The 69,767-nt window shown below is 43.5% G+C and overlaps 6 protein-coding genes across 6 annotated transcripts; 3 read left to right on the forward strand and 3 right to left on the reverse strand.

Annotated features, from left to right (window-relative positions):
* The first annotated feature begins 1,182 nt into the window (after positions 1–1,182).
* On the forward strand, positions 1,183–4,523 carry s1pr3a (sphingosine-1-phosphate receptor 3a). The gene is made up of 2 exons (XM_029500263.1): positions 1,183–1,349; positions 2,053–4,523. The coding sequence occupies exon 2, from the start codon at positions 2,155–2,157 to the stop codon at positions 3,352–3,354; it is 1,200 nt and encodes a 399-aa protein (XP_029356123.1). The 5' UTR covers positions 1,183–1,349; positions 2,053–2,154; the 3' UTR covers positions 3,355–4,523.
* Positions 4,524–11,454: 6,931 nt separating this feature from the next.
* On the reverse strand, positions 11,455–31,920 carry shdb (Src homology 2 domain containing transforming protein D, b). Its single transcript, XM_029500415.1, has 7 exons — positions 31,780–31,920; positions 30,720–31,097; positions 28,715–28,865; positions 25,885–26,106; positions 16,758–16,932; positions 14,956–15,075; positions 11,455–12,449 (listed from the first exon to the last, which is right to left on the reverse strand). Exons 2-7 carry the CDS (start codon positions 31,050–31,052, stop codon positions 12,263–12,265), a joined length of 1,188 nt encoding a protein of 395 aa, XP_029356275.1. The 5' UTR covers positions 31,053–31,097; positions 31,780–31,920; the 3' UTR covers positions 11,455–12,262.
* A 4,673-nt stretch (positions 31,921–36,593) lies between these two features.
* ankrd24 (ankyrin repeat domain 24) lies at positions 36,594–47,165 on the forward strand. Its single transcript, XM_029500797.1, has 21 exons — positions 36,594–36,665; positions 36,976–37,106; positions 37,217–37,305; positions 37,415–37,479; positions 37,615–37,672; positions 38,230–38,300; positions 38,469–38,575; positions 39,067–39,239; positions 39,816–39,838; positions 40,571–40,693; positions 40,782–40,901; positions 41,085–41,214; positions 41,351–41,529; positions 42,228–42,391; positions 42,879–43,663; positions 43,753–44,069; positions 44,234–44,467; positions 45,332–45,508; positions 45,596–45,760; positions 45,861–45,926; positions 46,725–47,165. The coding sequence occupies exons 1-21, from the start codon at positions 36,594–36,596 to the stop codon at positions 46,791–46,793; spliced, it is 3,318 nt and encodes a 1,105-aa protein (XP_029356657.1). The 3' UTR covers positions 46,794–47,165.
* A 1,697-nt stretch (positions 47,166–48,862) lies between these two features.
* Positions 48,863–66,154, reverse strand: shc2 (SHC (Src homology 2 domain containing) transforming protein 2). Its single transcript, XM_029499824.1, has 14 exons — positions 66,037–66,154; positions 61,666–62,481; positions 58,148–58,218; positions 55,775–55,835; positions 55,468–55,587; positions 55,012–55,065; positions 54,772–54,823; positions 54,419–54,545; positions 53,219–53,399; positions 51,670–51,757; positions 50,129–50,305; positions 49,694–50,025; positions 49,366–49,517; positions 48,863–49,122 (listed from the first exon to the last, which is right to left on the reverse strand). Exons 2-13 carry the CDS (start codon positions 62,452–62,454, stop codon positions 49,389–49,391), a joined length of 2,181 nt encoding a protein of 726 aa, XP_029355684.1. The 5' UTR covers positions 62,455–62,481; positions 66,037–66,154; the 3' UTR covers positions 48,863–49,122; positions 49,366–49,388.
* On the forward strand, positions 65,427–66,819 carry cks2 (CDC28 protein kinase regulatory subunit 2). The gene is made up of 3 exons (XM_029499825.1): positions 65,427–65,597; positions 66,142–66,269; positions 66,712–66,819. The coding sequence occupies exons 1-3, from the start codon at positions 65,539–65,541 to the stop codon at positions 66,753–66,755; spliced, it is 231 nt and encodes a 76-aa protein (XP_029355685.1). The 5' UTR covers positions 65,427–65,538; the 3' UTR covers positions 66,756–66,819.
* Positions 66,820–67,324: 505 nt separating this feature from the next.
* Positions 67,325–69,548, reverse strand: cimap1d (CIMAP1 family member D). Its single transcript, XM_029500812.1, has 5 exons — positions 69,419–69,548; positions 69,224–69,312; positions 68,492–68,602; positions 68,070–68,183; positions 67,325–67,812 (listed from the first exon to the last, which is right to left on the reverse strand). Exons 2-5 carry the CDS (start codon positions 69,261–69,263, stop codon positions 67,325–67,327), a joined length of 753 nt encoding a protein of 250 aa, XP_029356672.1. The 5' UTR covers positions 69,264–69,312; positions 69,419–69,548.
* Between the last annotated feature and the right edge of the window lie 219 nt (positions 69,549–69,767).

A 69,767-nucleotide genomic window follows, 5' to 3' on the forward strand; every position in this document is an offset into this window, starting at 1 on the left:
ATGAGAATCCAACACCATGAGAATTCAGTTGCTCTTTATTCTGTGTCCCCGCACTTTTTCCTTTGGTCCGGTCACAATAGCAACAGCCATGATTAATAATACAGCACCAACTGTTAATGGACATTTGGTGGGTTACTTTGCAGATGAAGACCTTCTTAGATATGAATTGTGAAATATATTTTTTTTCCAGAATAAAACCAGACAAAGTCTTTGCAAAGTGTAACCCTTCCCTTCCCAGCCAGTCTGCTTGGTTTCAGTGAAAGGGGTCTGACCTATTTCAGACTGCAAAGGAGTAAAGTGGCTCAGTCAACTTTCATTTGAAGATTAAAAACAATGATTCATCAGGTCGCAGATATGAAACAGGCTGCAACTTCTTGACCTTTTGGTGGAGGAGATTAGTTCTACAGCCAAGGCAAATAAACACATGGTGGCCTTTCATGAAACTCCATTGTGAATCTTTAATTTTTTTCCCCAACCCTGAAAATATGCACCAGCAACATATGAAAAATATCAAAGTGAAAATACTAAGTTGACAGTGGAAATCAGTGCCAACCCAAGTTTAACGATTGTTGGGAAAGGCCATTAAACGATGACAAAACTGCACAAAGCACAAAGGCCCCGGGGGCAAAAACGGCAACATGTGTTTGGACAAGTTAAATGCAGCGTTTTAATAAGACACTGGAGAAACATTCAACTGCTTTCTGTCCTTAGAAAAGACAAACACACCTTTGATTTACACAATTAAACGCAATCAGAATCACTCAGACTTCGACACCTCTGTCTGTTCGCATTTCTCTCAGCTGGATTGTACAAAAAGCACCTTCGTGATTTGCAGGAAATTTTAGCTCATGGGTCAAATATGAGCACATCAACTTAGGTATCTGATCCTCCACCATTTCTTTTTACTTTATAGAGCTTTCTTTAACATTGACAGATGCTTTCTCAGACATGGATTATGTAAGCAGAGCATTATTTGGTGAACAAGTGACACGGATGAATAACACCTAATCACCTAGCACAATGAAACACGCAACTCTGACTCCTCTCTCTCTTTCTATCTGTCTCTCTCTCTCTCGCTCTCCGGTAAAACCCAAACGGAGAACTGGGGAAAGATCCCGCCCTCCTGTCAGGAAGGGGGAGCCTGGGCACAGCTGGAGAGGCAGATCCCAGAGACGACGCGGGAGAAAAAGTTTGGTGGATATTTGAGGAAGACGCTAAAGTCATAGAAAACCCCAACAAACACTGAAGAAAGGACTTATCCTGAATACAGGAAAGGAAAATTAAATCAATGATAGAAACTCAATTATGCTGCGATGATGTTTAGATGAAGCCAAGAACTGCTGAAAAAGGTAGGACATTATTTCTGTGGAGTGAATAGATCCCAGTGTGCAGACTAGAGACTCTATTTTCTTTTGCTGTAACAACTTCTGCCTTAAATTGTGTTTAGATGTGGCTGTTTATCTTAATTTGACAGGATATAGAGCAGGAATGGGATAAGGATCCACCTATTTGACCTTCTCATTAAGTAAATCCCTCCGACTTACTGCAATCATTAGTTTTGGACCTTTTTGAGTGCAAACACCTAATCTGGGAGTCACTGAAATTTAAGTACAAATTAAAAGACTGATAATAGAAAAAACAATATAATTTTGTAATTTACACATTTTTTAAAATTCACTTTATTTCTATATGTTTGTTTCATGTCATTTATATATTGCAAGTGCTGTTGCTATCCCATCTATTATCAAATTCTTGGAATAGGTGAACTGGAAGTGGACAAGGTATTGTATGTTACTTTACTTTACTATGTTGGGTTTCTTCTTCGTAATAGTTTTTATTGCTTGAAATGTTGCAAAGGCTAGGAAGACGAGCGACTTGGTTTTTAGATGTGTGAAGTCCAAAAGGTTTCTTCAGGTCTGAACTAAAAACAGTCCACTTTCCTTCAGTTCAACTTTTCTTCACTTGACCTGAATGACTGAGAAGCGTCACACAGAGAGCCCCCCGAGATTTATTCAAAATGCATGTGACTAAACCTTTGTTTTTAATTGGCAGGTTTTTGGCGAGGCTGTAAGATGAGTGTGCCACTGCCAGGCTGAGCAGCCTGACCTCCCTCAGCGGTGTCCAGTGCTGCGTCTCCCTCTGCTGGCAGCCAGTATGGGGAACATACTGGAGGAAGGGATGAACACCGTAATAGTGAGCCACTACAACCACTCTGGGAAATGGGATCGGCCTCGCAGCAACGGGGCCTGCAAGATGGCCGTGCTGCTCTTCATCTGCGTACTGATCGTCCTGGAGAACGTCACCGTGCTGCTCGCTCTCTGGAGGAACAAACGCTTCCACAGCCGCATGTACTTCCTCATTGGAAACCTGGCGCTGTCTGACATGCTGGCCGGTGTGGCCTACGTGGTTAACATCTTTACCTCAGGACGCAACACCTTCTTCCTCACACCGGTGCAGTGGCTGGCCAGAGAAGGGAGCATGTTCGTGGCCCTCAGCGCCTCCACGTTCAGCCTTTTAGCTATTGGGATTGAGAGGCATATGACTATGGTGCGTCTGCGTCCATGCGAGACAGCAGGCCGGGGGAGACTCCTCGGATTGTTGGTAGCCTGCTGGTTTGTGTCAGTGCTGCTCAGTGCTCTACCCAGCCTGGGCTGGAACTGCCTGAACAATTTGAACTCCTGCTCCACAGTGCTGCCCCTCTACGCTAAGAGTTATGTGGCCTTCTGCATCAGCGTCTTCAGCGCCCTGCTGGTGGCCATCATCATCCTCTACATCAGGATCTATCGCCTGGTGACCTCTAGTGGCCGCAGGGTGAGCAGCAGGCCGTCAGAGCGCTCGCTGGCGCTGCTGCGGACAGTTGTTATTGTTCTTGGAGTGTTTGTCATGTGCTGGGCCCCTCTCTTCCTCCTGTTCCTGCTGGACGTAGGTTGCAGCCCAGATAAGTGCCCCGTGCTCTACCAGGTGGACTGGTTTATTGCCCTGGCAGTTCTCAACTCGGCCCTCAATCCTCTGATATACACTCTGTCCAGCAGAGAGATGAGGGCCGCCTTCTTCCGGCTGCTGTGCTGCTGTCAGACCAGCATGGAGGCCAGCGGGACTCCCACGGTGGGCAACCCCAACCTGGGCACAGTCATCCCCACAGGAGAGAATAGCAAGTCTAGTTTTGGCGGAGGAGGGGGCAGCGGAGATGGCAAGTCTACGATAAATAAAGGGAAGGGTCCCACACCCATGAACTCTGAAAATAAGCATGGGGATCTGTCTGCCACTGCCCTGCCTCACCCCTCCGGGCCTGCAGACCTACTATCAGCTGTGCTGGTGAAGGCCGGGGCGCTGCCAAGCCTCAGCAAGTTCTGAGTGGAAGGACCTTAAAGAGGCCTTAACGCCAAATAGAAGAACTGACACAGTCCTGCTACTAGCCACTCTTTGTTTATGCACTACGGCTACTGTGGGATGGATATGAAGAGCAAAGCCAATCGCTTTGAACCAAAGAAATCCAGAATGTAGATGAGAGTACAATCAAAATCATTTAAAGCCACTATTACAACAATTCAACAAGATTCCCAACACAAGGGGCCTGGAATATTGACATTGTTTTAGAGTTATGTTTAACATTACGAGATTGTAAAAGACAATCGGTCATTTTCATGGATGTGGATTTAAACCAGGCCCCAGATTTGATGTGAAACTAGTCTATTTAAAAATTGTACGCAATAACAGAATATAATTAAGTTTATCCATGTTGTGTCTATATGTTTTGTTATGTTATGTCATTTTGTAATTTTATTCAGAAAAGACTACATTTGTGGCACTTTTAAGCATGTGTTTTATGCAAGTACTTTTAAAAACACTAGTGTTTCCATCACAGTTTGACTTATTCAACTATTTATTTTCTATGAAAATATTTGGCATCTTAACACAAAATCCGTTTGGTATATTTACATGTTTTTTTTTTTGTTTTTTTGCTTTGTGTGCATAAACCCACATGGTACTAGGACTTCATCATTAACTGCATTGTAAGTTGAGATGCAAAAAAAAATAAAAATAAAAAAACAACACTAAAAACTTCAGACTTGCCAGACAAACAGCCTCATGAGGCTGTGATGATCATTGCACAGCAGCAAACTGTTGGATGGTTGGATGGCGTTGCTTTTATCAGATTCTTACCACCAGCGGGCAGGAGCATGAAGTTTGTCCTGATGGTGGTGCTACAGATAAAGCAACGTTTCTCCTAAATCAGCAGGGGTCACGTTTTCAGACAAATGGCCATTTTTGGTCATTTCAGGCTCAGCTCTACACCACCACAACTTATCTTTCATCGCACACACACACTGTGAGCTAAATTAGCGTGCCTAATAACTACACTCGTGGATATTTTTGCTTCCCATCAGCACATCTAGAAACCACTCACACATCAACTAACCACTAGTGAATAGGAGCGTTGGATGTGAATAATTTAAGGTAGACGGTAAATGATGATTCTGTCTGGGGTGATGTAGTGCCTGATATAATTATATGACAAATAAAATCCTATTCCCTTTTAGAAGATTTTCAAACGTGTCATGCTGTTATGTGAAATCAATGTTTTTGCCTTCTTTCAGTCTCTTTCCTTCTCATCCCAGTTCAGTCGTTTGTTGATGCTATTTTGAAATTGCCAAAGAACACAGAAGAAACCCAGAGATAGTGAGTCTGCTGGTGTCCTTTGGAAAATGACAGACAAATGACAGACAACAACCTGTTGTAGCAAAGGTTCACATGAAAGCCGACATCATGCATGTATTAATGTAAAAAAAAAAGGCTCTGATTTGTCAGTTTAGGATTTGCTATTCAGACAGGAGAAGAGGAATGTCACCTGATTTAATCCACTCCTTTAATGGCCTCATGTGAGGCTGATTGATGCTCTCTGATTCCCATTTATAGACAGACCTGGGCCAGACAGTGATGAATAATGTATTGATAATTATTTCAATCCCGAGGTTCTGGGTTGGATGAGGTCAGGTAGGTGTTGTTCATGACTTTCACTTACTGTGAAATAAGACCCACGATTGTTTCAATACTCTGAAACTTAACCAAATAACAGAGCAAATAACCGAACTGGCTGGAGATTTAGTGATGTTCATTCTGAATAATCTTAATGTGCGTAGGAGGATTTCCAGATCACACACACGATGTGTTTGAACTGTTAAGTATGAGAACTGATCAAATGCTTTCTAGGTGTTGATAACCGGAGATGTTCAATTCGTGGGTTTGTTTTTGTACCAAAAACCTTCAGCAGTGAAGGTTATTTTAAACTGAAATGATAGATGAGGCTGATAAAGATGAGTGTTCATACCACATTGCACAGCAAAGATCAGACAGGAGCTGACAGAATGGCATTTCATACTCACCTCAGCTAAAGGATGCGTCTCCGCACCTCACCTCCATTTTCCGATGAAAGAAGACAGCAAGGATGTAATACCAGCTGAGCAATTCCAGCTTAAAGGTCACTGAATGCTTCCTGTCAGAAATGTTTGAATACCCTCTTTCCTGAATTAGCCTGGGATGATTGTCACCTTGTGCCATTGTCGAACATTAGCAAATGTCAAAATGCTAAATTATATTTGCAGTTTGTGAATCCTGGTCGCTTTTCCTCTCCTTCCTCACCACTATCATTATCCTGAAGCTTCATTAGGCTGACTTTGTTCAAAGTTTTTCGTTGTGTAAAATTGATTATTATAAAGGGGTCATAAAAAGGGATCACTGCAATTTTAAACTTTCATTTTGAGATGTGGGAGGTGCCAGGAACAGCCAATAAAAAGCATGGTGACAGATGATGGCTCATTTGGGTGAATTAGAAAATTAGGGTTAATATCTTGGAAATACATTATCACTTGGCTCTCCTTGCATTTGGAAAAACTTCCACTAGTCCAAATGAACATTTGTGGCGAATTTGAGGAGTTTTCGAGCTATTGCAGTGACACAGAACAAAATCACCTTGAATACGAGCTTTGACGTGAAGCCATCATTTCAGCTCAGTGTTTTTACCTGAAGAAATACCCTCACAGCGTGGAAACATCGCCTCATATTGGTCACTGCAACTTTGACCTTTGAAGTCCAAAAGATAAAAAGTTAAGGTTTTCCATCCAATTTGTTTCTGAGATAACATGTCCACAATATCCCTTTTGGCTCTAGCAGTCACTGCAGCAGAGAAAGGAAACCAAAACTAATCTCTCCTCAGCAGATATGAACCTTCTGTTTACGCTGGGTGATGGATGTTTTCACTGAACACTGTTAGCTGATATTCCTTGACATCACTGACTGTAACTGATGATGGCTTGACGGAAAACTTCCAAGCTTGAAACTGCACCAATGTCTCAGTTCATTTTTGGAGCAGCTCTTAACTCTCCTGTAATTCAGCTGAACAGCCAAAAACAAACAATGAATCATTTCTAAATGAGGATTCTTTGTGTAGAAAAAAATAATAACAAAGACAGACAGTGAAGGTAATTGTCACTCTTACACAATCTTTGCCTTTCATCTCTTTGATAAAGGAAAATAAAAACAAAAAAAATGCTAAAACATGTTTAGAAGATTTAATAGACTAATTTTCAGTCTAATCTTCTTCTTTCTGTCCTCAAATTCCAGCAATGACACATTCCTTCTGTCCAAACACCTGAAACAAACACCATTCAATGGCTGGGGGTGCTATCTGGGTCAAACACCTTAATAAATCATGTTAACTAAATAGCCGTCACCAGTCTTCTTTGAGGATTTAGACATGGTGGATTTGTGTCATTCTCTGTGCACAATACCTATTTGCATATGACTAATGTGAACACGACAGAGGACAAGAGAATCACACCACCCCCTGTCATCGTGATCCTGGCATTAGACTGCAGCGTGGTGACGAAACGTCCATGCATGTGTGTGTGTACTTCTGCATGTGTCAGTTTTTCGTGTGCTACAGACGTGTGTGTGTGTTTGAGAGAAAGAACAAAGACTCCATCTGGTCCGAGCCGCCGAATGTGCCAGTATGAAACACTTCTGTCATTCTCAAGTTCCTTTTTCAAACAGCTTGGAGGTGGAGTGGGGGCCAGGAAGAAAGCAGCCAGGGGTCCCATTTGAGGTGGCTCCTCACCCCCAGCTGAAGCCAGTACCTACTCTATGGCGCTGTTGTACCCACTCACATCAGAGCAGACGAGCCATGTGCGATGACTTCCCTCCGCTGCCTACACCTCCGCTTCAATGCAGCACAATTACACGTGGAACAAAGAGAGAAGAAGAATCGGGCGGACTTGGTGATAAGCTCTGTGGGATCAGAGGGCTTTATTCAGGGAGCAGCTGCGAAGACGCTGGGAGAGCTGAGGTAAAGGTCACTTTGGAGCAGGATGTCTGAAGAAGCAGGCTGAGATTTGGATTGGTGGACACTCTTCCCAGCATCCCTCCCTGCACCCCGCTGCCCTTAATTCTCCTGTCAGGTGGTGATCAAGTAGACTGCATTTGAGTGATGACAGGAACACTACGGTCAAAATAGGATATTCTTATCTGTCTGCCATTACAACATCTCAAATGTCTTCTTTCTCCTTCAGCAAAAGCAAAAATGTGATGGCTTGTCACGTGTGTCCGAGACTGCGACTAACTTTGTTGTTTTTATTTTGCTTTTGCTAACCCTGTCCCCTAACCCTTTTATTTATTTTTTTTTTTTAAATTGCACTCCTTTTCTTCCTCCATTCATTTGATTTCTATTTGAATATTTTGTAAATATTGAAAATGCACCTCGCAATTTCCCAGCGCCAGGTAATGCTTTGAAATTTATTTTCTCTGTCTCAGTCTCAACACAAACATGTCCAATTTACAATGTAACTTTACAATGTTAAAAAAAAAAAAAAAAAAAAGCAGCTGCAGAATGCAACCGCTTCGTTTTTCCTCGATAATTGACGTAAATGACTGGTCCCCTGTCACTCCGTTCCCTCTCAACTGAAAGGCTAATTAATTGAGTAATTGTCTCATTGACGAGTTTCTCATTGTGCAATCTATCTTCAAGCTTGACAATGGAGATGTTGTTCTTTCATGCTGCTCTCTCCACCATGAAACAACTTCAAAGCTCTATCTGTCATTACAGGATGTATGAAATGCCGCACTCATCACGGTGTATCATGTGAAAACGAAACCTGATCCCCACAACAATAAAAAGGGAACTACTCATGTAATTTGTTTTGTATATCTTCTACTAAAGCCCTGATCCGAACCAGATGTTCGGACCGGCTACCTCAGGGGGTAAATGCTGAACTTGTTGTCTAATCAGCTGGATTTGAACTTTCCTTTGGAAGATTTTTTTAGAGATTGCGATTGTTTCTGATGATGTTTTCTTGCATATTTTTCTTCTGTAGCAGGTCTTGATTTCAGGGAATAGAAATATGTTAGTAAACGAGGTCTTTGAATGCCAGCATTATAACAGATAGATGGCAGAAGCGGATAAGCAATCTCTTTCAAATTCTAGCCAATAAAATCTCCCCTCACCCCAAAAATACCCTAAAACAGCAGCTGCTTTATCGGCAGACCTTCTCCGATTGCAGCCGCCTGACGGCATGCACACACCTGCTCACGCTGACTTCCAATCTATCTTTTCCACGCTTGCCTGATACAACTGCAGGGATTAGCATGTCTGGGAGAGGGGATAAGAGAGAGGGAGGACGGCAGCCTGTTAGTCTGACATGTGTGTGTCTCACCCCTCACTTGTGGCTCTGAGTGTGTGTGCACAGCTGGCTGAATCCATGCCTCTGTGCATGCATGCACCCTGGAGGATTCCGTGCATGTGTGTGTTGTGTGAAAGTGCAACTGAAAGCGGAAACTCCCCCTAAAGACTTCATGTGTGCATCTCACGCAAGCGTTAAAGTCGCCAACAACTTAGTTTTCAAATTTCAAGTAAAACCTTGACAGCACTTACTCCTTTCTAAACATTCAGAAGAAACATCCTGAAGTATGAATTAGAGTTCAAGAGTTAAACTGTGACCGGTGTGGTAAAATACTTGAACGCACCTTCTCAAAAAGAGCCCACAAAACCAGATAAGCGCAGAACTTAGACAAGAACAAGACAACTGCTCGTTGGGTAAAGAAAGTTTGGCCGACGTGTGTTTAAACATCACAGGGTTGAGATGGTTCTGCAACAAGATAACAGCTCATAGACATTCTTCCACAGTAGACACTTTTACTTGTGTAGTAGGAAAATGAAGCACAGGTGCCACTAATAACATTGGGAGGGCTCTGCTCGATCCGAGCGTCCCAGCGAGCCGCCACAACACTGCGAGCCAGGAACCTGAACGCGAAATGGACCTCAGCCATCTTCACAGAATCACATTAGGGATTTTTAACCCAATTTTCTTAGAGCAAAAAATGTCCTCTATCCATTGTGCGCCTTCACTCATGTCCGTCATGATTCTGTCAGGCCGTGCATGTGTGTGTTTATGATTTGTGGTTTTCTAATATGGTGTTTGGCTCTGTGGCGATCACAGGTGTTCATTTCTCAGAGCCTGTGAGATCGATTAACAGCTGCCGTTACAGCCTTATCGTTGACACCCCCCCCCCATATGATGTTACACTCATTGGGATTCTCATATGACAGCTGCACACACACCCTTGTACACTTATCTTTGTGGGTAACCATCATTGCTGCCCTTCTGTAGCCCTCGACTTTAACCATCAAAGAATGGATGCCAGACCATTTCAGACGCACAACCACCAACTCAAAACCTAAAACCAAGTGTTACCCCTCAGTCCTTTAAAACTGGGGAGTCCACTCAAAGCCAACAAAATCATTGTTTAGTGCTGAGAACAGGGTGCAGTTTGTTTCAACCTACGCAAATCTGCTGATAAGAATGTAACGTCCTCCAGTTGTATATTAGCTAATAGACTCTCCGAAGCTCAGATACGAGGTAAGAGCCAGACAAAAGGCAAAGAACTGCGAGTGTGATATTTGTTTGATTTTTACATGCTGCATTGCCACTGTCGTTATTATTCATATACCTCCCCAGGGAACTATGTTTGAAAAATGGGACTATAGCAGCCCCCCCTCCACACACACACACACACACACACATCCCGCCTCATGTCACCATCTCTCTCTCTTATACTCACAAACACCCACATGCACACACTTGTTTGGAGCCTTGGTGGGGAAGTACAGCCAGGCGGCGGTGCCCCCCCCCCTTCACCTCCCTCCTCCTGCCCCATTCCCTCCATCCCTCCTCCCTCTTCACTTTTTTCCCTTCCCTTCCTTTGCTCTTTCTTCCCAATAGAGAGTGATCCAACTCGTCTCCTCTCTCCGTCACGCGGGTAATCAGCCTCTGCTTTTTCATTTGGCTCAGTAATGAAAGCAATCCCAGCGCTTTTCACTGCAGCGCAGCCCAAATAATGAGGACTGCCTCACCCCCTCCTCAGCCACACCTCACCCCCCAGTCGTCACCCTCTCCCTCCCAACCCTGCTGTTAATGGATGGGGGAGAGCAAATGTGTGTTTGAGTATGTGAAGCACGCAATCATGCCAAGTCCTTTTTGCTCGTTTTTTTTTTTTCTTTCATCTGAGCTGCAAATGAGTCTATTGTGTGAAATTTGATCAGCAATGCTCATAATCAGAATATTTTGGGGTGTTTTTTTTTTATTTTTTTTTTTATAACACATCAGTACAAAAGGATTTTTTTTCTATCTACAGTGGTCATCAGTGCATGTGCCTTCATAACGCAAACCCGTTCTGCAAGCAATCAGGTTCGGTTGGCTATGAGTTTTTCACCCCCTCCCCCCCAGCCTACAATTGTTTTCAGATTAATTTTTTAAAGGCTGAAAGAGGCAAAAATCAATCAAATGAAAAATTCATCTCCAAACTGCTATTGAGGCCTTGACCCTCAGATTAGGATCCACTAGGATCTACATGAAGATCATATATTGAATTCTCTTGAGTCCACTTATTTCAAGTACAGATGAAATACTTCAACACAGCAGGTAAATATTACAACTCATTTTACTGTTGAAAGGAAATTGCCACAACAATCATGATCAATGCAACACAAGCAATACAGACTTTGGGACTGAGAAACAACTATTTAAATAATTTTCCCATTTGTAGTTTGCAATGTTCATAAATGTATTTGGCTCTCAACGAAAATCAGTTTTTGCCACATGACCCTGCAGCCAGGCAGCAGACATGAAAACCTGTTCCAGATGGCCAGCATTTAAACCCAAATACAACTCACCAACCAGAATCTAAGGACTTGGCCAGGATAAAAATCTGTGATGAAGCATGTAGGAAGTGTAAGAACATGAACCAAGATTCGCAGAGTTTAGGAGCTTTTGAGAGCGTCCAGTGTCTCCTGATTTGCATGTCTCAGCTTCAGATGAAGGCTGCAGCTCAGCTTCCAAACTTATTCTATCAGGGAAAAGACAATGACAGCAGTGACAAGTTGCTTTGGGAAAAAAAAAACCCCAACTGAGCATCATCCAACACAACAGCAAGTACCAATACAACACAACTTCTCTGTTGTTTATGGTGAACAATCAACAAGTAACATGGAGGTGTGTCAGCAGCATGGCAGCACAGAACAAAATGAATGAAAAGGTGTGGCTTTGTGTACAAAAGCATCTGATATATCACTGTTGTTGGTAAAAACCTTTTTAAATTTCAAAAATAGCAATTACGAAAAGGGTTTTCTGAGCCCAAGGATGGCAAAGGTAACTCACCCCACACAGTACAATTGAATTTATTGAATCTGGTACAAACGTGAAAAATCAGCAAAATACAACTTGCAAGGTTTTCACCTGACAACAGCAATATTGACCAGTGTGAATGAGGTGTTTTTTTGTGGAACAGCAGTAATCTGATCTCAATCCTCCGCAGGTCTTCTGTAAAACGGAGCTTAGTTTAGGACATACGGACTCCAGTTCTATGATCTCACCCTGAATTTCAGTCAGCTGTGAAAGAAATGGAAGAGGAATGCCCTGATGTTAGCCCATTTTGGCTCAGCAAGGAGATGAGAAAGAGGAATTACAGCAAAGGTGTAGCAAAAGTTCTGGTATTGTATTTTATGTGAATCGAACCCCGCCCCTTCCCCTCAGATGTTAGAGACACTTGGCACAGGTAAGATAGCAGTGGTGGGTGAGGGCATTAGCCCTGTGGTGAGCCGAGCCACCAAAATTAGTCCAGTCCAATGAAAAGAAAGCACTGGTCTTCTGCTGGGAAGATCCCGTCACACATTCAAGTTTTGAGTGTCCGAGCACAGCGAAAACCTCCAGGTTAGTCAGAGCGTCTGCACCAGCACAGGGAACAGCAGGGACAGGTGCTCCGCGCCGCGGATCGGGAGCTTGTGTGTGGTGTAGAAGTGTATCACCTCTGGGATGGTGTCAAACGGAGGGCTGTTCTGTCCCAGCACGTACTTGCCATCTTTACACTGGGTGAACTTCATGTGCATGAAACCCTGGCAGCTCCTGTGAGGAGGAGGACAAGCAGAAATGAAGCACGGTGAAAGGAGGAAGACTGGAGGAACAAAGTGTCCAAAGTAAGTGAGGGAAAGGGATGCGCACAAGAGAAAAGGATGGCATGAAATGTGGGGCACATACAGCGATATATCTTACAGCCTTCCATGCATTTTGTCACATAATGACACAGGCGGATTTATGTTTTTTTTTTGCTACACTTTGAGGATGTGATCTTAACCAAGATTTAATGCCACGCCACAAATTGGGAAGGAAAGGACATTTTGATGGATGAATGGTGCTTTAATGACACATGGCGGGAAAGACAGAGCCAAAGAGAGAGAGAAAGAGGGAAGCACTCGACTGTGAAAGTGGCAGGAGAACCACACGAGTGCCTCCCCTTTAACATCCAAACAACCACGACAAGGACTTCTCCTTTAAGAGCCAGCCAGCCAGCCATGGTGTAAATCTAATTATAGAATCAGAGGGAAAGACAAAGGTCGGAGCTGGTCATCAAAATTGTTATTGTTCTTGTACACCAAATTTAATTTTGAGAGGCCCTGAAACTGCTAACACTCTCTGAGACAACAATCAGCCGAACAACAGCCAGTTCATGATCCTCCTACTTGTCTCCAGAGGGAAACAATAGCCAGATGCATCATCACATCAGAGCTGTCTGCTTTCATCCGGCCCTGTTTGTTTTGGGGGACTCCTTGTATCTTGTGGTGCATTAAAACCTGCCTGTGCTGTTTCATAAATATTCATGTCGCTGTAAATGGTGCAGATCTGTCTGTTTCAGTTCGTTTCTCATACATTTCTCCATTTTGTTTCCATTGAACAACTTTTGAAATTCTTCCCATCCTCCACATCGCAGTGCAATCTCAAGGTGTGGTCCGTTTTTTCCAAGGAGAGGGAGACACACACCCTGATGCCGCATAGTTTCACTAAAAATGTGCTGATATGGGCTGATATGGTGTTACACGCAGTCTTTTCCAAAGGGTTTGTCCTCTAGCTGTGATGATATCAAAGGCGTAAACACACAACCAGTTGGTGTTTATTAGATAAAACCAGATTATCTAAACCACAGAGCTTGAAGATGAAACAAATTAGCCAAAAGGCTTTTTCCTCTGGGCTGGCAGGACAATAACATGGTGCGCAAAAAAACAAACCCTGTTTAACTACACCAGTATGGAGGCACACTGTCACAGACTCTAAGACTAAAATTAAAAAGCTCATTAAGCAAATTGTTGCCAATGCTTAAGACTCACGAGACAGTACGTTTTAAAACTGTCCAAAATTTCCCCTGGACAATGATGCTATGAAAACGTAAATGTGGAGTTAAAAGCAAAAGTGGGCATAACACATCGTGCTTAAAATAATCTCATTGCACTGGGAACTGTGAGTAAGTACAAGTGTGAAAAGTAATGATGGTCAATGTAGGTCAAAGTCTAATGAAACTGTAATGGGTCTTTGGAGGTTTGGATAAAGATTCTGCCTTTTGGCTTCTCTTACATTAAGTTCAAAACCCAAATGATCATCAATCTCATCATTCTTATCCCGTGTGACTCCCTTTGAGTGACCTCAGCGGTATTAATATATTCATGTTACTGATAGTGATGAAGAAAATTAAAGGCATCTTTTTGATCAGATAAAAAAAAAAAAAAAAAAAGTTTAAAATGAGAACTCTGAAGGTCAACTTCAGTTAAGGCCACCTCTTCTTTCTGAAGAGCAGAAGGAATGCAAGGTTGATAGATTTTGCAGTTTTAGAAGAGACATTATCATCTCTAAACCTTGCATGCACCAGCAAGGGAACCAGTGCTGGTGGTGACCTTGTTGCTTGTGTGTGTGTGTGTGTGCGTTTGTCAAACCCACTCTACTCGTGTAAATGAGTAATGCATGAGCTTGTTTATATGTCAGCACAACACAGTGACACTCGGAGGCTCCCCCTCTCCTCACTCTCTCCCCCTACTCTCCCTAATTCCCCTCTTGTGTGGCCCACAGAAGGTAATTCATATTCATTAGTGATTATGGGGAGGATGATGTGTGCAGTGAAGTGTGCTCTACCTGCCTGATTACCACTTAGAGGGCCCAATGGGGCCACAGAGAAGGGGGCCAAGGATGGGGTGAGGACGGAGGGGTGATGGGAGAGCAGTGCGAGGCTAGGACGATGGATCAGGAGAGCAATTACAAGCGAGACATTTGACCAGATCAGCAGTATTGTGCCCTGCAAATGAGTATCGGGTAAAAGAATCAGTACGGCAGTGATCTTAAGTGGGGGTGATGCTAGACGGGAGGAGAGGGAGAGGGAGGAGTGAGAGACAGATGGAGAGGTGTGGGAGACTGCGATATGAGATCGGTGGCTGAAGTAGCTTCACAGACACTTTGCACACAGTCCGCTCGGCAGAAGATATGAGGAGCTTGCAAGATGTTCAGGTGTGGCAACACTTGTTGTAGTATGTCAGCCTTAGTGTGTGTGTGTGTGTGTGTGTGTGTGTGCGTGTGTGTGTGCGATTCTTACCGTAAAGACAGAGAGAAGTCGGAGCGGTTGGTTTGACTGTTCCTCACCAGGTAGCTACACTCTTTACACAGCGTTAGCAGCGACTCTGCCTCAGAACGAGACAGCGACCCATGGTACCATCTGAAACACACACACATACAACAAATATTTTGACTCAACCTACACCACCGGTCAAAAGTTTGGACACACTTTCTCATTCAAATGAATAGGAAAGTGTGTCCAAACTTTGGACTGGTAGTGTATTTTGACATCTTATGCTGCTGTCGGCACTGACAAAGAAATTCAGCAGCGCCACCCCTGCAACTCTGACGGATTAAGCGGTTTAGGCAATAGATGGATGGATGGATGGATAAAAATACCTCTTGAGGTTTGCCCTTCACAGTGTAACATCAATGACGCAGTAGCAGCAGTATTTCTAAAGTTTAAGACACACAGCAATTATAAACAAGGCCTCTATTTTCAAGGCTGTAAATCGATTACATCATGCTGTTGTGCTGATCCCACATACCATAAATTCCATATACTGGAACAAACCATGCGAAGCTACAATTTGGCATAGCAACACAATCATTATCAATTATCATATCAATTCATGAGATCTTGTTGTTGTTGTTGAGATATTTCAATATAAACCAGTGATGGACAGAACAGCGCCGACTGACTGACTCCCGAGAAGCAACTCACTCGTGTTTCGCCAAATTGCACTGAAGTATAATCCAAAGGCAAATCTGCAACTACCACAGTTGATTCAAGTGAATTAATTTTTCCAATAATAAGATATCCTTGGACATGCTACAGGTTGACAGTGACAGAATTTTAACACAAAGAAACCACAAAGCACGGAACAGCTCTTCAGAGGCCATCAGGGAGCAATGAAGCATAATAATCTACTAACATCCTCATGTGAATTTGTGCTCATGTATCCGTTTGTGAGTACCGCCCAGTGGGTTGTGTGTGTGAGTGCTTAAGGAGTGTCATGTGTTCAGATTTCATTAGTAAAACGGTCATTTAAATGCACAGAAACAGCACATAAATTACACCAATGATGTCTGAAATTACAAGACGAAAGTAAATGTGTGTTTTTAATGTTCTGACTTAATTAGCTCTCATTTTTCCCTTTTACTGTTCTGTAAACTCTGATGAACGTTGCTTAGCCCCAACACATAAACACTTCGCTTTCATGTGTCCACATCATCAGAGCTATGCAATAAAATACATTAGGGATTCATTTGTGGACTATAAGAGCCATTTGACCTTCAAATGCTAAATCTCACTTTACTGTAATTATTTATTTTATTATATCGGATGGTAAATGACTGTGTGTGGCATCTGTGCAGAGACATTTACGATCTAGGGAAATTAATAGCGCAGACTAATTGCGTTTACATGCACAAACAATTCTTTAATTCAGTTTTGTTTGATGCATATAAACATCACGACTCACAGTAATGCCCGAGGCAAGATGTCTGGCCTAATAATATATTTCAGTAATCTGTGGATCTCATTCCTCTGTCTACTTGGATGCACCATTTGCACATCATTGGTAAATTTTATTGTCACCTAATGTGCACCCCATAACCTCTGCTATTAGTGCTATTTTTCTACCAAGACAGTGCAATTTCTTTATCCTGTGTTATATATAAAGTAATTAAATTAATGGCAACGGGGACACTTAATCATTAACTATCAAAGCATGTAAGCCTCTTAATCTAATTAAATCTTCTGAGTGTGGCCGATACTCAGATATGTAGGAAATGATATATGTTTATGTATCCTGGTTTAATTGAAGACTGCATACGTACACCTGCTTCTCCAGAGGCAGGGTAGGGTCCACTCTCTCCCCCACCATCGTAAGGCCTTCCTGCGGCATTCGAAACTTCATCCCCCCACCTGCCAGCGGGCTGGACCTGGGCCCCGGGGCGCGCAACCGCTCTGTAGGCGACGAGGAGCAGTCCCACTCTGCGCCGTCAAACTGCACTGTTGGCAAACAGGAAACACACACACACACACACAAAAAAAAAATAGTCACGGCCTTTACACAGTGATGTGATCAAAAGGGATTAAACCTCAAAGCCAAACTTGGGTAAACATCAAACATCCGGCTATTGCAAAACCATACATGCGGCAGAAGGACCTCCTGCACTGGAGGACAGCAGGTCTCAGTCTGACAGACTGCAGAAACATCCGCATCATCACAACTACCATCATCAACATATTTATGAGTCTCCGACTGCAGCTGCACGCAGGAAGTTGCCATCTTCTCTGCCTGGCTTTGGTGTGCCCATATTTGTCCTCCAGTAGTATATTGACCATAGTGATTCCATTCTGAAGCAAATTGCATGCACAGACTCAAGTGTTATTTACCCCTTTGATGCTTGTCTGATGTTTTGGTGAAGTCCAATCGACAGTACTTTTAATTAAACATTAAGTGCGCAGCAATTCAACTGAGCCTGCTGATATGAATAAAGAGAGCCACTTGTGGTTGATGCAGGGAGGGTCATGATAATAAGCTTCACACACAAACCCATAATGACTTCAAAAGACAAGGACAGATGCAGGTGACTGCAGATGAAGGCCACCGGGGATTCAAAGTGGAGGTAGGGGTAGATGTAGTACAACAGCTAGGGTCACAGGGGTCACCGTGACAGCATATGTGAGTGCTTGGGGTGATAGAGGATGGCAAAATGGTGAAGGGGGGTCGAGGTGTTACAGGTCACCTTGCTCTCTGACGGGGGGCTCCTCCTCCAGCTGACCCACTGGGGCAGGCCAGGGCAAGTCCGACAACTCCCTCATTTCTAACAGAGGGGAGGGGGGTAGAGCAGAGAGGAGGCGAGAGAAAAACGAGTGAGAAAAAACGGCAGATGGGTTTGAACAGAGTTCACCAAAGTAAAGATAGGTGAGAGAAGGGGTGATGATTGGGAAGTGAGACCAAACGCTGCTGCAAGATTGTTCGATGAGGAGGCGAGAGTAAGTGAGAAGTGTGATCTGGAAGAGGTGAAAGAACCCCAGTGTGTTACCGATGACAGCAATGTGGTATCATGAAATGTGGTTAACTATACTTCCAGTAATATACTCTACCTCCTGTTACCATGCTTCATTACACTTGTGGTAGAGCGTAATCATAGTGTCTCAGATTCGATACCTAGAGCAATTCATCATGTGAGATAAGACAGAAAAAAGCAAAGACGACAGACAGGACACGTTCAGAAGTCGCATCACTGAAGGTCATCTGAACTAATCCACTTTAAAGGAATCGTCTCTCAATGCAGTGGAAATAAAATGTGACTTTGCGTGCGGTGAGCTTGCTGACAGTGGAGCTGAGGAGCGTGGGGGCAGAATAATGCTTCAGTCACTGTCCTACCTACACTAGGAGAGCAGCAGAAGGTGCACTGTGAGACAGAACTGAAAATAGCTCATTATCTACCATGGAAGGCAACCATCGACAGTAACAGTCATCACTGCAGCCACACACACACACACACACACACTTGCATTGACACGTACATTATGCAATTTGCCAGTTAACACCATACATTCAGCTCCTGCTCACAGCAAAAACGGATTACAAAACAAATAAAAGGAAAAGAGGGGTGACGTCTTAATGAGCCGACAAATCCAAAGACCCTCCAGGCCCGCAACATCAAAGGCCATTTGAACGGGCGTTTGGAGTGAGACCCGGGCTGAACATACATGGCTCTCTCCCTCCCTGGTTAATTATTGAGCAGGCAGACACACTCCGCCACTTTCTCTGGCTCTCCATGAATTATTGATGCATGGCGCAGTACAATGGCCTCATCTGGAGCAGGCCGCACCTCCGCTGAAGCCAGGATTAAAGTGTGGCCTGGCATTGCTCAATGGAAGACACGCACCCGAGCACACAGGACCCACACGCCCACACCATCACTACCACACTCTGCTGCCAGTCCGCTCATCAACACATCACATCCGACACCTCTAATTCTTCAGTAAAACTGAGAGTGAGACGCGAGGAAAGCGTGCGTGGTGGGGTGTAAATGAGCAGCACACGAAAGCAAGTGAAGTGTAACAAGAATGAAGAGATAGACTAGAAGGCCAGGATAATTTATTAGAGATCAAAAGTGTGCTCATGCATATGAGGAAGAGATAAGCTCAGCCAGTGGCGTATTGTAGATGGAAAATTCCATCAAGACTCCTTTCCCTCGGTATTTGGCTAGCCGTTGTCACTAACTAGTCATCACGTCTGGTTTCTTGTGTTAAAAGAAGTGAAGAAATCTGCCAAAGAGAGTGAGATAAATTTATCGCATTGGCTGATATCTCTTTGTTGTAAAGGAAACAGACCATAAAATGTAGATGGACCATTTTCTCCTTTTCATTTTCCTTTTCTCTTGGCTCAAATGGAACAGGTCATTTGACTACATGGATTTTAAACCATGGTATTTTGGATACAGGGTATTGCTGGTTGTCTTGTCATAGCAGATACCAGACTCTGGTTCCTAATTCGACACATAAACCTGAAAAACTGAATACTTAATCCACAGAACTCATCTGTCCCAGATCTGTGTCAAATCACCATTTCCCCCTAATCAAAATCACGCGGCACATGTGCTTTCTCCATATATTTGCAGACTCCCTAAACTTACGCCTGTTAACGCCAGCACAGCCAACCAGGACTGGCGTGCTTCTATCTGGCTGTCAGATGGTAACGCTGGCAGCTCTGTTCATTGCAAAAGTCTAGACACAAACACGTGCTTAAATAAACACGCAGACATTGTCTGAACTGCTCACTATGATAACAAAAAGCTGAATACCAAACTAACACACACACACACACACACACGCACTATCACACCGTGTCAGTCATTTACTAAGAGGGAACATCTGTCCTCCATTCTCTTCTAACAGGAACCTGTGGATCTGTCATACAAGGCTGTTGGACCTCAGCTTTGTTTGCCAGGACAAGACAATGAGACACACCAAATGGTTTACGAATAGGCACACTCACATCTGTGCTCCCAACCATCTGTAGTTAAAATGTATTCTAATGTGTGTGTGAAAACAATGGAGCGTGTTTTGAATCAGTTCTGATGAAACGGGTGACAGCAGTTCAGTAATTTGAGGTCCCATGTGTCTGCAGCACTGACTACCTGCTCACGATTAGCAGTTAGATATTATCTGGGGGGGGCCGGACTGAGAAGTTTTCTGTGCTGCTCAGATCTCAGTGCCTTAGGTAACAGATTACTGACTTTTCAAGCACACCTGCTGTTTTCTCTGTCATTGTCTAAAGGAGGAGCAGACAAAGACAATAGACCAGCTTCATTAGGTCCATTATTCAAGACATCTGGTTTTTCAAACGGCCCTGCCATCTTCTCTTTTTTCTTCACACAAAGACCTTCTGCTGGGCAAAAATGGGCCCCATAAGCACAGACAATTAACACCTTATGCTATTATGCCAGTGCGGGAGGAATAAAACATTCATTCACAACAGTTCCCCTTCCGTAATGAAGCTCCACACCTGTGTATCCATTCTCCAGAAATTCATTATGCCCATTCCCCTGCGGCTTCATGCTGCTCTCCCTGTCCTTTTTCTCTGTATTGAACATCCTTCTCTCTTCACTCCCCCTTTTCGCCGATCATCTTTAAGTGGGGCATTATCTCTCTTTCTGTATTCCCCTGCTCCTCTCCTCTCTTGCCCTACTCTACTTCCATTGTCTCTCCCCTCCGTGTCATCGAGAGGGAATCACAAAGGAAATGCCTTTTCATTAATGTCAGTGAAGGTTCACGCCGAAGGAGAAAGAAAAATCATTGAAGTGGGAGAAGGCGAGAGAGGAAATGTGACAAAAAGAAAACTGAGGCGGGAGAAATGGAGAGAGAGCAAGACAGGAGTATTTCTAATGTGCCAGTAAATTGATGAAGAGACTGGTCAGATGCCCCCAGGGCCTGCTTAGAGCTAGAGAGAAGCATCGCTCCAGAAATGGAAATCTCATTTTCATTTTCCTTTTTTTGTTTCGTGCCAGGCTTGTTTGTCTGCATGCACAGATGCAGACAAACATACATTTGCAGGCTCCTGGTGGGACATTCAGACACGCACTCAGAAGAGCTCAGGAAACCTTGTCCTGTCTTGCCTCACCACATGTATACCGACAGCACAAACACACGCCAAACATCTGTCAAGATGTCTTTGCAAACTCTCAACAGAGCTATTGTTTTGGTATTCATTAACCTTTTAAAATCAACCCTCAGCATCTTAGTAACGGTGCTATTTTTTCACATTTTTCATGGCTGAAGCAAATAAAAGGTTCTGGACGATTTTAAAAATAGACATTATTTAATTTCCGCTTAGAATAGTTATCAAGAAAATATCAGTAGAGTCTGATAATTCCTCCGTCATATCCTCATTTTAAGATAAGATGGTCATCCTCTGAACTAAATGCCAATGTCACCATGCTCATAATCACAACACTAACATCCTATGTTTAGCTTAAAGTACCACAGAAAGTACAGTTCAGGCTGATGGGAATGTTCTTAGCTAAGTAAATAAAATAAGACGATATGGCCAAAATTTATATCATAAGATATTCCTTCATTTTGGTCAATAATTGTGATATTGATAAGGACATCATAAAGGTCACAGAATAACTGCCAAAATAGACCACGACAGATGTCTGCACCTAAAAATTAGTCTGCCGTGTCTGTGAAACTTCCTCTGCACATCTATGTTCACCTTGTATTTGCGTTCAGCCTTCATATTCAAACTACAAACACGATAGCACTGTCAAAACAAAATAAAAACTTCAGCTTTGTCGATAACATCTTTAAATTAACTTTGAACTTTCCGCCTCTCTGAATATTCTATGAAGGTGAACTTCTTCAGATTGTGGAAATATTTGATGTGAGATTTCTGCTGCTAGACGGCTGACCACCGGCACATTTAACAGCTCACTGAAACCTGAAGATTATCCGATCTTCGATAGCTGAACCACTTTGACACCAAAGAATTAGTCTTCCCTCTCTTATCGACTACTTCGTCTGCTTTATTAAAAGTTGTGGAGGCTTGCTGAGTCACATTTGTATAGCTGTCAGGGGTTCACATTTAGCAGCCTAGCCTGCAACTGCTGAGCACTGGTGGCGTGCCTGTGGTAGCCTGGTGTGTTTTCCTTTTTATTTTGCTTGAACACAATAACAAGATGGCAGCGCCTGTAATGAATGTCGGTCTGTGACAGACGCTGTAAGTAATGTATAGTGAAGTGTAGGAAATGTGTGAAATGTGAAATCATATCACCGTTATTGAAACATTTTCCATCGCGATATATGTTGATATCAAACTATCGGAATTAAAAGATTTGACCTGATGAAGCACCATCAGGTCGTGAAAACGTGACAGATACCGTCATTGCCGTTCATCTAACATGGCATAAGACGAGGATGACTTAATCTAGTGAGGAAGAATTTCACCCAAACGCTTCATCACCTTCCTGTTTTTTTTTTTTTTAGACAAACACAAGCGTAGACAGCAGCGTCCCTCCACAGCCGCAGTATATTCCTGTTGCCTAATGAGCAGCTGCACTGGAATAAGTGGAGAATAAGTGCTTTGCTCACTGGCACCATGATAGTAATTGCTATGGGCAGCTATGTTATTCATTCATCTTTCACATCCAGATTTCCAGCTGATTTGTTTCTCTCTCATCATGAGTCCACTCCTCCGGTGTTCAGCCATCACCCGACTAATCAAGACACTCAAAACTCCTTTGGTGAACTATAAAACTTGAATGAAAAAAGGAAAAAGAAATACCTGAAACGCCCATTCATCTGTTCATTAGGTGTGGTCATCAGAGGGTTAATGACATAGTGCCTTTCATTAGCTCACTAATTAGTGGTGAATGGCTGCGGGGCCAATCTCTCATTGCTGGACTGTGTATTGACTTCCAAGAATTAATGGCGGCTGTAATTTGAGCTGGACGGTGGTGACTGGTGACAGCTTTCTAACATTGTAATTAAAACCCACCAGAATGAGAGGCCTGTCACGTCCGACCCCTCAGGCTCGCTCACGCAGCTGGCTGAAGTGGACCCACTATCCATCTCCAATGGAAAATAATTCAAAGCTTTGGAAAAGTACTCATTTTTGATGCCTTTTGAACAATACCCACATGCAAACATTCACCTAATTATATTTAAGCATGGATAATGTGTGAAAATCATAATCAGAAGGGCTTGCATGAATGCAACGCATGCAAATCCAGATACAATATGCTCCCTCACCCCAACCCCCCCGACACCCACACACTCATTTGTGCCAACATGTGCACCACCTCTTCTCACCCTTGAATTAGAAGCACAGTGATAATCACAGCTGGAAAACCTATCTGAGAATCCGTGTGTGTGTGAGTGTGTATGTGTGTGCCTGTGTGGAGGTGATGATGAGGGGCTGCTGGCAGATCGTGATGCCCCCCTTTGCCCCCTGTCGCCGGTTATCTGAGTGAGTGTGTCACATCCGCAGGGAGGGAGGGCTGCAGGGATAGCCTTGTCACTGCTGCTGTGTTGGTGTGTATATGTGCGACAGAGTGTGCCTGTGTTAGCGGATGACTGATTGCACCCAGCTCCAATGGCCCTGACTCCCCCTCCTCTACATTCGCCTCACCTCACCACAGCCCCCAACCATTAATTCTCCTCAGCTCCTCCCCTCTGAAGCAATGGGCCTCCACAAAAATCCATTGAGCTGCCACCAAACAGACCATACTCTTAGACAGCCCCTCTCTCTCTTCTCTACAGCTAGCTTTTTCTACGGCCTCGTTATCCATTTCCTATCTCTCTATTTTTACTTTCTGCTCCGTCCTTGTCCTCCCCATCTCTCCCCTCCCTCTCATATGGGCCGTGCCTAGCAACGCCGAAAGGGTCTGGGAATATGGATTAAATGTGAGAATGGAAAATACTGTTTGTGTGTTTACACTTCAGTGCTTTGGTCTGCTCAGACAGACAGCACGCCAGCTCAGAGTTGCTGACTCCAAATGGAAAAAACAAGGGGTCAGACAACTGGAGTCACAAGCGTTTTCCTCCACTGCGTTTTTTTTAAACGGTGCTCCGAACCCTCCTCTGCAGGAATGTCTTCTGGTTGAGGTGCAAAGATTAAAAGCATGAGGAAGAAAACAACAGATAAAGCAGGAATGGATACAAAGTAGGTGAGAGGTGAGATTGGCTTTTAAATAAACCGTTATGCACTTCAGTCTCCAAAAGGCATCAATGTTTCTTTGCTCCCTCTCTGGTTACCATAATTTAAATGTATAGATGGTGTGAGCAGATATGTCTGAATGTGCTTTTGTGTGTGTATTCAAACAACTGTGAGCCATTACTCTCTTATTAGCAATAGATCAGTCACGCGCATGTAGGCGTGTAATTAACTGTGAAGAAAGGAGGGGGCATATACAGGACGGAAAGAGAGGAGAAGGACGGGAATACGAGGGAGTGTGCGTGAGGCAAGGTTGATTTATTATCCCATCACCTTGACCTTGGTGACTTGGCGATGCAGCTCAATTAAGCTGACTTGGCTGGGCATGCTTCACACTGATCCACTCTTAAATGACCTATCATTCTGTTTCTGTCTCTGTGTTCCTCTCCATCTCACGCTTTCGTTCACGTCTCTCTCTCCCTCCAATTATATCCAGTAGATGGATATAACAGGATGAGATGTGACATGCAACGTCAGTGCAAATCTAAAAATGCACTTTGGCTAACTAACCCAACAACTTATCAGATAATGCCTCACGAGCTAAACGTGCATAGTGCGATTATTTAAAAAGACGTACTGCATCATTAAAGTCATTCAGCAAACAGAACCATGATGAAGGTGGAGGTTCACCTGGTAAAGTGAGTACTCCCGACTCTCACTCTTTCCTGCTCACCACCCACCCTCTCTCCCTCTTTCAATTTCCTGTTGCTATAGGAAAGTATGACAAATAATTTAAAAAAATAATTAATCAACCTGCATCTGAAAATGGATCACGAAATCTGCATCCCTTCCAGGTTTATCACTTTTTAGTGTTTTAGTGTTGTCTCATGGCAACCACAACCCACATCAGGAATCCATGCCAATTCTCAACCTCATCTCACAGGTTGCTTAAACTCTGTGAGTAAGAAATCAATAGTCACTTCAGGGTGTTTAAATGAACTAAAAGAGGTAGAAAGAAAAAGAGTCATTTGAGCTGACACAGTTAAGGTCACTTCAGCCATCATTTCCTGCAAAAGCCTTTGCAGCTGTAATGATGAAGGGGCAGTCACCAAATGAAAGGTCAGGACAGTCAGATGAGTATTTCACGGTGTAGTGTTTGTGGAACGGCTTTGACCTTCAAAAACCTCTCTTTTTATTTTAGCTTCCAACAGTTTTCACTAATTCCATTAAATAATTTTATCATTTTTTGAGCGAGACTTTTTTGTTTAGAAGCAAAAGATGTGCTTGTTCCAGAAGGTGATAAATTGACCATTAACCTCAAAGACAATCGAAGATTACCAGTATGAGGGCTTTAAACGAGCCACTCAGATAAAAAATGCTTTCCCCGAATACTGCTTAGCATGCCAAAACTTTATTCTGGGAAGCGAGTATTGATTCAGCCTGGAAGCTAGAAGCCAGAAGAGCAGGAGAAGAGAGGAGGATATGAATGGCTCTTTTAGACAGTGATGTCTAGATTTATTAAAAAATGCAACGCTAGAATTTTCCAGAAAGATTAGTTGGTTTTTTTTTTCCTACTTTTTTCTCGTTCAGTGTCATTGGGCAACCGTCCAGCCAGGTGTAGACACAGATCATTGAAGGAAAGCTTTTTGACGAGCTCTCGTAAAGCCATGAAATTTGAGTGTTTTAAGACCACAGCAACTGAGCGAAAATTGGTTGATAGGCTTCTACAGCCTGTTTTTTTTTTTTTTTAAACCTTGTAGTGAGAATACCATCACAATGCTTCTGGTTACCTGCAAAAGCTTTGGAGATGTGGTCCTTTTTCCATTCCCATGGTTGGTCATACTCATCGGCTGGTCTCTCATCATCTTGGGGCAGCCTGCTGCTCTCCTTGCTTTCTTCCTGAGGTTCGCCATAAACGAACCCCAGGCGTTGGCCTCGCTCGTCTTCGTAGGGGGTGTCGTAGAGCTGCACTCCACCACGCACCCGTCCTCCTCCTGGGCCACGCTGAAGCTCTGTTAAAGCAAATTTGAAATTGCACAAATTCAAACACATTCAGAGATTTGTCTTATGTCACCTTCAAGCTATCTGCAATTAAAAGCAAACAGTATTATGGAGTAATATTTACCAGCAGCGATGAGGTTCCCCTTAACTCAACACTGATATTGTTCTGCATTACAAAGTAAAACAAAAAGCCTGTTTAGCTCTGACATTACAAGAATTAGAGAAGTGAGACAAATGATGTTTGCACAGCTTGCTGTGGGCTCAGAATCTCATATAGGGGGGCTTAATGAGGCCTCGGGTTAGATGCTGAATTGCATCATGGTAAAAAAATCCCCCTCCATTCATCCTGACTCCCAGCAGCAATATAGAATGGATCTAAACAACATCAGTGGTCCCTTGTTAGCATTTTCATCACTTTCTCAGTGGGTTCAAACCTGGAAATGCATCTCAGCACCTGCAGCTGCAGCACAAAGTCAAATATGGCCATGAGATAAAAGGCTTTGAGATTATTGACGCAAGCTAGAGGATGGAATCTGATTTCAATTGAAACTTCTGTGCCACAGCTGCAGCACTCAGCTGCAATGTTTTTTTTGACCTCAATAATATGACCTTTAAAAAAAAGAAAAGAAAAAAAACAAACAAGCGGCACAGAGGAGAGGAAGAAAATGAAGGAACAAATGATGGAATAGGCATCTTTTGTGTACGCCTTGCATAGTAGGTGCACGGACATGAAAAGAGAGCAGGACTAAATAGAAGGATTCGCTGGAAGAAAGGCAGAGAAAAGTTTAACCTTCATACGACAAGACACGGCTATTGGGCGGCCCTGTAGTCACCATGGTAACTGAATGGAGACCCTGGGGAAAGTCCCTGAGGTTATGAAGAAGCGTGTGGAGGGGAGGAGGAGGAGCAATTCGAGGTAGGAGGGAAACAGGAGCAGAGGACGCGGTGGGGGTGAGGAGCAGGAGGAAAAGGAAGGGGAGAGGGAAGCCGGGGAGGGAACAAGGGGTAGGGAGGAGGGCAATGGGAGAGAAGGACAAGGGAGGGAGGTTAGATAGGGTGGGGGCAAGAATGGGAGGGGGCAGGGGGTGTCTGTCAACGTTTGATGTAAAGTCATTGAGAAGCATAGTGGGGCTGAACGCTGCTCTACCTGCGCAGGGAACCCACAATGTCAGAGGCAGCCTGGAGATGGAGAAGATGAAGGCGAAGAGATAAAAACAGGCGTGGAGGAAATAAAATGAGAAATTCATAGGTAACATGATGGAGGAAAACACAGGCGGGGGGGGTAGCAATTTGCCAGAAAGGTGACAAAGATACTGTAGAAGATTGAAGAGGATGACGACATGGGAGGAGGGCATGGGGGTGTTTAGGCGTACAGATGTGAGACCTGGAAACTGAGACCTTCCTTTATCCTCATGAGCCATAGTTATAACACACCAGCTTAAAGAATTTAAGATGCTTTTCCACCAAAAAAAGTACAGATTCAAAGCACACAGGTGTCTCTTCAGGACAGGCTTTGTGAGAGATAATTACTATTCATATCTCACTGTGTTTGACACTCTGCTGTGATTTTTAATGAGCAAAAAACAGACAGAGAGACAGACAGACAAAAGCAGACAGACAGACGGCCCTGAAGTGACAGGCCCAATTCAAAGTCAATGAAAGAGCTGCGACAATGCTCTGCCTTCACTGCTGTGAATCTAATCTCTCCAAAGGCTCCATCCACCTTCAGTGAGGTTTCTCAGTTTGGGCAGGAGGAAAAGTTGCACCATTCACTTAAGATGGAGATTATGGACTTCATTTGGCTGCCGAATAGCGAGGCACAATTCACAACGGGGAGCAAACACAACATAAAATTTGCTGAGAAAGAAATAAGAGGGACAGCCAGACTCTCCCCCCTCAGGGCCGGGGAGAGCCCTCAAGATGAAGAGAGATAGAGAAATAGAGGAGAAGGAGGAGGGGGAGGCTTTTACACTAAACGACTGGGACAGACCAGGGAGGGCAGGAGGGAAAGGGGCAGACAGAGATGTTATGGGAGAACAGACAAATGGAAAGGGATAGATATGAATTAGATAGTGTGGGAGAAAATCGTGGCGGAGGAGGGAGGGCTGGAAACTGGAGAGTCATCTCCAAAGGGCAGGCTCATCTGTGATGAACTAAACACACAGGGGAACGGACAGCTACAACACTCTAAAGAGGAACTCCTGCCAACAGTGAAGCAATTAAACAGGCACCGAGTCTTCAGGACAAAGACCGGGAAAATATGGAAACGGAGATAGATCTTTCGATAGAGGCAGAAAAAGGAAAAGGAGAACAGCAGGGAAAGATAATGTCAATGATCCTATCAGTGCTGTGCAGTAAAGAATATGCTGACAATTTATAGGCAATACATAACAGATTTTTATGGTGAGATTAGGTTTGACTCTTAAACTGTTCCACTTAACTAAACCATGTAAGTTCATAATTTGAGGGCAATTCTTATTCATTGCATCCTATTTATGAGGATGCATGGGTCAGATGTAACTGAAAATGAAATGAACTGCAACACAAAAAGACCGTGCTGAAAACATAATGGAGTAATGAAGGGAACTAAATTCGCTGAAACACTGAGGGCCCTCTGACCTGTTATGACCCTCTGAGCTTCGTACGGTTCCATGTAGCCGTTGTTCTCACAGGGAACAGGTCCGTGGTCGGACTCCGGTCGGCTGTCCAGTCGAGCATCGAACGGATCAGAGTAATCTGTGTCCCCTGCCAGAGGAGCGGAGGGAACCACCTAGAAAACAAAAAGCACACACAAGCAAAATTACTAATACTATTCCAGAATTTCAACCTGCATCCTCATTGGAGACGTTTGTTGTTGTTGTTCTTGTTTCTTTTTTACTCAGTATAGAATATAATTCAAATTATTTTTTTTTTCCTGCAGGTACATGAACTAAAACAGCTGTAATCCCTTAATGAAAATCATCCATCATTTTCTAAAAGCACCAGCTTTTGAATCACGCATTGGAATAAAAACATCCTGGGGCATGCATGTTTTCTGTTAATTAGGAGAATTTGGTCTGTATGTTTAAGTGCTTAAAAAGAAGGAGTGCAGCTCAGACAATAGCTCATCAAGACCCAAGATGGAGAGAGCATTTTTAACAAGCAATCAGTTCCTCAATGCCTGGCAAGGTAAATATATATTTGGTTATAGACAAATGCTTTTTGAGTATCATCAAGATGCTAAAATTACACCTTTAGTGTTCAACATCACAAGCTGCACAGTGTTTCCTCTTGAAAGCCTTGAACAAAAAAGATTGTGCCTTTGTTGACACATTAAAGGAAAAAAAAAAAAAAAAAAAACTATGCAAAAAGAACCCTTCTTGTCACTGAGGATGGTGCATTTTTTGGGGGGTAGAGAAGGAGAGTACGGAAAGGGCTGGTTGGTCGGTGGAGAACATTTGTTCTTTTGTGCGAGCACAGAAGGAAAACAGTGGTCAGCTGGCTCACTGACAGCTACAAAGGCAGCCATATGGTGTCTCCCTCACACACACATACATACATACAGACATACATATATACAAATACAGAAACACACATGTACACACATACACCCTTTGCCAATGTGCTCTTGTCCTTTCACTCTCTGACAAAGAAAAGCACTCCAGAAAGACTCGCTCCATAAATTCCTGCTAAACACACACTCTTTCCGAAATTACATTCTACTCCCTGGATGATTCTGTAACAGGTTAGCTATCGGTGCGCAGGAATCTGCAGTGTTAATTAGGGCGTGGATGTTCCCACAGACCTTGGGAAATTAAGTTGAGCAGGGGAGAGTTGAGAGTAGAGAGGGGAGCTGTTGACTTCAGTTAAGACTATCACTTCAATCCACTTCAGGCCTTTTACACACTTGTAGCAGTTTTTGTGAGCGGAGTCACGAATTTCACTGCAGCAATGAAATGCCTGAAATCCTCCTTAACTTGCTCAGCATATGTGATCTGAATTAATGTGTGAACCATTTCCTTGTGAAACATTTGCCTCTGTGCCAGTTGTTCTCTCGACATCTGTTTGCTTTTTTCTTCGCAGTAGCTGTGTATGTTTTTTGCAGCACAAGATGCGTCGTGCATAACCACGAAAACACTGCAGTCCTGACGACACAAACAGCTCCAAACCATAAATTATACCTCCCTGTGGCCCTTGACACGTCAGCATACGGCATACTGTAAATGGCCCCTAACATGTGCTCATGTGGGGGTCTCTCTCAGCTTGCAAAACCAAACCCCATTTATTATTTATGGACGAACATAAACTCATGGGACTGTGACCCTCCTCAACTCAACGGTCCGCTCAGGCCATCAATAATTCTTTCCATCTAGAGTAGCAAATTTATGTGGCATGTGGGTATAATGTGATTTATGTAAACAATACACATTTGTGACACATAATTCCAGTCACTTGCTCATCGAGCATGATCAATAAAGCCGTCGCTGTGATGGAAATGAAATGAGAAAGGACGGTCTTTCTTTTTTTACTCCCTTACTCTTATCCTTCTCACTTCACAAGACACACCACTTCCACTTCAAAATCTCAATTCATCATCCCTCATTTTTGACTTTAAACACCTGCAAAGATGTGTGGAGAGGCTTACAGGCTCTTGTTGGTCCTCTAAGGAGATGGCACTGAGGAGGATCTTGGTGCGCCCCAGCTCCTGAGAGTCAACTTTGATCAGTCTGTGTTTAGGAGACTTTGCATCCAGACTGGATGACTTCATCGGAGACCCATACACCGGCGTGGTGGGGTCAGAAGCCCCAGATTCGTGCCTGGACCTGTTCTCAGAGTCCTCATAGGGATCTTCGAAGTCCAGGTCCCTCTGTAGCCGGTATGCTTTGAGGATCTCGCTCTCGCTGTAGTCCGGTGTGGGTGGCTGTGGCGGCACCTTCCTGCTGCCGAAGCTCAGGTAGTCTTTCAGCCACTTGGCCATCGCAGCTTCCAATGTTGGTGTGTGGTGGGGAGAGAGCAGGGGGTGCTGCAGGAGGGCAAACGGGGACAAAACAACAGGGTTACTGCCTGACCTTATTTCTGCTGATGCCCTGTGAGCTGTGGATTTCATTCACTCTGTGGGTTTATTTTTCTCTTATTGTGACATTCACTTTGAAGATTAAAATAAATAAATAAATAAATTAATAAATAATAATAATCATGTTTTTTTAGAATCCAAAAACAATCCCATGTGTTTATCTCGTAATATTTGTGCTGGACAACTTTTTTTGGAGCCCGCTGACCCACAATCACTGGACGTTTACACGCTCTGAAGTGACATCAAACTGCACCAACAGATGGGCTTTACACACTCCTTTTGTTTTACGCAGGGAGCAATAACGTCTGGCATCTGGACTTTGCCCAAAGCCTGCAATTACATTTCACACCCGTGCAATAAAGTCCGACATGAAAAAGATGATAAAGAAAAAAAAGGGGGGGGGGTTGAAAGACTGGAAAAGAATACTATAAAGTAATGTGGAATCAAATAAATGAATCTAACATAAATTCAGTCTTGTTTGGTTTAGTTAATCCAAGATTCAATCAGGCAAGTTCACCATGAGCCTTCACAAGACGGGGCTCAGACATACAGCATTTTGAAAACAAAATCATATGTCGTCTGTTTTCTCCTGTTTTACTTCTCACCAAAACAGTGGATTCAAACAGCTTACCGATCCTATTCAGTCCTCCAGCCACTTTGGATGCTTTATTCCGCGTCTCTCCATGTCGGTGACAATAAAACGGCACAGAGAAGAGACAAAACCTTCTCCGCTTTTTATTTTTATTGTTATTATTATTATTATTATTTTACTCTGCTCCCACCCCCCAAACAATGGGAGAGAGGAAAAAAAAAAGAAAAAGAAGAAGAAATCAACTCAGCAGCTTTTTCTGGGACGGAACAAAAGCAGTGAAATCCACCGGAGTTGCTCAACCCGCTGACGGCAAACGTGCGAGTGAAGAAGAGCGACTGAGGCTCCGACAGAAAGTCAACCGAGCGATTAAAGGGGAGGCGCTTCGCTCCCTGTGGAATATCCTCCTGCTCCCCTTCACAGTCAGCCGACCGTTCATTCATTGACATATCTGCACATCTGCAAAAAGAGAGATCCTCCCTCTGTCAAAATCACAGTCACCCTATGGGGGAAAACAAATGATGAGCAGAAACAGAGAGGGGAGGAAAAAAAAAAAAAAAATACAGAAATAAATCAGCTCGCACGAACCTGCTCCAAGGATGTGCATTATTTATGGCCATGACATCAGTGGAGTTTTTATTTTGTAGCTTCAGTGATGGTTTGGTTTTTATGGTTGCACTCAAAGAAAAATAGCCTGAGAGCTGCACAAAACTGTTTCCTGCTCTCTCTCTCTCTCTCTCTATCTATCTCTCTTGAGATGGTTTGATGAAAAATGGGGAAATCCTATCATCCTCTGGGTAACATGAGCAGTGTGGGGAATTTTAGACAGATGTGGATACACAAAAACAATCCTCATCATGTGGAAAGGGGGGGGGGGGGCTGGCCGAAAAATAAAGCATTTGGTTCCCCTCGTTTCATCTTTCTTGCTCCCTCTCAGTGCGTTTCATCCTCTTTACAGATGTCCCATTATCCAAGGTCCTGCCTGGTAAATTGGATTATGTGCCAGAGTGGGTAAGGCCCATCTAAGTCTGTTAAAAGACCGTAAATGCCTCTTTCTTTTTACGACGCTCATGAGCTCACTTTCTCCCAGGAGTGGGAGACTAGATGAGGTCATCGAGCTAGAATTCAACCCCACCACAAGCATCAACTCTCACATCTTCCTCCTTCCTCATGCCTGGTCTGTTCAGCTGACTCTGGCCTGAGGCCGATTCGCTGTGCCTGTGTGTTTGTGGCTGCGTTTGTTGTGTCTTTCAGCTTCCTGCTGTCCATTCAAATGAGCAGTTAACTAGAAGACACGATCAATTTCATGACAGCAGCCAGTGTAAAAAGCTGTCAAATGATTTTTATTTATTTATTTATTTTCGGTCTTTTACCAAGGTTTGACGTCTTCCTCTAACCTCACCAGCTCTCCCTTGAGACATGCTTTTTTTTTTCTTTTTAAACATTAACAGAACAAGGTTGGGGGAATAAATTCTTAACATCTATATCATGCAAGAACACGATCAATATGCCATTCTATAAAGGTTTTATCTTCTGGGAAAAATCTGTGTTAATTCAATGAGTTGATGGAGATCTTGTTGGCAAAATACAGAGACCCTGATGCCTCAAGATAAATTGTTTTCACAATATATGTAGAAGCTTTTTCCACACAATCACCATTTCAAACACGCTTGTTAAGAACTTTTTTCTCAGATGAGGTGAAATACCATCTTCCTCCCCGTTTCCACCATTCCTTTCTAACTTTGCAGTCTCCTGTTACTCATCCCTTTCTTCTGTGTCCCCTCAGCCTCATATACTGCCATTTCATCTGCACGACCATCTGAGACATTCTCCTCCTCTGATCCCCCTACATGTCAGTAACATAGTGATCATACATTTCATTTTTCTTTCCATCTTGGCCCCAAAGGAGTGAGAAAATTATATGAAAAAAAAAAAGGGGGGAATGAAACTGAGCAAGAAATGGAAAACAAGAAACACGGAGAGAGGTAAGCTGTCAGGCTGAGCTGGAGGAAGACACATGGAGAGCAAAACAGATATGAGAAAATCAAGTATCTCACATACAGACACAACCGCATGCAGATAGGTGCAAAGTCATTGTGCTTTTTCATGCAAAATAAACACTGTTGCGTAGGAGCCTGAGATTTAATTGAATCAAACAGAAACAAGAGGGCGCCATGAAATGGCTCAGAGAAAAAATAAGATTCTCTCATTATAATGGGCTAAATATGGATGTGACATTTTTTCTCTCTCCTGGCTCAACGGCATTGTTATTGAAAAGAAAAGTCATACAAACAAGATGCTCTTTCTGGAGCTGTTAACATTCATGTACAACCTGACACACACACACACACACACACACACACACACACACACACACACACACACACACACACACACACATCAATCAATTTATGGGTTGGAAAAAAGACAATATTCAGTAATAGGTGATTTCCACAGTCTCATCTGCCTTACATTTACTGCCCTCATCTGATGGCTTGTGTGTATTACACGCCTTTTGTAGAAATGACACCAGAGGCAGGTCTCACGTTAATTCATGTGAAAATTAGGGTGAGCATTGATGACGCCTGACCAAGAACCGGAAGATAAATTAAGTTAAGGTAGGTAAAGTTACTTGAATCTGTAAACTCAACAGTGCCATTAACAATTTCAAATTCCCTTCGTTAACCATGTTTCTATCTACTCTTCGTTTTTCTTTTTTTTTTTCTCCCACTCACCTCGCATTTTTAATTGAAAGTGTGAACTTCCGGGTTGGGGCTCCTCCGGCGTCGCTATTGGTTCAATTCGGCGCTTAGTGTTGCAGTGATTGGCCAAAATATACACAACTATTTATACCTCCAAAAACAACAACAACAACACACATTTGTGTCCTCCCGCATGTAAAATGGAGGACACTAACACAACACCACGTCACACGCGACGACAGCCGAACGATCCCGCGCGCACCCTTTCCCCACGTTGTGAATGTGGGGAAACAAACACACACACACACACACACACACACACACACACACACACACATTTTCTTTGCCAATCAAACGCCAGTCCGGTATTTTGGCTCATTGCTGATTGGTTTATTTGCGGTCGAGGGGGCGGGGTCTTCCAGGCAGCAGTGACTTGAGTGTTTTTTTTTTTTTTTTTGAGCCTGAGCAGCAGCTGATGGGACAGAGGAGGCGTCCACCTGAGACAGGACTGTCCCCCACAGGTAGGCTGCACGTCTCCCTGGCTATGCGTCCTATTCTGATTCATATTCAGACATTCTCCGAATGCGTTCATAAAATCTTGGGAGCATTTTAATTCTCTTGGTTGAAAAATAAAATGGAAAGAGACACGAGTTTGTTTATTTACCTTGTTTATTTCAGTGCTCCTGCTGAGACAGTTGGTTTTGAGCCGTTATGAAAAGTCTGAAGGCAAAGTTTAAGAAGACCGAGGTAAGAGCCATCTGTTGAGTTTTAAAGTTACCCGTATTTAAAAGTATTACACCATTTTGTGTGTGTGTGTGTGTGTGTGTGTGTCCACAAGATGTAAGCCATGCACACTGTTTTAACCTATTATCACAGTTTTGCTCAGTGCTCTACATTATATAGCTATTTATGTCAGTCCCAGGTTGGTCGCTGCTGTGTGTAAATGTGTGTGTCTAGTTGGGGTGGTGGTGGTGTTGGTGGTTGGGGGGGGGGGGGGGTGCTGCTGGGATTCAGTGACACTGAGCAGCAGCAGGAGACCAGGACTGTCTCCAGACTGCTGCTATGACCAGTGATCTCAGGTAGCCTTCAATTATTCACATGTACGTGCACATACACACAGAGCTACACCTTCAAAGAAATCATACTTTCCTGCTGTTATGGCCGTGTTTCTCTGAAGTGTGTGTGTGTGTGTGTGGGGGGGGGGGGTAACTTTGCTCTCTGATGTTGTGTATTAATTTCTGCCCCATGTAGCCGGAGGCTTGTTTCTGGCTGACTTCCTGGTGTTGGCGGCCCTGCACCTTTGCATCGCTAAAGCAGAGATAGAGGCTGCTAAACTCCTGGCTGTAAAATGTAGTCTGAGCATTTGGATCCTCTTGGGCGCCTGTTACTGTCACCTTAGCTATCACCACATGAGTGATGGCAGAGTAGATCCTCTCTGATCAGGCTGATGAGTAGTTGGACGGACAGATATGTGTATGTTTGCTGATGTTTGTGTCCCTCACGTTCCGATAAATGACCATCCACACCAGCAGAGCAGAGCACGGCAGTGTCTTTCTCCTCTTTTTGCTGAGTCCTTACATCACACAGGCCCCGCTCTGTAACTGCAGAGGAACAGACCCAGGATGCTGCCAGGGGGGAGGGGTGGGGGGGGGGGTTACAATGCAGGACCTGACAAAAACTAATTGAGAGAAAGAAAGACAGAAGCTGCAACGGAGAAAAAAGCAGCAGAAGAATTATTAGGTTAGAGAAAGGAGGACAGTGAGCAAGGGAACAAGTTTGCAGGATGTGTGTGTGTGTGTGATGTGAGATGAGCTGGTAAGACGGGCTTCGTCCCTGCAAGCAGCTAGAACGGGATGAGAGGATGCGGACAGAGAGGCACTGCGCAGGGAGATGTTGTGAGGACCGCAGAGAGGAGAGTAGCATCCGTCACTGCATGAGTATCAGAGTTTATGTGTGACGAGCTGTCCTGTTTTACGTGTAGCATACAGTCTCTGCCATGTAGATCTCGGTTTGTGGATTTGCTTTGACCTTTAAAGTGTATCTGATAGAAATGTAGGGTTAGCGGTTTCAGCCGTAGGATTGTTTTGTGTATTGTCATTCAGGACATGCAGTGGTGGCTGTATTTAGTTGTGACTGTGACTCCCTGCTAGCCCAATGGATCCCCAGCAGCCTGTTTTTAGCCTGATGAAGCGGTTCTGTCCTTGTCTCAGTCTGCTGCCGCTGCCAGTAAGCATCCAAATATGTAGACCTAATAAAGGAAAACGGACATGTTTTAGCCTCCATGTGTGATATTTTTGTCTTTAAAGTAGTTTTATGTGACTTGTCAGCCTCAGATTTCTCATATTTTTTCATCAGTGCTTGTTGTTGAACATACTAATCCTGCTCTGTATCTTTAGGCAGTCTGTCCATTTTTTTTATTTCATAAGATATGCAGTGTGGTATTAGTTTTCTTTGGGGCCATACAGGGTGATGACCTGTTCTCTGGTTTGCCCCCCCCCCCCACACACACACACCCACTCCTACCCCCTCCCGTCAGAGTCAGGACTGGAGTAAGAGTGATGAGAGGCTCTTGCAGGCTGTGGAGCAGAATGAGCCTGACAAAGTCTCTGCTCTCATCGTCAAAAAAGGTCTCTGTCCCACCAAGTTGGATTCTGAGGGCAAGTCAGCGTAAGTGATTCATTACATTTTTATAATAATCCCACGTGGTATCCAAATACTTTGGAGTTTTTATAAAGAGTGCTTTAACACATAGACCAACCAAGCTCTCTGTGTGGCAGGTTTCACCTCTGTGCATCCCGAGGTCGGCTGGACTGTTTGGAAGTAATCATCTCTCATGGGGCAGACGTCAACGTGCCTGACGGTGCTGGTGCGGCAGTGTTTTATAAACCGAATGAGAGCTTTATATCATGAGCCACGGTTTTTAAATCACACATGTCAAGCTGTTTATACATGTCTGTTTATAACTCTGCCTGCAGGCTTCAGTGCCCTTCACCTCGCAGCCAAAAATGGGCAGTCAGAGTGTTTAAAAAGACTCCTACAGGTAAAAGTTGGCACCACTTTCTGGTCAGTCAGTGAATACTGGAAACTGTTCTGCAAATGGATTTGAAGACCAGGCCAATTCATCGCAACGATTGACGCATAAATATATAAATATTTGAGTGTTGTCTCTATCTAGGAAAGGTTGACAGTAGATTGCACCGACAGCATTGGCAGGACACCGCTTCATCATGCAGGTAACATTTTTGCAAACACAAAATTTTGCATGTGTTACAATCCTCTCATTGATCCCAATTAACCTAATTAAAGTACTGAAAGCAGGCAGGCGTTAAAAGGTCCTGCAAACCATCATTACTGTCACTAGATTTTGCGGTAGACCACAAACAAACAAAACAACAAAAAGAAAATCCCCTCAACCCAAAAAACACCCACTTTATTGTCATCATATGCTCCACAGCAGTGCTGTCAATTAGCATGTTAGCATGTTTTGGCAGCCAACTCGGCTTTGCTTCTGTTTCTTCTTTCTTTGTCAGAGGCTTTTTTAGATTAAAAAGGACTTTCTGCATTGGTGGAGATTCTGGAGGGCTGCATACGACACTGTGTCAGCTCACACGTGGGCGGTGCCTATATGTTTAGACATACAGGGAGGCAACTCATTTCTTTTCAAATTGTTTACTGATATGTATTCTTTTAATTGTTTAAGACCGAAGCTGAATTTAGGAGAAATCTTCTATCTACCACATGTTGCATGTAAATCTCTGATATCAAGCCTCTTTGTAACTCTTATTTGCAGCAGTCGGTGGCTGTCTGTCCTGCACGGAGACTCTCTGGGACTTTAAAGCCAATCTGGATGTCCAAGATAATGTAAGTTACTGTAAAGTTATAGTATATGAAATCTGGTGGGCTTTTTTTTTTTATTGTTGTATGAGCTGAAAAGGGGCTTATTTACTTTAGTGCTTATCTAGTTCATCTGACATTTTCAAATATCTGCTTCATGATGGTGGTATGTTCATGACGTGTCTCTTTTGTCAGGATGGAGCCACACCTCTGATCTTAGCAGCTCAGATGAGCCGAGTGGAGCTCTGTGTGTTTTTCCTGGGACGAGGTGCAAGTGCAAATATACAGGACAGCCAGGGGAGGTACTGCACCGGTAACGCTCAGCCCCTCCTCTGAGCAGCGGGGAGAGTTACTTAGTTCTGTCTGGTGCTGTGGCCTTCACAAATGGACTGACTGAGACACAGTAAGATAAGATAACCCTTTGCTGAAGGCCTGTTGAGAGAGAAGGGAGCCGGTTTCTGCTTCTTGATCTAAGCCAAACCCTGAAAGCCTCGTTAGTATTATCCTCACAGTAGTAGGGCAGACAGGGTCGAGATACAGGAAGGATCCCTGCTGGAGGTCTCAAGTATTAGAAAGTGCTTGGAAGACATTTGGAGATATGAATGTCAGGACCTCTAACCAGAAGGATCAACTGTTAATGGAGACTTTGATCTCCTGTTGGAGAGGATGGTTACAGAATCCTTACATCTTTGCTATTACATTGAATAATGCAACTTTTCCAAGCTGCATCCAATATGGTTTTCAGGGGTTTTATTGTTTTGATTACTGATGCTTTGATGTTTGCGAACAACAGATCTGCATTAATGCTGGCCTGTGAGAGTGACAGTGTTGAAACCGTGGCGGCTCTACTGCGAGGCGGGGCCGACACGCGACTGGTTGACGCCCTTGGACACAAAGCCTCTGATTACAGTCTAACCACAGGCAACCAACGCATCATGCAGATGTTGCAGAATGGAGTACCTCCAGGTAAGGTATGAGGCCTGCAGGCTGTTTTGAGTTGTAGTGAGGCGGGGGAGGGGGGATTAATTTAATTTGAATTACGCCTGCTTACTTCTACAAAACCAAGTAGAATAAATAAAACAGATCATGACATGTGGTTGCAGCATCTTGCAAACAATCAGAGCTAGTGTATGGTTTCTGTTTGTGGCTCTGTTTCCCCACATCCTGGCTCTTAAGCTGTAATAAGTTTATTACAAAGTGGTTCAGGAGGACAGCTGGGCGCGATTGCAAAGTGGTGTTGGGGAAAAAAAAAAGGCGGGGGGGGCGTTGTTACATGGAAAACAGATGTGTGACTGGTTGGAAAAAAAGAAAATGAAAGAGAATTTGGTGTGCATATGATAGTTGACCGCATTAGCCTTTATTTTACAATTGGACATTTTGGTAGATTTACTACAAGACGCATGAAAGCTGCGAACATACACACTATGATGAAAAGCGAGAGCGTGCTTGTGCTTTTCATGTGCCCCTGGCTATTCAATGAACCTCATAGCTCTGGAAGTTTAAGTGTTTTGCTGTATGTGTCTCTACCCTTTGCATACGTAGCCTCTGAGGGCACAGGCGAGGAGGTAATGTTGCATATCTGTACCTTGCATCACTTGCTCCCTCAATGAGATCACAGCCCACTTTGGTCAATCATATTGTGCATGTTTTCCAATATGAGGTCATTGTTTCTGTGTGCTTCTTTCTTTTTTTTTGTGGGCTTCCATTCCCCTGTTGTTGCTCCATTTTCCCATTTTTAAGTTGAGCTTGACCTCTACTGATCCCCCTCCCAACCCCACACACAGCCCCCCCACGTTCCCTCAGGCGCCTCATCAGTGCAAGGGGGGACCACCCCCCGTAAACGGAAAGCTCCTCCACCACCCCACTCGCCTCTTCAGGTACTGTGAGAACCATCTGAGTGGACGGAAAAGCCATGTTTAAAGGCCACACTTAGTCATGTGATGCCTGTTATATGCTATATGCGCACGTTGCATATAACAGTGGGAGGGATGCGTGATATTACTGAAATGTAATCACATCTTCGTGTCCATCAAATCTTAAATCTGTGTGTAACTGGGTAACGTTACAAGATATAAAAGCAGGAAAGACTTTAAAACTTTATCTATAATTTTGTGTATTTTGTTTTTTGGCTCCCAGTTTGGAACCAGTTGACCTCTAATTAATTTATTATACGATATTACATGACTATAATTAATCTGTAATATAGCTGTGTGTCTCCGGACAATTAAGTAAATAGTACCATCTCTATAATAACTAAATAATACTAAGCTTTGTTTCCTTTTTGGTCCATAACAAAGCTACAGGGTTTGCCACCCTCCCCACAGCCCCGCAGTGCTGCCCCCCCTCCCCAGTCACCTGACCCCCAGTCCCAGTCTCCCTCTTCTTCTCCCCTGCCTCCAGATGCACAGCAATCAGCCCAGGTTGGCACTTTTCCAGTAGCATTACATTTATTACACAAAATGCTGAATTTGCGTGGTTATCACAGTGATTTTTGGATGTGTGTGTCAGGCGGAGGATGAGGAGGTGTTTGAGGAGATCAGGCGACTCCGTCTGGAGAGAGGTCGTCTGCTCCAGAAGATCAAAGCCTTGGAGCAGCAGCAGCAGAGCGCCAAATCTGCCTTGGACGAGGTACTAAGGGGTGCAAGCGACCTGAGCTCACCTTGAAAAATACATCATGATCTCATTGCAAATACACAGAGCTCTAATGATTGGCTGTTTTCTGCATCAAAAATCGCAACAAGGTTATGAAGTCTGAGGGATTCTCTCTTTAACTTGTATTTTTACATGTGTTTGGGTTTGCATGTTGTTTAGTTGTCCCAACTAAAGCAGCGCCTGGAAGAGGCAGAGGCAGAGAGGGACAAGCTGCTTGAGGAGCTGAAGGGAGGCCATGGAATCGGTGTCAGTGACTCTGAGGACATGGATGAAATGTTGGACTTCCCAGGTATGAGATCTCTTTGTCTGCCTGCTTCCCTGAGCCTGGCACAGAGTATGTGTGTATTTCTAAACACGTGTCTCATGTCACGTGTCTGCCATGTCAGGAAGTACGCTGATTGATTTATGCTGAACTTTCCCTATAGAGAAGCTGCTCTCCAAGCGCTCCAGAGCCTCGCCTGCTCAGGGTGAGGCCACTTCTCAAGCAGACCCTGACTCAGCCAGCCCCTCTCCTGCCTCTGCAGACACAAGAAGCCTTGCTGTGCTGCGCGAAAGAATAGAGGAACTTACCTTAGAGAACGCCGAACTTGTTCTCAAAGTACAGGTGAGGTCACGTCATGTGCAAGTTCAAACCTGATAAATGCAGAAGAACTCTGCCCTACTGAAAAAATAGTCAGTTGACATGTCCGACAGTAAATATACAAACACTATCTGACATACTTACAAACACACACACAAACCTCTCAGCAACCCTTGGCCTCGGCCCCAGGGGTTGCTGAGTGTCCCTCGCTTGATTGTTAGTCATGACCACTTCAACTTTATGACGCCGCGCTCTGGTACACTGATGTACTGAGGCAGTTGTGATCATACAAGTATAAATAGAACAACACAACACATCATCAGCTGCAGACATGGGGGCATTTTGTAGCCACTCTTTACGAACTAGGTCATGCTGGTTGGAGCCCTGTGGTCTCTTTGAAGCATTCTCTTCCAGCGTGGTTGTTCACTCACTGCAGCGATCTAGGTCAAAAACTTGAGCCCCGAGTCCTGAATCCTGCTGAGTGGCATACACACAGCGTCACTGACTGTAAACTGGAGAGTGAACAGGATTGAAAAACTCACGCCGCCGTTTGAATTGGATATGGGGAGTTAAAAAGATGTGCGGCGCAGGCCAGGCAGAAAGGATGTGAAGAAATGATGCTATTAGGTTTCATCACGGGAAATATAGCTTCCGGCGTTTTTGATAAACTAATGAATGGTGACAGCCATGAGCTACTTCACTTTCCTCTGTGTGGCATACAGATGCTGGAGATGTTTGAGAAGGATGACACAGACATGCAGACCTCCACCCCAGACTCCGTACCCTTAGCTCAGTACGACACCTTGAGGAAGGAGTTCGAAGCCCTTCAGGAGCGCCTCTCGCAGAATCACGCTTCAGTGGAGACCTCCAGCATTGCAGAGCAGTGGTAAGACTGCTGGTCCGGTTATTCATTCCACCTGATTTACAGCTAGTCACCTAATATTGCCAACGAGAGTCACATTTATGTGACCTCCCCTGTGTTGAATTGTCAATGTCAGTTCCAAGGCCTCAGTGGTATCTGGTAGCAGCCTCAATCAGAGCCATTTTTAAACGTGCTGAGCATTTCTATTTCTTCCTGCAGTGTGCTGGGGCTGGACACAAAATCTATAAAAATATATATATACACTCCATTCTGTCAATTTGAACACATCACCTTGGCAACTAAAAAAAAAAAAAAAGAGTTGGACATTTGTTTACTATTTTTTGGCACTTTCAACACTGAACCTTTTTTGATTGACTGAAAACAAATGTAGCGGCTAATTTAACTGCAGGACTTCTATCATGCTCCCCTCACTTATACGTTGGCGAAATTGATTTGTTTAGTTAGTTTATGCAATCTTTGAGTGACTGGTAATCCCAGTTTTATTTTGCAGTGATGATGACAAGTCTCAGGAGGGAAGTGCAGGTTCGGAGAGTACAAAGGCTTTGAAGGAGAAGCTGCATGGGTTGGAAGAGCAGTTGGCCTCCTCTCAGACCGAGCTGGAGGAGCTGAAGGAGCAGATGCGTCTTGGAGTGCTTTCTGTGGAGTGTGACGGGGAGGATACTGTTGCGGCAGGTGCCAGAGGGAGTGAGGGCGGGTCGGGGGCTGCAGAGGAGGGTCCGAGCCAGGCGGCACAGCAGCTGCGAGCAAGGGTGGCCGAGCTAGAGGCGGAGCTTGCTAAGAGACAGGGCGAGGAAGGCGGTCTGAGCAGCCAGGACAGTGACACAGTCAAACAGCTGACAGAGAAAGTGAAGGACCTGCAGGCCGCTCTGGCCAAGAGGGACTCAGTGAAAAACGGCAAGGGAGAAGAGTCGGATACAGTGAAGTCCCTCCGTGACAAAGTGGCTGAGTTAGAGGCAGCCCTGGCAGAGAGCAGGATATCAGGGAAAGAAGGAGGAGTGACAAGAGATGGGGATCAGGTCCGGCGCCTCCAGGAGCGTTTAGGAGAGCTAGAGGGCCAGCTGAGGAAGAGCGTGCCACGCTCCGAGTTGGAGGAGGTGCAGGTGACTCTGGGGCTCCAGTGTGAGCAGCTCGCCAGGGAGAGGGCGGATGTGGCCAGAAGGCTCAACGATGCCCTCCTGGAGCTGGAGAGACTCAAGCCTCCTCTGCGTGGTGATGATGACGAGGAGGAAGAGGAGGAGGAGCACTCAGAGAGTTCAGAGCCCTCAGTCATGTCAGGTGTGTTGTCACTTTTTCTTTCAACTTTATTTGTTAGTCTTGGACCGTCTCTGTCCATTTTGTGAAGGATCACGCCCCTCTCCAAACAGCCCACACCAGACGTACCTTAGCAGCAGTTAGAGAAGAACTGGAGGTGGCAAGACAGGAAGCTGCCCAGGCTCTGGATTGTCTGTGTGCAGAGCGAGAGGGCCGAGCGCAGGACGCCCTGCAGCTGAAAGATGCTGTGCCATTCTCCAAACACAAGGAGGCGCTGTCTGCAGTGTCAGAACAGCTTGCTCGGACGCTGCAGGAGCTCCAGGAGGAGAAGAACCTTCATAGCCAGGCGAAGGAGCAGGCTGCCACACTAGAGGCCAAACTGAAACCCATGCAGGATGCCATATCCAGAGAGGAGCACGAGAAAGTCAAGGTCAGCAGGGAAAGCCACAAATATAGAAGATGGAGGGGGGTGCAGATTCAAATTGTGAGGAGGTAGTGAGAACAGTGTTGGCTGTTAATTGAACTGCATGCTTTTGGATTTCAAGAAGCAGTAAATCACACCAGCCCAGTTGATCCGCGCCTCTTGCTTCACAGGCAGAGCTCCAGCGCATCCTGCAGGCCAGCGAGAGCAGTACAGCAGCTGCACGGGACGCCCTGACTGAGAAGGAGATGGAGCTCAGAGAGCTGAAGTCGCAGAAGGCCGCAGAACAGGGTCTGATCTCGAAAGAGGACCACGAGGCCCTGCGGCTCTCTTTGCAGGCTGAAATCAACGCCATCACCGCCCGCTTCAACGACCTCACCCGTAAACACGAGAAGACCTGCACTGAGGTGTGTGGGCGTGCACATGTGGTTGAGCATGGCTATTTCAACCCCTTCTAATGTTATCTAGAGCAACATTAGATGTTATTGTTCTGGCCATGAAGTGAGCCTTGTTCCCTGAAGGCCTCTTTCCTGCCTCTACATTATTCATATATGTGCTACTTTCTCCATTCACTACCTTCCCCTGTCTCGTTAATCCCTTTTGTATATGTGTCCACTGATGCGCTGAAGTACATTGACATGTGACCTAACCTCCTGATGTAATTTTTCCCGTCACTACTGTAGTACCATTCAGATCCTGAAACTCTCACTTTGTAAACTGGCTTCCCCCATGCAGGTTGCAAAACACAAATATTGATCAACACCCATTTTTTTTTTTAAGAAACATGGTCTGGTTTGGCATGCAGCCAATTGAGGCCTGGTGGGCATAGACATACCCTTGTGTGTAGCATCCCTGAAACAGAAACACATTTGAATACAGTACCCAGAGGCAAATGTGTGATTCACTGTGGCTTGGTTCACTGCAGCACAACCCCCAGCATGAGTGAATTAAGATCAAAGTGAGAACGGTTACCAAGGGGAATTCCTGTGAGAGCAAACAAGCAGTGGAAATATTCATTTTGAAAGAAAGATGATCTAAATCATCCTGAGAAAATAGAAGCAATTCAAAACAAGGGAAAATGCATTCATTAAATCAGGAAACATCACAAAGTAGAGCATGAGATGTGTGTTGAAATCAGTCAAACAGCAATTTAAATGTCATTTAAGTCACGTTTGTCAGAATGTAAGAAAATATCTGACCTGGATATGTGACCACACATAGACAGCAATTCTAAAGTGACAGGGTGCCATCGGTGGGTTTTATTGGTCCAGGTGTTCCAGGTGCAGAGGGAGGCTCTCTTTAATAAGAGTGAGCGGCAGGCTGCAGAATCACAGCTGGCCACAGTGCAGCAACAGCTTGCTGAACTGCAAGCGCAATCCAGTCACATCCAGGAGCTCCACAAGGATATCCAGGAATCCCAGGACCTGGTCAAAGAGAAGGATCGCAAGGTGAGGGGTCGTAGCACCAGTTCAAACTAAATCTGCTGGCGAAGAAACTAGTTAGTTGGCCTAACTCACATGTCCGTCTCTGTGCAGATAACAGAGCTGTCCAAGGAGGTGTTCCGGCTGAAGGAGGCGTTGGGAGCTCTGTCGCCTCCTCTTGGCATCACTTCCTCCTCCTCCTCGTCCGCCCATCATGGTAACCCTGGGCAGCAAATGGCTCAGCAGAACAGGATCTCTATTCTCACCCAGCAGCTCCAGGTGAGAAGAGACTCCACCCTAACCCTCGAAAGAGATCTCACCACGATCGTCATCTGCAGAAGAGACAAAAGGTGTTCACATTCAGTGATGTTTTCTGCAGGATTGGGAGAGAAAGCACAAACAGGTGGTGGCTGTATACCGTTCCCATTTACTGGCAGCTGTGCAGGTCAGTTGAATTGAAACATACATCAGAAAGTCTTAAAACTTATATAAGATGTAAAAAGCTCATTTTATTTTTAGGATTTCAGCATGCATAGGTGTGAACATGAATGCATATAACACGACTCAAGGCTCTGTAAGACTCACAGAGATCAACTAAATGTTCTGTGAATGGCACTGAAAGCTGAATTTGTCCCCCTGTGTGGTGCAGACAATAAAGAGCGGGCGGTCTCAGTCCACCATCTCTGCTTACCAGACAGTGGATGAAATTTCAGACAGGGGGTAAAAGGGGGGCTCAGCTCTCTCTCTTTTTCTATCAGTTTCATCAAACATTAAGGTGTATACCGAAAGTGATATTGGTTGCAATGAAGGATTGCTGATGTTGTCGCCCTTTAAGAGAAATGTTGTCCCCTGAGTTCTCCAAGTTTTTTACAGGTAGAAGCTTTCATTACAATTTCTTCAAGACCAGTGCATGAACATTTAAAGCGCCTATTTGTAATAAAACTGGGGGCAACTCCACTGGTTACAAAAAGAAACTAGATTATTGAGGAGTGATTTTATGATGTGGTTTGGATCTGTATTGAGGGACGCCTCTGCCTTTGTGCAGGTGCTTTTCTCTGCCATGTAAAAAAATAAAATAAATAAAAAAGTGGGGTTCAAAATGCGAGGTGTGCTGAAGTTTAGCCTGATTAGCCAGACTTCTAAAATCCTGGGTGCTGCTGGTGTTTATATCCTACAGATCTTAGCAACAACGGTTATAATCCAGTACCTTTGCATTTTTACATCATATTCTGTTGTCAAACAGGGCCGAATGGATGAAGAGGTGCAGGGTCTTCTGCTCCAAATCCTGAGGATGACACAGGAGGGACACTGAGCAAGTCTCTTTACGCCTTCTGTCCCTTTACAGGTCACAATAAAGCAGCTCCAGCACAGCAGCAACCTGTGGGACCAGTATCATGAAGAGCCCATACAGAAAGCCAAATGCAACTCATCTGTGGTCAGATATAGCCGCATGCGAACAGTATAGTAACATAAACAGCAGCCTTAAGGACTGACTCATGACCAAACGGTGGAAAAACAAAAAAAACAGAACTGTGGAGTGCCTTCATTACACGTCAGGGGTCTGTGGTTGCAGAGAGTGAATGTGGATGCAGAGTGGTTAGTTAGAAAACAGAATCAGGTTCATTGGTGTGACAAGTCGGACGATTTTATATGATGTTGTTATAATAAAAATGAAAAACTATTTGATTGCCTGTCAATTCTGTTCTTTGCAGCTCACAAAGATTGCTGATTAAATATACAATAGAAGACTCTCTGAGAGCCTCCACACTGTACATCATAGCTATTTCTGGCTGATGGTAATCTGAAGTCTTAATTTGGCCATGGCATGTAGTGGTGTAGTCGGGGGGTTTGGGGGTCGGACAGCTGGGTTCTCTATGCAGCTGTTGCATTCACTGGTAGATATTGGAGACTCACAAATGAGACGATGCCATTTAAATTTCTTTCATTAATTTTTAATTATCTCTTCAATTAAATGTATTGACAAAGAAGCCAATAACGTCAATCAAAGAGGAAACGATCCGAGAAAATTCCTGAGAACACAAAAAAAGGGGAGATCGGAAAAAATGACAGTAAACATTTGGACCTCATCAAAAAAGTTGAGTAGCTCATCTCATCTCATCTCTGTGCATTCACAAGGCTGTAGCTTTAAGAACAGCAGAGGGCCTGATGAAAACAAAATGAAACATTGCAAAAAGGACCGAGAGATTTAGGACATGACCTACCTCTAGTGCGATTTGAAAGTGTTAGATTGGCAAAAGTAGAGTAGGAGGTTGAGATGTACAGACGCAAGATGAGGGATGATAACAGTCGATAAACTGATGAAGTTCCCTGAGCCGGGACAAATGAAGGATCCCCCGTCCATAATATCAATCACTGTGGAGGAGTGCTATCTATGTCTTGCATTAAAAAAAAGAGTTCTAAGAGATACACAGAGACAAAGGCAATCATGACCACAACAAGACAGTAATAAACAGTTTTCACCCCGAAACAACAGCAGCTTAGATTACTGTTCACAAGTATAAGAGCTTAATCATCCTGAAATTTGTTCAGTCATTCATTGGCATGGCAAGAAAACTAGTCTTTTGCATTAGGAGCATAAATGCACATTATATACACTGACACAAATGCCTGTCTGCAGTTATTAAGGCACTGAAGTTGGAGGGGGGCTGGGGGAAATACAGGCATGGATATACAGAGTGTGTATGGACAGTAGGTGTCATTTGACCTCAGAGTGCAGTCTGACCCATAGTTACCACAGGACTATACAACACTTACAGCATGTCTTTTACAAATTATGAACAGCCCTTACAAACACAACACAAACGACTGACAATCATAATAAATGTGAGAAGACCCCACTCAGGACAATGTCCGCCATGGCTGTCTTCATGAAGATATGGTTCTGTTCTTATTTTTCTTAAAGTGGGACTTGGTGCTTCGGTTATTATGGGAAAACAAAGAAAAGCCAGAAGAATCCAGCACTGAATAATGTTTAGTGTGTTTCCATTGTGCCATCTCAAAGTCAGGTACTGCTGAGAGCGACGAACGCCCTTTTCAGTCCTGTAAAACAGGTACTCCTTCATTTGTCTCTTGTAATCATTATGTTTTCGTTTTTTGCATTTAAACTGAAATGAACTACTGAATATGGAACCTGATGCCTTTAGTGTTTTGTTTTGTTTTTTTTTTTCTTTCTTATATCGGCACCAAAGAGTCAATGACAGTTTTGTTCTGTGGCTGGAAGCACATCCACCACTACGGGCATTTGTATTTCATCGCTGTGCATCAAATCCTTGTGTGATTTCCTGAACGTGGGTCCTCTCTGAGTAGTCACATGATCCAGCTTGGCGTTTAGTCAAACTATGGACTGGTGGATTTGTTAGCTTAATAGCTGCATGCTGAAACGTTTACAACAGATGAGGGGTGGTTTGGTTGATCCTGGTCGGACAGCAGGTGGAGAAAGGATAAGGAGACGTGAGACGCCTTACTCTCCTTGGTAGAGTTGTTCATTGAAAGTGTGAGTCATATCCTTTGTTCCAGATAAATATCCATCAGGGATAAGTGATTTCCAGTTACAGTTTGATTTCTGTAGTTTTTATTTTTTTGTCGTTGCTGTTTTTGCATGGACATGCTAGAATTTTGCTCTGAAAAAAGGTGGAGAAGGGTGAAAAAACCTTGGGTAAAAACAACAATAGTTTAGTGACGGAGATACATTAATCACATGTCTGAGAGTAGACAAGCTCTCCATAGCATGCACTTCTCCCGTACCGCCAGTTCAGAAACACCAACAAATACTTAAATCGTCCTGTATCCCTGATCAAATGCATTTCAAATCCTAAAAGTCATAAATCTTTTCCGTGTCCGTTGTGGTTGTGTGATGTTCTTACCGTCCCATGCAGGCTCTGGTGGCTCACTGTTTCCTCCGGACCACCTGTTTTAGGTGGAGCTCGCTCTCTGCTGCTACAATAGGCAGCTCGTTCTTCAGATGGTATGAGATAAGGTGGCTAATGCTCTCAAATAGCATGTCCTTGGTTCGGACCTGTGTGGAAGAAATGCAAGGAGCAGTAATCACAAAGCTGCTGATGGGACGTGGGTTTTTTTTTTTTGGACACCCATAAAGCAGTGATTACCTATATTCAGAAATGAACAGGTGATAGTTAATGAAGTCTATTTTTTTTTATTCACTGCCTTTCTATGAACTATTATGAGCCTCACCACTCCCTCAGGGTCCACCAGCAGTAGGTGTTTGGGCAGCCCGCAGTGCATGCCTGTCAGCACATACTGTCCCGGGTTTGTTGTACTCTCCCTGACGAGGAAATCGCCGTCTCGAACCAGGAGTTTCTCTGCGTCTCGTCGGCTCATTCGGCTGTGGTACCAGGTCTCCCTGCGGAGCTGATCCTCATTGGGGGCCACAGGGGCTCGACGGCGTGGAGGGCTGGGCCACTGGTCCTCCAGGACCCGGACACCCCCTCCAGCTGCGGTGGATATACTGGAGCCAACAGCTCCACCACTGGCTTCATGCAGCTTCAGGGCATCCTCAAAAGGCCCTAAAGGGAAAGGGATGATTTAAAAAAAACCAAAAAAACCAAAAAAAACACATTTTCTGCGAATGTCAGAATATGTGATTCTAAAGCTCGAGACAGGACTTACTCATGTCAAAGAGATCTTTCTTGGGACTCTCGGGTACCCTGCCCCCCCTGTGTCCACTGTGCCCGTGTGCCAGTGAATCCAGGTTTTCCAAGCTCTGGGTGTTGACATACTGATGCTCCTCGTAGTCTCTGCCAGACGGCTGACCATCAGCACACAGGTAGCCATCTGATGTCAGACCTGCGACAGACAGACTCATTTTTGTTTCTTTTTTGCCACTTTGGCTGGGACCACACTTTCCATAGACACTTAATCCATTTGTAGAATGTACTCAGGATGCCGTGTTTTGGTGAAGTCATATTTTTTGTCCAAGTTTATGCGGCTTCTGTAGAATCCCAGCAGCTGCATGGTTGCAGTGCGGACCACAAAACATAAAGACTCATTGTTGGCCCCTTGTGTTACATCATATTTTACCACTCTTTCTCTCTTCGTTTCCTGTGACTCTTCACCACTGACTGTCCAATAAAAAGATGTTCACAATGTTCATAATCTGAGGTGACCTGAGGCATCAGAGAAGTATATGGAAGCTCCCAGGACGCCGAGAGTGTCTGAATTTACATATTCATTCATTTTTATAATGTAAGATGGTAATCATACATGCTCTTATATATTGTTAGACTGACTAGCTCCAGCAAATCAAACCCTTCTGAGCAACACAACCACAACTAATGAAATTTATAATGGAAGTGCTGCAGTGCTTCAATAGCACCGAGGTGCTGCGTACTGAGAGCCCAGAAAAGGCTGCTTTTAATGAAAATCAGCAGAAATAAGTAAGTACAAATAACACAGGAAGAAAAATTTGTTTTAGTCTGCTAAAAATATTATTTGACAAACGTAAAACTAGTGGCTCATCAATATCTTTTCCTGCCATGACGGATCAAATAAAATATTTTATCCTGGAGCAAGTTGAGAAGTGAGAGGATATTTGGCAAGACAAATTCAAAGCTTTTCCTGGAAAGGCCAGCGTCTGTACTAGATTCCTCCACAGACATAACAAACACCACTTAGATAACGAAGGGAATTCTGAGAATCTTGAGGATGCGCCAAGCTTCTCTTCCATCAAAGTTCGAGACCTGGATCAGAGGTTCAAGCCAACGACCTAAAATAACCTATCAGCTGACTCTAACAAAAGTCCAAACACTGGACTTTTTATGTCGGTGCCAAAATGGAGGTGCATTTTTATCCAGGCCAAAGTGCAGCGATGAAAGAAACAAGCAGCTGGAGAGCTGCAGGAGAGCTCAAATAAAAACAGAGTTCGTACAGATTGGATTGATATAAATTACTTCCTCCTTTGAGCTTGGTTAATATTGCTCCTATTAATGTAATAGTTTCTTATAAAGTAGCTTACTGGCATTTCAAAATGACAGCTGGCAAACAGTGAGTCATATATATATATATATATATATATATATATATATATATATATATATGTATATAGACACACACACACACACACACACACTATATCTATAATTGGAGTAAAGGTTACAGGCAATTTTGCTTTACCTGCAGTTGTATCTACGTTTGTCCACAGGGTGTCTCACCTGAGCTGGTCTCTGTGTCCCAGTGAAGCTCATAACACAGCTGACCTGGGGGGTAAGATACCTGCTCCCTCCTAGCTGGTGAACCCATCTGCAAACGCGCACACACACACACACACACACACACACACAGACACTAAGAGAGGCCATCCTTGATACATGTGTCACTCTGTAGCTGAATGGATATGGTCATTTCTTGTCCCAACATAATGTTGTTTTGAGGCACTCTATTTGAAACATTAGCTACAGTAAGTTGCCATGTTTTTGAGCAAGCTGCAGGGAGGGAGGGATGATTTCTGTCACCCTGTGAGCAGAGGAGCAGAGACTCTTCGGATAATCATATCTGCCTTTGGCCATCATGGTGCAGGCACATCATGTTAACAGTATGTTTTCATGCTCCTGCTGCACTTTAGCTCAGAGAAGCAAATTATAATGGGCATGATTATTATAACTGAGCAACATATCAAATAGCCTGACTGTCATTCTTTTGTAGAGGATGGTTATATATAAAACCTGGCAAAGATGTTGCTTCGAGTACATCTGTAATAACATTAGATGGTGAATTTGGGAATTTCACGTCACACATGATGCCCTCAGATGGCCAGCTGGAGAATATTACACAAATTAAATCATAAAGAGGAGACCAAAAGAGCAAGAATTTACCTTCAGTGTCCTTTAACAAAAGGACAAGCACAGCCATGAAAAAGTAAAACCACTTGATGACAAAAACATCCTGAATTCAGAATTTTACCAGAGTGAACTGTATTTTATTGGCCGTGGTCATTGTACTGGACCAATCTGTGTTATTATGTGATTTTTTTTTATTTATTTATTTTTTTTTTAACAGTGTTTGTACTGCTAGTATGGACCATTTTAATGAGCCAAAGCTAACTTTAACTGGTTTGGTTTGGCAGATCAGTCTAAATAATATTAACAAACTGGGCATTGATGATCCTTCAAAGGGTGAGAAATTAATTCAGAAGGGATTATTCTTCAATGTTCATCATTTAATAAAGATTAACTAAGATATAAATTATCTTCTTTTAACTGATTTGTGCCTCGGATTAAACTGAATATTACTGTTGACATTTTTACTTTTAACTTTCTTGTGAAATAAGGCTCATGTCAACATGTAATGCTCATTTGTTGCACTTTATGGTCTTTTTCTGTTCATATTGTGTAAACTGTTATCACTGACAAAACGTTTGCATCTTATAACATTAAATACTGTATACAGAGGGAAATAAAATAACTTCTCCCTTGAACCCCATGGAGTAAAAACAAAAAAAGTTCACAGAAAAAAAAAAAAAAAAAAAATCAGTTTTAAATTTTCCAATTTGTAATTGTTTTCATGAAGCAGTACAGAACTTAGCCACTGTCCTAAACTGCTTTTTTCTTTGTAACGGATGAACACAAAAAAACCTGGTGTTACATTTTACACATTATGTGTATTTAAGCTTTAAGTTATAACTTAACCTTCTGGATGTTTCTTTTAGAAAAAAAGTAATAAGAGTTCACAGTTCAGACCAATCTGTTGACTGTTTCCACTCACCTGTGCTGCCATCTTGCTCTGTGGCTGGGTGTGGATATGACCCAGGGGGGCTCCGCTAAGCCTGAGTCTGGAGTCCACTACACCCCCAACAGGTGGCTCCTTCCCTGGGATGCTGTTGTAGTAATCATGCTCAGAGAAGTCCTCATCCTCCCCCCACAATGGCTCCTCTGGTCTGACAGACCTGAGCAGGTACATGGACACAAATGGCACAAATTAAGAGAGTACAACAAAAAAACAGGAGGCATGCATACCAACAGTATTATTACAACAAAACCAAGGCCATTACTTCAGTATTGTGTTGATTATTATTGTTTTATTGCTTTCTACAGTGATATAGTGAAAACAAAGATGTGCGTTCTCAAATGGATCACGCCAGATCAGATGTCATCGTCACATCTGACAGAGAGTTATATAAATCAGATAGAGATTTATATAGAGCTGCAGAGCTGCTGATGCTGCTGGCAGCAAAGACCTTCACCTGAAACCAGAACAGAACGGACCAATAGTCTGGAGTTCCTCCTGAAGTTTGTCACAGGGTGAAAAGATGTGTATGGATCAATAAACCAACACTAAAGGAAACTATCCTGTCTCTCTGTGATGAATAAATAAAGAAATCTGAGAATTATACAGTGGATCAAGTTTTTGTGTCGGAGATTGCAACTGCTATATATACACACATTTCCAATGCAGGATGCCTGGCCAGTATAGTGTCACAGCGTTTACGTAGTCAAACTGACCGACGATGCCATTACCAGTAAACTTGCACCACCTTCATTTCCCCAGAGTCAGTCCTCCTAAACTGACTTCATTGAATCTGGGTCTTATTTATATTATTTATAAGTGTCAATAAATTCAAAGCACTAAACTTCCATGTATGTTTACGCTCTCTTTGTGATTTTTATTTTCTTTACTTCAAATTTACCAGAATTTTGTAAAAACACGTGAATGAAAAACATTTACAGATGTCATGCAGATAAGAACATTCGTTCTTGCTGGTGCAAAGAGGTTGCAAATGTATGATTTAAAAAGCCACATATTTCAAAGAATGTAAAATCTTTTCATCTTTTCATAGTTTCACAGTAAGTAAGGTGAAGTGCTTATCACAGCCGCCCAGCAAGACAGTTCTGGGTTTGAACCCCATGCCTGGGGCCTGTGGCTTGGATGGATAGCAGTGATGATTTCAGCAGTATTGTGGTGTACCTCTCCACAGATGCCATAGTTTTCGGAGGACTGTGTAGATACTGTTTGAACTGCAGCTCAAAGGCCTGGCCGATGGTGCTGATGACACTCTGGGCCAAACCATCGGAGCACTCCAGGATATGACAAGCTGTGGGAAACAAAAAAAGGAGAAGATTTATTCCAACTGTCTGATGCTATCAGGAGATCCTGATAACCCTGATATTAATTCCACAGTATCAAATATATGCTCTTTTATTTTTTTTTCTTTGGTGCGCTATCTTGCACGGAGTGTGGAAGATACCATATTAAGGTCCACCTTCTTCATGGAAAAATGTATTTGTTTCCAAATGAAAAAGAAGCATTGTAGAACACACCTCTCTGATTCACTGGGTCTTTGGCTACGTATGCTACATAATCAGGAGTGTCCTGCAACAGACAAGAGGAAAAATTCAATTAGACCAGATAAATTAGATCTATATTACTGCATTAAACTCTTGGATCACGCGATTGGAAAACACTAAAACACAGTCCAGTCAGATATGTGCTGTCTGCCAAAATATCCATTCCAGCAACAGCAACGTAAAGGAGAGCTGGGAGTGAAACGCCGCACTCACTGTGTCTCCCCCAGAGGCAAATGAGATGGACTGCATGGGATGATGCGCTATCACCTGAAAGAGATAAGTAAAACAAGTCAGATGGCCAGACATTTGCCTTTTTTTATTTACTTAGTTATGTATATACACAACAACATCAAATGACAAGGAAACAAGAGATGCCAGAACCGAATGAAATAACGGTAAAGGGGCTGATAGACTGCAGTGTTGGCAGCTCACTCAACATTTTTCACAATTCGCAAAAATGCACGTTTTCCCCAAACATTTCTTTTTCCATGAGCCAACTCATGGATTGATTATGAAATGAGAAATTAGGTCACACATATCTTTACTAAAATGTAAGGAACACAGAGGTTATTTTAATATAGTTGTGGTCACAATAACATAATAAAATTATATATGGGCAAATTTATCCTTGAGGAGATAAATGATCAGCGTGGTTTAGCTTCGTCTTACCTGACGAGTGGTGGGGATGAGGAGGCTGAGACCGTCTATGGAAATATTGACTGCGATACTCATGCCCGCAAATCGCAGGTTACTCTTCCCCATAATGGAGTGGAGAGCTTTGTTCAGAGCCTGCATGGGAAAGAATGGAGTCGAAATGATCACCGTATTTTTTGCAACTGCGGTTATTTCAGAAAAGGATGATGATAGTTTTTGCTGAGAGGAAAAAAAAAAAAAAAAACGTGCATGAGTCTCAGAAAGCGTCACATAAGCTGCAAAGAAAGTGATAGGTAGGTAGGATTAGAGGTTCATTATTCACCTTCTTCCTCCAAGGTCCCTTTCCTCCTGGCACAGCTTCACAGAGCCTGTTGATGGCTTCCCTAATTAATGAAATGAAGAAAGGTCAAAGGTTGAATTATAGTGGGAGCCAGCTAGCGGTCAGTATATATTTATGATCTCAATGTTGTGGAGATTTATAGTGTCCTTGAACCTGCATGCATCATGGCTACTGGAGCATTTCTTAAGTATAACTGAGATGAAAAGTTTGAAAAGTTTAGCCCACGTTCAGGGTCATAAAAATTTGCTGCACCACAAAGACGGAGAAACCTGAAATTAAACATGAACAGAAGCTTTGCATTTCCTCCCTCGGGCTGAAGCCACAGGTCAGAGACCAGTCACAGCTCAAAGGCCAAGAAAATTTCCAGCAGGATTGTTCACAATGTAGTAAAGTTGCTTCTACTCCGGATTACCATGAATTTTACAGAAGAGAAAAAACATCATTATCATTAGTTGCTTAGCAAAGTCCCATTGAAGCGCCTGTTGAATTGGACAGGAACAGTAACATACTTTGATTCAAGCTTTCACTGCTTTTTTAGGGCATGTGGAGTCACATTTATCTTCCACAGAGCAATTCTTCGCTGCAGATTTGTTACAGTACAACTTTGGAGTGAAGCTGCTGCAACTCCAGGGAAATGGCTGTCTAATGGACGTTTTAAACTCCTGTCCCTCACGGGTCTGATGGCAGGAGTGAGGCATAATGTGGATTTAAAGCTGGAGCGCACACTGTGTGCCAGGGGACAGCGGGGACGGCAGTCAAGAACCCAGCTGCCCCTATCAAGTGGCTCGTAAATATTTAAAAAGCAGTGTCCCGGGCCCCATCTCGAGTAAAGGTCTTCTCAGGGATTTTTGACAAACACCACAATGTTCGAATGACTCATGCCGATGAGAAGCGAAGGGAGGGAGGAGGAGGAGGAGGAGGGAGAGATGAGCTGATGTTTCTGTTTTTGTGCAGCTCTGGTATTTTTCAGGCCATAAAATGTGTGTGACTTAATTATCACTGGTGTTGCTGTTTAACACTGCGATGCAGAATGGACCCTTTTCAAATCTGGGAGATGAAGAACATTATTGAAATTCTAGCAACGACAGAATGAACTGCAGTCTTTTTCCCAGGATTGTGTGCAGCCACTTAATCGGTGAAAAATACAGGCTGTGACGTTAAAATCCTGCTTTTTGAATTCACATGGTGCTTATCCTACAAAGTTCTTTGTCTTTACTAAGACAATCATTCATGAATTCTTTTGATAGATGAGCCATAATGTGTTACCAAGGAAGTCAGAGGCACAGGCCCTGTGACATGAGCATCAGTCATTTTAAAGCAGCCTTTGATTAATTGTTTTATACACGCTAATAAATAAGGCAATAGTGTGTTCATCGGAGGAGAAGTCAATCATTGAGTCACAAGGACACAAACACATAACAGCTCATCTGTTAAAAACAATCATGGTCAAAGTGATGTCATGCTGTTAGTCACAGCTTACGCTCTGTACGGTTCCTCCCTTTGCTAATGGTTTGTTTTGCTTTTTTGTTTTGAAACCCCCTCCCTCCCCCTCTTTCCCAAGAAGTTACAGCCGCAGACATTATCCAGCAGGGTGCGTTCACGGGGACCAATGCAGCTTTCCACAGTCCTTAACGAACATCATCAATAATAGATCTGTCTTGCTCTCTCTCTCTCGCTCTATCTGTGCCCCCCCCCCCCGACCTGCACTTAAGCCCAGGATGCATGGTGGGCTCCGATTACTACAGATCAATTGCAGAGGAGAGAGAGGAGGGTGAGAGACAGAGAGCAGGAGCGGAGGGTTGGTGTCTTTTCCATGTGGTCGAGAGCCCTGATTTTATAACAATAACATCTTATGCAGGGCATAAAAACACAAAGACAGACATATTAAGAGTATTTTACCTAAACAAATGATGACCTGTTGCTCCAGGAATTGTATTTGTCTTTATCAGGGAGAGACAGCGCTGCATTACTGCCATAACAGAGAGTTTTGTGACTTTAAGATGAACGAAGTTGTATGTTTTGGTGTTACATTTACATTGCAAATGGTTGATCGTGATTTGAAAATTGTGATGTTGTCTTTTACAAGAAGACAGCCTTCAACATTCCTAAGAAAATATGTTGTGTTAAATCGAAGCTAGAGGTGAGACTTCTATTTTTGCCTTTTACTGCAAAAACAGCATCATTCCTCACGTTGCAGTCAGTCACAGACATACTTGTGATGAGAAAATGACAATGGCCACTCTACATGTAAGTTCTGTACCGGCCATATAGTATTTGGTAGTTCAGTTAATCCTTTACATCTTCGATCAAATTCTCCTGACTCATCATTACCAGTAGAGATGGTAACCAGCTTACCGTGTCACCTGAGTCCGCGTGTTGAAGTCCAGGGAGCGCATTGACTTCAGCACTTCAATGCAGCCCATGTACTGCAGGGAAACAACCACAAATAAAAATTACTATGTGTGTCAGCGAAGATTTTGGTCCAGATTTAATGCCTCTTTGAATTAGATTATTAATGAGCTGTCTATGTGAAGTGATGTTGGCAGCCACTGTTTGCAGTTGCACACACAAAAATTTGGACTTTTAGTGAAATTCGCGAAATTATGAGCTTTGTTAAGCATAATAAATCATCTGAATGTTTATCAGTGGTAATCGGCATGAACAGCGTCTGCAGGGAAACTTTTGAAAATTGTATTTTGGTGGCATTGCAAGGCTTCTGTTGGCAAACATTACTATCTCCAACAACACATAATAATCCACCTCAGACCAACATTAAAGGCCATTATAGTGTGAGCAGTGAGTAGAAGCCAGCTGAGCAGCTTCCTAATGGCTTCAAGGTTGAGGTGCTAATGGCACCTTGACTAGATTAGCAGCACTTAGCGCTCCCTGTCATGGACAGTCTTTTGGGAATGCTACGGGTGTGAGTTTGTGTTTGCGCTGTATACAATCATTGCGTGTGAGGCTGTTTGCCTAACTGTGAGGTTTACATGAAAAGATTTCATGTTGAAGAAACTTTTTTTTTTTTTTATAGTAATACATAATATAGTAATGGAGTCTGTACAGTGACACATATATATCTGTCTCTAGGATGGCAGTGTTTATTAAAGTGCAGTTATATAAACAATATATGAATGCATCTGGGTAGTACAGCGGCATAGTGGATAGTGCACCACAACAGGGATGTCACGGGTTTGATTCCCAGGCCTGGGACTTTCTGTGCGGAGTTTGCATGTTCTCCCCGTGCTTGCGTGGGTTTCCTCCCACCGTCCAAAGACATAATTTTTAGGTTAATTGGTGACTCTAGATTGTCTGTAGGTCTGAGTGTGAATGTGAGAGGTTGTTGGTCTCTGTCTGTCTCTGTGTGTTGGCCCTGTGATGGACTGGTGACCTGTCCAGGGTGGGTTAGGGTTATCTTCTACCACTTATCTGTTTTCGGATAAGCAGTACAAGACGAATGAATGAATATATCCAGAGGATACAAAGAATCACACAAATATAAATTCATATAAATTCCAACAATCCATCAACAAAAGCCCCTATGGTACTAAGTCAGTATCATATTTATTGTTTTTTCTAGGGTTATTACTGCACCAACTACCAGTAGACAGCAAAAGGCCACATGACAACCGCACAAACAAACACATACCAGAGTGAGAGAGGATGAGAGAGCGAGGAACCTTTGAGCACGAAAGCTTAAAGAGCTTTCTAACCAGATTTGGAGAGGGGGGATGTCTTCCATCAGGAAAATTGTCTGTCTCTCTTTTCTTTCCCACTCTCTGCCAATGCCTTCATTGTCACTCACTGATCTGCTGATTTAATGCATCCCCTCCTCCATCTTCCTATCTCCATTTTTAGCCCTTTAGCCAAACTCAGTAATTTTGAGACTACAGGGATGACTTTCCAAGAAACATTCCTCAGAAACACTGACATCCTCCTTCAAACACTTTTGCATCATTGCAACCTTCTTTGAGATAAATTGGGTGGAGTTCATAGTTTGTCAATGCAGGAAATGTCCTTTTGTTAATTCCATTATCTAATATCTTCCATTTTATCATTAATCACTGCAGGATGTAACAGAACAGTAGCTGAATGGTGCAGACATTAAATGGTTGGTTTGTCTTTTTTTTTTTATTTCTGCCCCCCAGCAACAGACAGACTTGATGTAATTTACAGATATTTATAAAGTGGTGGGGAAATAGTGCACACCAGATTGTGTACGTGTGTGTGTGTTTGTGTGGTGGGGGCGGGGGGTCATAAGAAATGACTATTTAATACAGCTCTTTAAATGATAGCTGCTTTGCCAGCTGCAGTTCTTTGTTTGATGATTGCTGCAGTGTCCAGGCTGTCAGAGATGGCAGATGCAAACCAGGAACGCAGCCTGACATGAGCGTGAACACAGACACAAAGTGTGAGGAGGAAACCAATAGTAAGAATCATATGTGTCTTTCCCAGCAGAGGAGTGTGTTTGTGGATGTGAGAGAGCGAGCGAGAGAGAGCACTGTGGTAGCTATGCTGATTAAAAATGGCACAGCACAGCAGAAATCTACTGTCACTTTGACACTAATACATGCAGCAACTGCTCCTCCCTGCACACTCGCCACTGAATTGCACACATACTGCTGCTTTAGCTGGCGATGCCTCTCAAACATGGGCCATCTGAAGTTGTTTTTGCACAGCTTTGCAGCTGACAACAATACGCTGTCAAAAGTTTAGTCTGATAATCACCTGAGTTATCAATCACCTTTGAGAGCAGCACTTGTTGTGAATCTAGCAAAGCTCTGCATGGTGATGAGAGCTCATCACTGGACCCCTCCCAACCCGATCCAACCATCCTCTTCCACATCACATGATGCAAATTACTGTGATTAAATGTAATTGAATATAGGAATGAATGGTGCATGTATAATGCCATTAGAAAGCATGCTTTGGCCCCAGACTGCACTAATCAAGAGCATGTCATTAGTTTGAGGTGGGGGTGGCAGTGTGCTGTAAGGAGGGGCGGAGATGAGCGGGAGCAGGGGATCGCTAAGGAGAGATCACTGACACTGACGTCAAGCAGTCTGCTTGGGATGGTAACCCTTTGTAAACACAAATCACAAGCCCATGCTGATGAAGAGGTCTCTCCAGAAACCAGAATTATCTATTTGGTTTATAAAAAGTAATGATCAATTTTTATAAGTAGCCTATAAGTTGTAGACTGGATACATTTATATTGGAAAGCTAAAGGAGCCGGATTCATTAAACTGAGGAGTTGTAAATCACACTTCATAGATAAAATCTTATAGTCTCATTGTACACGTGAAATGAATGTAAATGGTCCAGAAAACACACAAAGAGCATCAGTCCCACAAGCTGATAGCTTTAGCTTCCAATCAGGCACAAGTTGTACGCACTGTAAATATGCAGGGTTATTGCTTGAAGTATAGTATATGATGCATTCAATCTAAAGTCAACAGTGCAGCAGAATAACAACTCTTACTACAGTCTGCAGACATCATTTCATGGTTAATCTTTTCCCAACATGATGCCTGTGTACGATCCTCCTGACGCAGTCTCTTTACCAGCCACACCAGGCCATCTATCTGGATTAAATTATGTATTCCCCAGCCATCACCACATGAGCTGCATAACAAACTGCCTGGCACTGTGGCTTTTGTTTCCCACCCATACATGGGAACCTGCATGGGGTCATCAGTATTGTGGCATTCACTGGACCATATGGGAAGGTAGTTCTTCATTAATGAGCACATGGAAGACAAAGGTTTTTCCTCTTCAGTTTAGATACACAAAAGAACAAATCACGACTAAATGAGTAGGTGATTGCCTTCTTTTACAAAAAGAGTGTAGGTTATGAATTAAAAAGTCAGACTTACTCTGACGATGTAAGATGCTCCTGGTCCTGCAATTTTCTTGTCAGGGTGCAGCCAGCCTTGGGAAGGTTTGTGGATGAAGCTGCCCTTCTGGTTAAAGTCCTCTCCCAGCCACATGCCCTCCACCCGGGTCCTGCGGTTCATTCCTGACCTGGAACTGCTGGAACCACCAGGGCTTGCCATGACTTCTGCGGCCCCAAACCCGTGCCCCCCAGGACTTGCAGAGTTTGCTGCTGCGACTGCTCTCTGCCCCCTGATGGCCTGTAGGGAACAGGGGGTGACACACACAGGGTCACAGGAGTTGAGGACTGCTGCCAGACTGGCCACTGGGCCACTAGCTGAGGTTGCACCGCTTGGCCTGTGTGATGTTGAAGACGGGGAGACAGAGGCCTGAGCCTGAGAAGGAGGGACTGCCGCCTTGCCCGAGTCCTTGCTAGAGCTGGAGCTGGAGCTGGAGTTGGACGGGCTCCGGCTGAGGAGGGAGTTAGAGAACTTCCACTGGGGCATCTTTGGGATGAGCATGCAGAAGGTTGTGGTGGCATCCTGTTCCCCATCCAGGCAAGGGGAGTCAGCGAGGGCTGTAGCCCCAGCAGAGGAGGCAGTCCTGTCACTGGGATCCAGAGGAGGCAGGGGAGGCAGGGGAGGCAGGGAAGGCAGAGGAAGGCTCGGGGTGGAGGAAGGGACTACCGGCGTGGCCACAACTTTGCCGCTCATGGCTAAGCTCTGCATCAGGTCGTCGGAGGAGGTCACAGACTCGTTGCGAAAGCGGCCATACTTTGGCTTAAGGAGCATGCCCGGAGGAGCCGCCTGAAGCAGGACCTGAGAGGGGGGATAACTGCCACAGGATGAAAGGGCAGGGTGGGAAGGGGAAAGGGGGGTGGGGAGGGGGGAGGTGTGATGGAAGAGGAGAAGAAAACTGGAGGCAAAATCTTCAGGGCAGGGTCCTATCCCCTTGTCAAAGTCAATTGGATCCTATGTGGTCCTCTCCCGATCTCGCACACACACTGTCCCACTCTCATGCCGCTCTCCTCCCTCTCTGAGCTGGCCTCCTTCCTCTCACTGCCTCAGGCAAGCTCACTCTCATGCTTCCAGTCTCTCTCTCTCTCTCTCTCTCTCTCTCTCTCTCTCTCCATCTCTCTCTATCACTCTCTCTTTGGATGATGTCATTGGGTCTATTAGCCCTGCCCTGCCCAGCTGCTCTCAGACTATGTTAGCTAAAACACATCTGTCTGAGCCACCCTGCTCTCAGCGATCTCACACACACATCCACATGCACTGCAGAGCACCAATTTATGTGCATAAAGGACCATTAATAATGTATATTTTGGAAAAATTGCCACTGTACAAACTGAGACAATAAGATAAAGCACAATTCAAAAGAGGTTATAATGTAATGTGACGCATTAATCAAAGCATTCTTCTGATTTTCTGTCACTCTCAAAATGATTATTATAAAAATAATATTCTGGTCCTGTAAGACCCTGCAAAAAACACACTGGTATGACTGTATCAAATACAAAATACAAATATCAATAGAAGAATTGATAGAAGATAAATACCAGTATGAACGCAATCCAACTGGTTAAAGTTTTTTGTGTGAGCCGATGGGTGTGGAATTCTATTTGTGCCAACAGTACACAAAACCTTAACAAAGGACACAATACAGCCACACATTAGGGAGTACGTGTGATAAGAAATCCACCCTATCCCATCTGTCCAAATTCTCTTCCCAACTTCCCTCCACCCGCCTCCCCTGAGAGCAATCAGCCATCTCAGCAAGATCCTTTTAGCCCCTCAGCTTCACCTTCCCTCGATGCCTTTTTTCCTCATTCCACTTCAGATCAGTTTTATCTTTCTATCTTGCACAAAGGTAGCATAAGGTATGAATCCGTGGTCAAGGTTCCGGGTGTGAAACACAAAGTGTTTTAAGCAGGGTTTTTTTTTTTTTTTTCCTTTTCATTTTGTAGTGGTCAAATAATACCCGCAGGTGAAAGTGAGCACAAGGTATTTTAAAAAAGAGTGCAACTGTAAGGGATGAACCACGAGGACCACAAAGGCTACCCGGTTTGTTTTGGAAAATAAAGAAGACAAAGCTCATATTCAATCAAAAACAAGTAGGATGGGAACAATTTCTGGAATGATTGTGAAATAACTCAATAGGCAGGGTCATATGTTGTCCACAGAGGGGTAATGTACTGACTAAATAATGCCACCTACACAGAAAAGGAAAAGCTCATTATACTCCTGTCAATGGTATAAATTCAATCAAGCTCGTCCTAGAGTCCCATAACCACTCTGATTGTTGTGGTTGTGTTGTGTTCTGCGCAGCAAACAGCCCTCTTCACAAAATAAAATTCCGACAGGACAAATTCTGTATTCATGAATACATCAGACACATAGAACGTACCTAAGTGTCAGGGTATTGAACCAGTTGAAGTCAACTGCAGAAACAATTTCACCAGTGAAGAAACCTACTGGACGTGAAAAATCCACTCTCATAAACATCACAACACCACTACCACTGCCATCCCGCCTTCTTCCAGCTAACAGCTAATCACTTTTTTTTGTTTGCTAGAGGGAATAAGAAGTTACTGATAAACCATACATAATCGATACATGTTGACAATTGTAGCTGGCCTTCCTCAGTGTCCCTTTTTTCTGGCAAATTATTTGCACTGACAACAGTTGCAAAACAAAAACGAGAAGTTGAAGTTGAAAGTTCAAATTATTTCTACAAACCAAAGTGACTTAAGTAGTTTAAACAAAGAGATGCAATGGTAAGCATTGTAAAAAGTGGTGACAGGTTTAATTTTCAGCTTTCTGGTGCACCCAATATTACACAGCAGTTCCAATTGCGCTGTGTATGTGATGAGGTAACATGTTTAACAACCTGATTAGGTTTGCAGCAGCAACAAGTGGAACAAATCGTGCTGCGTTGTGAATACACTAGCACTCATTAGCAGCTGTTACCTGGACAACACTGATTATGACTTGGAACAACGCAGGTCACCTGCAGAGCAGAGACCTCAAACTAAAGAGTTTGCTTAAAGTATAAAGATTTTGTACCTGCAAATCATTGACTAGGAAAGGTAATGCTGTGTGTGTGTGCTGCTTATGCAAGGCCTAGAGAAAATATAAGCAACAATGAATGCATATTTGACAATGTCAACTATTTAAGAAAATGCTAATATTTCTAATATTCTTAGGAAGGAGTGTAATCTATTTTGACATAAAGGGATAAAATTTCCTATGACCATAACAGGGGACGTGGTGAAGTGAGTTAGAGCTGGTGCCTCACAGCAAGAAAGTTGTTGGTTTGATTCCTGGACCGGGCCATAAAAGATGTCATAATTTGCCCCCAAATGCAAATCAACCCATCAAAGTAAAACTGTGGGCATAAAGACAAAGTAGAAGGGCAAATACCTTGAAAAGACTGCATCTCACAAATTCATTGGCAGCAACATCTTCTAGGAGACATTAGACTGGATGACCTTTTGAACCCCTAAAGGTTTCGTGTTAAATGACGTAACTAACCCGCAGAAGTTACTTCTTCACTGCTGGACACCCGCTCACCGGAAACACTTCCCACTTCAGTGTCACGTCGACGTCTCATTTCGAATCGGCCGAGCTGGTCAAACAGTCTGACGCAGCCCAGGGAGGGATCCATCTCGCCAAAGTAAGCGATCTTCGGACAGGGCGGGGCTTCGGCTCGACCAATCGGAGGAGGGCGGGCAGCCGTTGGGGTTTGAATCGCCGTGGCGGAGGACGGCAGCTTGTTGCGCCCGTAAATCTCTGAAGAAGCGAAACTAGCTAAAAAATAAAGTCCCCCGAAACGGCTTTCTGCACCTTAACTCCGACCGCCGCCGCCCACCGAAGATGTCAAAGAAGCAGATTTACTATTCCGACAAGTACAACGACGAGGAGTTCGAGTACAGGTACGATTTTATTTTTTATTTTATTTTTTTTTTAGCATGCGCGTACGTCAACGGTTATTTTTGTTGTTGCTAACGTCAAAATACGGTTAGCTCGGTTAGCTCGGTTAGCTCGGTTAGCTACACGGCTCCACAGAACTGTAAGGACGTCTGAGAAATTTAAATAAAAGTTTGTACTGAGGTTGTAATGAAACTGAGCTCAATCTCAGCATCAGCTAACAACAGTTTGAAAGAACTAACTACCTGCTCCAGTTAATAGCGACCTGTGCTAATTGTTGTTAAACGTTGTTGGGCTAATGTTACTTTACTGCATCGGTTTAATGTTAAAAACAAAAAAAAAAAAAAAAAAAAAACAAGCTACAACAACAAAATATAAACTTACTCCTAAAGTTACTAACACTGTAAAATAGGTCTTTAAGTGTTAACGCTGCATTGAAGTTACCTGAAGTTGACTTTTCCCACGGCTTTGGCGTCCTTTTGTGAAATGAAATTTAATCCGCGTTCTGGTGGGTCATTGTTTGAGTTTTTGTCATTTGTGTCCAAACAGGCATGTGGTGCTTCCGAAGCAGCTGTCTAAACTGGTGCCGTCCTCCCACCTGATGACAGAGGAGGAGTGGAGGGGTCTGGGGGTGCAGCAGAGCCAGGGCTGGATTCACTACATGATCCACAAACCAGGTGAGAGAGCATCAAATTAAAGGATAAGGAAATGTGTACAGATTCAAATTCACATTCAGTGCAAAAAAACAAAACAAAACAACCCCCCCCCCCCCTCCTTTTGAGCAACAGTTTTGTGAAAGGAATCAAAATGTAACAGGGAAGTTCAGCATTTAACACAAAGTTTTGTGAAATCAAACTGCCAGAGTCAAATTTTTATTATGCTTCAGCCATTTCTTACATTTTAGTCCACCCTGAAAGCATCTCATCATGTGCAGTAAAGATTTATAGATTAAAGTGTTCAGTAGTTTGTTTTTTTGTTTGCTTGTTATTGTAAGTAATAAGCATGGCAGATATATCGCCTCATCATGTAACAGCTCCTCCTCTGTTACACAGCCGTGTGCTTGGTGTGACCCCTACTGTCAGATGATGCTGACAGATGCTCTTTTCTTTTACTTTTCAGAGCCGCACATACTGCTTTTCCGAAGGCCTCTGCCAAAGGATTAAATGAGAATGACATGTTAAATTAAAAAAAAAAAAAAAAGCTATCAACTTTGCTGATCTATATTGTCCTTGGACCATACATCTTCCTATATACACTTCTACATTTGTTCTAATGTATTGTGTAGAAAACCCTTAGTTGTATTGTGGTTTTTGTTTGTTTTTGTTTTTTTTTTCAAACTCCCTCAATTTTTAGAGGTAATGAGAGGCAAATATCTTGATTCCACTGTGAATGAATTTAAGTGACATGAAGGTCAATTGTGCATTTTTTTATGCATTTTTTAAAAATGTCTCTTGATATAATTTGATATGTTTGATTTATTTACTGAGTTGTGAAACAGGCATAGGACTTTATTTTTTCATAAGCACAATTCTCCTATTTTCTGCTCTTTATACTTATATGTGTTTTGTACATATGTTATTTCTAGATATTCTTAATTTTTGAGTGAGTCATAGTTCATTCAACACATGCTTTGTCCCTGAAAGAACAAAATAAATGTGCTTTCTTCATGTTTTTGTTGATGGATATTTTTTCTACTGTTACATTATTTGTTTTTTTTCCAGCTAATTGATTTTCAGTCAGAAACATCGACAACTAGTGGGGTGACAAATTCAGTGTGTCTGATGCCCAGAGAGAAGGCAGGGGCCCGTGCCTTGTGAACCGTCACTTTCTCTGGGTTGTACGTTCCAGGGCCGGGTTTCTTGGTGCCATCTCTGGGTAAGCCGTGTCGTCCCAGCATGGAAAATGCTGGCTGACGGCGTAAATATACTCCAGGGTCTGTACTGTTATATCTGCAGGGCCCAGGTGTCTTGGCTAAATCCACAGATGGGCCACCTGTGCTGAAACTACCTGACATGGTGTAGCTTGCACTGGCTGGCTTGTTTGGGACTCTGGGGCCAATGAGTGGAGGGAGACAGTACTTGTTAGGAGCAGGTACTGAGTCTGTGCTGCGGTATTGTGTTCGAGAGCCCATTGTGTAGGATGGAGGTCTGCGCTGAAGGTTGCATGGTGGGGCCTTCTCAGGGCTGTATGCTCCTGGTCCAGGTGTTTGGAACAGCTCCTCTAATGAAGAGGAAACAGTTGAATAATATAAACTGTCGAATCAACAACATATGGTAGCATGCACTCAGTGGGGTTCAGATTTTCAGTTGAAACAGCTGACAGCATCTCAAGCAGTGTCAAAAACTACTGGCTCATTATTCAACTGCTACAGAGCCATAAATTGGACTGTAATTAAAAAGTTTATTACATAACAATGATCTGCAAAGGAAAAGATGCACTTACAAAAAATATTCATTTTGAATAAAATAGGATCTCACTCTGTGCTTTTATTCTTCCCAACATTGAGTATGCAGGTGTGCCGTCCTTTCCAAAGCGAGTGATTTTTGCATCAACGTGGTACTGTGGCCCTGGACTGGAGTCAACACAATACACTGTGGGGAATGCAAACATTTGTCATAAAGTCAATGAATTGTTTTATTTGATCACATGAAGGCCTTACACTGCTCTGTGAACGTTAGGTGAGAAATGGTTACAGAATAGTGAGATGTTGTCTCCCCCTACTGGTTCTCATTTGACACTGATTTCTGTGTTTTATTTGGGTGATTCAATTATTTTATAGTTTTTTCTTTCTTAGCTGTGATCAGATTTATAGCTTTGACATTAAACCTCTGACCAACACAGCCACAAAGCAGTAATTAAACGGAAAAAAAAAAACAAATAAAAAAAGGGGGAGTCTCACTGTTGTCACTCATCCTGCCGTGGAAAGAATAGGCAGGGCTTGTTGGCTTGGTGAAGTCATGACCAATAAATCCGATGGCTGGAGGAAGCCCATAGTGTCCAGGACCTGGCCCTAGACATGGGGGGGGGGGGGGTGCAATTATTCACTATCTCACACATTAAATTACATAAATTTGCAGAATGGTAACTGGTAATGGCAGTTTTCCTTTAAAAATGTCCTCTTTAATTTATGTACCCAGCTGCTGTCCTGGAGATTCATGTACTACAGGTTCTGTGCAAGTCGTGTAATTCAGTATCCAGAAAAACTTGCAAAAAGTTTCCACCAGTGAGAAATAAACATCTATACATTAGGACGGTATATTTTCCATAAGGATGAATGACTGAGCTGCTTCGTCGTCCTTCTGCCTTCAGCAGCACCTGTCAGCCTGTAATTCAACAACTGCGTCTGATTTCTGTCTCTTATAAACGCTGGGTCAGAAAAAAAAACAGCTACCAGAGCAGGATGGTGCTGCAGGCAGCAAAACACAATGTCCAAACACCATGCTGGGGAAAGAATTACATCAGCATACAAGTGCTCAGTGGCATGTGCACAAGAGGAGCATTTTTTCAGAGAGGAGCGAGTCCTGGCTCGTCTGCACAGAGAAGCCCTCCATTCTGTTCAGGCTGGTGTCTCCAAATGATTTAAAATGGACCGTCAGTCTTCATAATACATGGATTCACATCATCAGGTTACCTTTTTCTCTTCCTGCGATGGGTGGATATTTTTTCTCCATCTGACTCTTCGTAGAAGTGATGGACAGCTCAGGAATATAGTTCAACAGACTATGGAAATATTCACACATTATTCATTAAACACTGGTTGAGAAAATAATCAACATTTGTAAAGTCACTTTTGGGGAAGAAAAAAAAAAAGCAAAAATTTACGTACCTTACCACAGGTTACTGCTCCTTCAGCCCAAATTAGGGCCGGCTGCATACTTGGAAATTCAAAAGTGAACACCTCACTCTTGAATCCTCGCCAACCTCGGTGATCTTTCTTCAAATAACATAGACATCCGACATCACACATGCCCTGGCTAATACTGAAACCCAGAACCCCAGATGATCCAGACTCTATCCTTAATTTCCTCTGAAACCAACAAGAAACCTGAGACCTGAAATACACATCAGTGTCAGCAGCAGAGCGGATTCTACGCTGGATTTTTTTTTTTTTCCTTTTCAACAAACGGTCCCTCCACAGTGGCTCAGACCAGGTGGATGTAAAGGTGCACTCAGGC

The sequence above is a fragment of the Echeneis naucrates genome, chromosome 4 (genome assembly GCF_900963305.1).
Source record: "Echeneis naucrates chromosome 4, fEcheNa1.1, whole genome shotgun sequence".
In the NCBI taxonomy this organism is placed as follows: domain Eukaryota; kingdom Metazoa; phylum Chordata; class Actinopteri; order Carangiformes; family Echeneidae; genus Echeneis; species Echeneis naucrates.

Excerpts from the sequence above, each read along its gene's own strand:
- shdb (XM_029500415.1), bottom strand. The coding sequence starts at position 31,052 with ATGGCCAAGTGGCTGAAAGACTACCTGAGCTTCGGCAGCAGGAAGGTG. Across the intron at positions 28,866-30,719 it reads TAGAGGACCAACAAGAGCCT|GTGGTTCCCTCCGCTCCTCT; the intron begins GTAAGCCTCTCC and ends TTTGTTTTCTAG. Across the intron at positions 15,076-16,757 it reads CTGCCTCTGGAGAAGCAGGT|ATGGTACCATGGGTCGCTGT; the intron begins GTACGTATGCAG and ends TGTGTGTTTCAG.
- shc2 (XM_029499824.1), bottom strand. The coding sequence starts at position 62,454 with ATGCTCCTTAAGCCAAAGTATGGCCGCTTTCGCAACGAGTCTGTGACC. Across the intron at positions 55,588-55,774 it reads AGGGACCTTGGAGGAAGAAG|GCTCTGAACAAAGCTCTCCA; the intron begins GTGAATAATGAA and ends TTTCCCATGCAG. Across the intron at positions 54,546-54,771 it reads AGACCCAGTGAATCAGAGAG|CTTGTCATATCCTGGAGTGC; the intron begins GTGTGTTCTACA and ends TGTTTCCCACAG.
- s1pr3a (XM_029500263.1), top strand. The coding sequence starts at position 2,155 with ATGGGGAACATACTGGAGGAAGGGATGAACACCGTAATAGTGAGCCAC.
- cks2 (XM_029499825.1), top strand. The coding sequence starts at position 65,539 with ATGTCAAAGAAGCAGATTTACTATTCCGACAAGTACAACGACGAGGAG. Across the intron at positions 65,598-66,141 it reads GACGAGGAGTTCGAGTACAG|GCATGTGGTGCTTCCGAAGC; the intron begins GTACGATTTTAT and ends GTGTCCAAACAG. Across the intron at positions 66,270-66,711 it reads CTACATGATCCACAAACCAG|AGCCGCACATACTGCTTTTC; the intron begins GTGAGAGAGCAT and ends TTTACTTTTCAG.
- ankrd24 (XM_029500797.1), top strand. The coding sequence starts at position 36,594 with ATGGATCCCCAGCAGCCTGTTTTTAGCCTGATGAAGCGGTTCTGTCCT. Across the intron at positions 39,839-40,570 it reads CTGAGGGCACAGGCGAGGAG|CTACAGGGTTTGCCACCCTC; the intron begins GTAATGTTGCAT and ends TCCATAACAAAG. Across the intron at positions 45,509-45,595 it reads TCAAAGAGAAGGATCGCAAG|ATAACAGAGCTGTCCAAGGA; the intron begins GTGAGGGGTCGT and ends GTCTCTGTGCAG.
- cimap1d (XM_029500812.1), bottom strand. The coding sequence starts at position 69,263 with ATGGAGAAAAAATATCCACCCATCGCAGGAAGAGAAAAAG. Across the intron at positions 68,603-69,223 it reads CATCGCAGGAAGAGAAAAAG|GGCCAGGTCCTGGACACTAT; the intron begins GTAACCTGATGA and ends CCCCATGTCTAG. Across the intron at positions 67,813-68,069 it reads GGGAAGAATAAAAGCACAGA|AGGAGCTGTTCCAAACACCT; the intron begins GTGAGATCCTAT and ends CCTCTTCATTAG.